The 72,089-nt window shown below is 41.5% G+C and overlaps 2 long non-coding RNA genes across 5 annotated transcripts; one reads left to right on the forward strand and one right to left on the reverse strand.

Moving 5' to 3' along the window:
• Positions 1–485: 485 nt before the first annotated feature.
• Positions 486–57,271, reverse strand: LOC125351887. 4 transcript variants are annotated; one of them, XR_007211046.1, is made up of 7 exons: positions 57,139–57,271; positions 51,971–52,267; positions 40,381–40,712; positions 34,072–34,184; positions 26,552–28,313; positions 25,193–25,222; positions 486–726 (listed from the first exon to the last, which is right to left on the reverse strand). It is a non-coding gene; the product is annotated as an uncharacterized LOC125351887 (long non-coding RNA). The 4 variants fall into 4 exon arrangements; XR_007211045.1 differs by having other exon boundaries at positions 51,971–52,183; positions 57,139–57,262; XR_007211047.1 differs by lacking the exon at positions 57,139–57,271 and adding an exon at positions 30,532–30,594 and having other exon boundaries at positions 51,971–52,414.
• On the forward strand, positions 28,953–30,961 carry LOC125351888. The gene is made up of 3 exons (XR_007211048.1): positions 28,953–29,433; positions 30,237–30,247; positions 30,949–30,961. It is a non-coding gene; the product is annotated as an uncharacterized LOC125351888 (long non-coding RNA).
• Positions 57,272–72,089: the final 14,818 nt, after the last annotated feature.

The following is a 72,089-nucleotide window of genomic DNA, read 5'->3' on the forward strand; positions in this document are numbered from 1 at the left end:
CCTCTAATACTGTGTGTCTTTCGCACCTTGGTTTAAAATAAGGCAGAGAGGGATAGCTAAAGTTTGTCTGAAACATACCTTCCCTATCCCCTTCTAGAGTCGGGGTGAGAAGTAGATTGGCTTTGGAGCCAGAACAAGGCAGCCGGAGATCTTGTCTCTTCCATTTATTAGCAGGAAGGGTTTAGACAAGTCACTGAATCTCTTTGAGCTTCTGCTTCTCTTTGAGATTTCCCTTGAGCTTACCAAGGGCATGGATTGGAGGGATGATGCTGACCATTCAGGTGTGAGGATCATCTGAAATTACATCAATCTCTCTATCATCTATCTGTCTATTTTCTAGTCCTCTGGCTTGAACTCAGGGCCTAGGCACTGTCTCTGAACTTCTTTTGCTCAAGGATAGCACTCTACCACTCGAGTCACAGCATCACTTCCAGCTTTTTCTGTTTATGTGGTACTGAGGAATCAAACCCAAGGCTGACAGTATTCTACCACTAAGTTATATTCTCAGCCCCTGAATTGCTTTAAAAAGGCTCATACAACTTAATAGTGTATGTAGGCAATGATGCCTATTACAAGTTAGTTCCCTTACTTTTAGTTTTGTCTGGAAGCTATGAAGATCCAACTTGTTGTCAACAATGCTTTATTTCAGGTGTCCATGGCAGTATGAACTGTAGCTACTGGATAGGGATCAAAGATTATTTGTACCTCTGTTCCTTAGAGTTTGTCCTGGAGCAAAGAAGGACAAATAAGTATTATTTAGTGCAGGGGTACAATTAAAAGTTCCACTGTATGTGAAAAATAATTTAGAGGATTTTTGTTTCCTTAGATCACATAAATTATAATAGAACTATGGTTCCATGTAATAGTCATGTTCACTTCCATAAAAATAGTGTATAGCATTATAGCAAATGTTCAGTAAATATCTGTTGAAGTAGTATTTTATGTGGTGTGTGTGTGTGTGTATGTGTGTGTGTGTGTGTGTGTGTGTGTGTGTGTGTGTGTGTGAAAGTACTGGAGCTTGAGCTCAGGGTCTGGACACTGTCCATTAGCTTTTTTTTTGCTCTACCACTTGAAGCACATCTCCATTTCTGGCTTTTTCATGATTAATTGGAGATGAGTTTCTGCCAGGTTGGCTTTGAACCACAATCCTCAGATCTCAGCCTCCTGAATAGCTAGGATTACAGGCATGTACTAAAGGCACCTGGCTTACATATGTTCATTTCTCCAGTGGGGGTGAGGGAGGCATAGGAAAGTATTTACCAACTTGATAAAGATGATATTGCTGGAATTCATCAAATTTAACTGTTGTTTCCAGTATTTTGCTATATTATTACCTCCCATCCCTTCCCTGAAGACCAAGAACCACACAAAGAGTCCTCCTCCTGTTCTAGAGTTGAGGAGCCCCCCTCTCCCCTCCAACCTGTGCAAAGCATTACAGTGATGTGATCTGTAAGCCAGGTCTCCTGAGTCTCACCATCCCAGTTCCCCACTACTTTTTTCTCAAGCTTTTAGTTTCTCTATGACATCTGATGTTTTGTTTCCTCCATATATGATACTGGGAGGTACAAAGTGGAGACCTTCTGTTTGCCTGTGTTTGTTTTGGGAATCCCCAGTATTAACTGAAAAGTTCAATTTGTGAATGGCTTTATAACTGTTCTGATTAATCCATTTCTTTTCTCTTTTTTTTTTTTTGCCAGTCCTGAGGCTTGTACTCAGGGCCTGGGCTCTGTCCCCAGCCTCTCTGTGCTCAAGGCTAGTGCTCTACCACTTGAGCCACACTGTCACTTCTGGCTTCTTCTGTTTATGTGGTACTGAGGAATTGAACCCAGAGATTCATGCATGCTAGGCAAGCACTCTACTACTAAGCCACATTCCCAGCCTGGAAGTGGCTCTATGAGCACAAAGAGATGCAGGGATAGTACCCAAGCCCCAAGTTCAAACCCTATAACCAACCACAAAAAAGTCAGTCTTTGTCTTTCTTTCCTTCTTTTCTTTCCTTTTTCTCTTTCTCTCTCTTTCTTTGTCTTTCTTTCTTTTCTTTTTTTCCTTCCTTCCTTCCTTCCTTCCTTCCTTCCTTCCTTCCTTCCTTCCTTCCTTCCTTTCTTTCTCTTCCTTTCTGTCTATCTGTCTGTCTTCAAAGTATTTAGACATGCTGTAATCCTACCCAGGAGGCTGAGATATGAGAATCATGGTTCAAAGCTATCCTGGAAAGAAAAGTCCATGAGACTCCCAATTAACCAACAAAAGGTCAGAAGTGGCACACAAGTAATAGAGTGCTAGCTTTGAGCAAAAAAGCCAAGGGACAGCACCCTGGCCCTAAACTCAAGCCCTAGAACTGTCACCACCCCAAAATATTTAGGTAGGAATATTTATACGTCAGGAAGGAAAACTCCAAGCCTGGCTTTGCTTTTCAGGTCGTCTGGAGGGAAGAAAACCTTCCAATCAAATGTAGTTCTAAGAATGACAACTCATGCTCTTGTATTTTGTGCCTGTTGGGGACCTGTATGTAACATATCAGTTTTCCTGCCTGGGTACAATCTTCCCTGAAGCCCAATCAGTAAAACCTTCCAGACTGGGACACCCAGTTTTGCTAACCTTTCTGCCACCTTCCCCAAGATAATCCCTTCTTGAGGTGCAAAACATCTTTTTCTTTCCTTCCTGCTGTCTCTTCCTTCTTCTGGATCTGCTCGGTTCAACATTTCCCTGGCTGTCAGGACTTGTCTCTGGCCAGTTGCCTCTCCTTAAGCCTAGAAACACCCAATGCTGCCTCCTTGTCAAACAATACATTAGGGTGGTGCAACAGCCCAAGGTGTCAAAATAATTAGGTAATTAAAGCAGATGAAGGTCAGAGTTTCTCCTGTCTGGAAACACACACACACACACACACACACACACACACACACACACACACACACACACAAAATTTAAACAAGGAAATCAATTTCATATCTCCTTTGTTTTTCTCCTTCCTTGGCTCTGCTTCAAAAGCCCAGGGCTTAAGATCAATGGATCCTCTCCTAGCACTGGAGTAGAAGCCATTTGGCTTAAGAGGTGTGGCCAATTCCAACATCAGAGGACAGGACATTTTCAGGGTTTCAACATATCCCTTGTTTTTGTCTTCCTTATTTGTTTTCACACTGGCCCCACCTTAAGCACAGGTTGGTGCAATGGCCCCAAATAGTGGCTCAATGCCATAGATGGGATGTTGCTCAAAGGGGTCTGTGGGTGCTGAGGGCAAAGTCTCCTCCCAGAAAACCAGGACCTCAAGTTCATGTCCCTTGGCTCTTTGTTCACTTTAGGTTTTATTTTTTTGCACCATAAGGGGGTTTGAGCTCAGGGCCTGGATGTTGTCCCTTACCTTTCTTACTCAAGGATGGCTCTCTACCACTCGAGCCACATCTTTACTTCTGGCTTTTTGTTGGTTTATTGGCTATAAGAGTATCTTGGACTTCCCTTCCTGGGCTGGCTTTGAACTATGATGCTCAGATATGAGACTCCTGATAGGGTTATAGTAGCTAGGATTACAGATGTGATCCACCGACATCAAGCTCTTTTTCACTTTAAACAGGAAACTGCTATATGTTAGTGACCACGCTTGGATCACTGGAAGGACCTGAAATGATTCGGAGAATAGCTGTCCTGTTGCAGCTCATTGTCTGGTGAGAATGTCGACAGGATACCAAATATCATAGTCTTCTGGGAGGGTGGGGCTTTCTAGAGGATTGAAGAGAGTTCTGGAGGTCTCAGAGGAGGTATGGCCCACCCTCTGGTAGGGTAGGAATAAATATCGGGACATTTGATTTATACATTTTCCCCAGTTAAGCAGGCAGGAAGAAGGCATTCTTTTTTTCTTTTTTTTTTTTTTTTGGCCAGTCCTGGGGCTTGGACTCAGGGCCTGAGCACTGTCCCTGGCTTCTTTTTGCTCAAGGATAGCACTCTGCCACTTGAGCCACAGTGCCATTTCTGGCCATTTTCTGTATGTGGTGCTGGGGAATTGAACCCAGGGCCTCATGTATACGAGGCAAGCACTCTTGACACTAGGCCATATCCCCAGCCCCGGCATTCTTAGTAAAGGAAGAGCATGATCAAAAGCAGGAAAGATGAAAGTATCATTTTCTAAGAATGTAGAGGTAATTGAAACTAAAATTAGGGCAACATTGATGGGAATACAATGATGACTAACTAGGAAGTTGGGGCACACTTAGCATCCTTAACAAGATGCCAAGGAATGGAGCCTGTCCTGGCAGCACCAGGAACCAACAGTGATCTTGGAGCAGAGGGCACATGTGATTAGGTGTATGTGGCTATGACACCCTTTCCAAGTTGCCTTCCTACTGGGACTACCTTGCAAGTCTCCTCTCATCAACCTCCAGTCCTACTGTCTTCTCTGAAAGAGCCTGCCCTGAGATCTGGAGACTCCAGAGGCTCTCTCACCCATAAGCAGTTGTTTTATATGGTGTAGAAGAATGGCTACACAAAAACATTGGCAGCCAAGTGAGCTGATTTTGAACTTGTGCCCTCCTCTTATCAGCTTTGCTGTCTTGACTAACTTAGTTAACTTTCCTAAAACCACAGATTGCTCTTTGTAAAATGGGACGGAAGGATAATGCCTTCTCATTGGGTTTTTTGGGGGAGGTAAGTCAATACCACATGTAGGATCTATTTTGGCACATAGACATGTTTATCAGTTGTTTCAGAGTTGTCTGACTGACTTTCCTTAGGCCTGTTACTTAGCACACTCGTGACTCTTGAGACTGACGCTGTAAGAACCAGGCCAGAGGGCCTCTTGCTTTGGGCCACCTGCTTTACCTGGGAAGATCTGTATCACTGCATGTGACAAACACAGAAACGTAGGAGCCTGAGAAAGAAGATGTGGACACCTCTGTCTTTGGAAATCTGGTACTGAGAACTGGAAAGGCCAGATCTATAACCAAAAACGTCTCTTTCTGTGACAAAGACCATTCAGAGCTCTAGACCTTATATCATTGTTTATGCTCCTGCAAACTACATTCAACTCTAAGTATTTGGGGTTGGAGCTTGTTATGAATTTTGAAGACAGATAATGTTTGAGGGAACAGGAGGATATGAACAGTTTAAGCATTTAGTGGACAGAAATAAAGCAACTAGCAAATGAAATCCTTTTCTCTCAGCTAGCATAAATGTAAAAGATTCTTGATAACAAAGTAGTAATGGATCTCCATTTTTTTCTCCATTATGTTCTAATCTATGATTCTGAGGTGGTCATGAATTAGCACAAAATTCCAACTGTTCCACATGGCAGCAGATGTCAATGTTGCAACATTAAACAATTCATGTTAGTCTTAAATTTGTATGTACATACATTGAGATAATCTGTACAAGCATGATTGATTCATTAACACTTTTAACTAAGTGCTCATAAAAACTGGAATTTTGTTTGGCATCAGTGGCTCACACCTGTAATGGTAGCTACTCTGGAGGCTGAGATTACGGTTTGAAGCCAGCTCAAAAGTCCATGAGACTCTTATCTCCAATTAACTACCAAAATAGCTGGAAGTAGAAATGTAGCTCAACTGGCAGATTGCTAGCCTGGAGCAAAAAAGCTTAAGGACAATGCCCAGGCCCTGAGTTCAAGTCCCCAGAAACCACAACACACACACACACACATACACACACACACACACACACACACACACACACACACACACACACACACCATGCAATTGATATCTAGCTCAGTTTGTTTAAGGACATAAATAAAATTTAATTAAATTTTCAAAAATTGGCTTTATTCAATTTTGATTTTAAAATGCTGTTGCCAAGTTTGTTTGTTTTTATTGTTTGTTTCCTTGGCAATATTGGGATTTGAATACAAGGCTTTATGCCTAAGCAGGCCCTCTACCAAGTTGAGTCAAGCTTCCAGCCCTTTTATCAGTAGTCTCATTTCTGCCCAGGTGAGCCTGAACTGTCATAGGTGCATACCACCACATCAAGCTTTCTCTGTTAACATTGTGTCTCTCTGTCTGAGTGTTCTTGGCTCACACCAGTTATCCTAGCTACTCAGGAGGTTGAAATCTGAGGATTGAGGTTTGAAGCTAGCCTGGGCAAGAAATTTCAAGAGACTCTCATCTCCAATTAACACCCCCTTCCAACAAAAGATGGGTTTTCTCAATTTTTTGCCTATGCTGGCCTCCACTCACTATTTCCATCACAACCTTTTGAATAGCTAGAATTATTGTGTTAGCCACCTGCATACAGGCATATAATATTGCTGTTTTAATTCTACCTTATTCATAATTGTCTCTAGAATTTTTCATTAATAATTTTTAACACTGAAAGAATTTTTTGAGAAACTTTTGCTGGCAGCCTGGAGGTTTAACCTCAAGATCTCATGTTTCCATGGATATTTTGCCATGCTGATTGGGGGAGAGGGCATGGGATGTGTTCGTCAGGGCTCTTTATTTTAATGTGGACTAAAAAGAATATGTACTAAAAAGGCACAGCCTAGTGACTGAGAGTGCACAACTCGAACTGAGCTGAATTCTGACTCCTTCATTTCATACCCTTGAAAAGTTTTCATTACTTTAAAGAACACTCTCTGCTTGACAGATGATAATAGTGTCTTCACAAAGTTACCATGATAAAATAACTGGACGTACTGATATATTGGCAAATAAAGTGCTATAGTGGCAGAGTGCTTGCCTAGCATATATATTATGTAAAACCCTGGGTTAATTTTCAGCACTGAAAAAAAAAAAAGATTTGAAAACCAGGTGCATAAGAATTACTTGATGTTCACTGGCCATAAAAGAAATGCAAATCAAAACAACATTGAGATTCCACCTCACCCCAGTAAGAATGTCCTTTGTCAAGAAAACTAACAATAACAAATGTTGGAGGGGATGTGGCCAAAAGGGAACCCTACTTCATTGTTGGTGGGAATGTAAACTGGTTCAGCCACTCTGGCAAGCAGTATGGAGATTCCTCAGAAGGCTAAATATAGAACTCCCCTATGACCCAGCAACCCCACTTTTGGGTATTTATCCAAAAAACCACAAACAAAATCACAGTAAAGCCACCAGCACAACAATGTTCATTGCAGTGCAATTTGTCATAGCGAGAATCTGGAACCAACCCAGATGCCCCTCCGTAGATGAATGGATCAGGAAAATGTGGTACATATACACAATGGAATTTTATGCCTCTATCAGAAAGAATGACATTGTCCCATTTGTAAGGAAATGGAAGGACTTGGAAAAAATTATACTAAGTGAAGTGAGCCAGACCCAAAGAAACATGGACTCTATGGTCTCCCTTATTGGGAATAATTAGCACAGGATTAGGCAAGCCACAGCAGAGGATCACAAGAGCCCAATAGCTATACCCTTATGATCACATAAGATGATGCTAAGTGAAATGAACTCCATTTTATGGAAATGATTGTTATGTCACAGTTGTAACTACTTTCAACATCCCATGTGTATCTGTAGTTTATACTGTTGATGTTCTTGTATCACCTTCTTGGATTGTATCTACACTATCTCTGTAATCTTATCTGAGTATATTGGAAACCGTGTATACTGGTATTAGAATTAGGAAATTGAGAGGGAATACCAAAATTAGGAGACAAAGGGTCAATTAAGAGAAACAACAACAAAAGCAATACTTGCAAAACTGTATGGTGTAACCGAACTGAACACCTCGGGGGGGGGGGGGGGGGAGAAGGGGGAGGGGGGTATGAGGGACAAGGTAACAAACAGTACAAGAAATGTACCCAATGCCTAATGTATGAAACTGTAACCTCTCTGTACATCAGTTTTATAATAAAAAATAAAAAAAAAGAATTACTTGATGTTCACTGGCCATAAAAGAAATGCAAATCAAAACAACATTGAGATTCCACCTCACCCCAGTAAGAATGTCCTTTGTCAAGAAAACTAACAATAACAAATGTTGGAGGGGATGTGGCCAAAAGGGAACCCTACTTCATTGTTGGTGGGAATGTAAACTGGTTCAGCCACTCTGGTATGGAGATTCCTCAGAAGGCTAAACATAGAGCTCCCCTATGACCCAGGAGCCCCACTTTTGGGCATCTACCCAAAAGACCACAAAGAAGAACACACTAAAGCCACCAGCACAACAGTGTTCATTGCAGCACAATTTGTCATAGCTAAAATATGGAACCAACCCAGAGGCCCCTCAGTAGACGAATGGATCAGGAAAATGTGGTACATATATACAATGGAATTTTATGCCTCTATCAGAAAGAATGACATTGCCCCATTCGTAAGGAAATGGAAGGACTTGGAAAAAATTATACTAAGTGAAGTGAGCCAGACCCAAAGAAACATGGACTCTATGGTTTCCCTCATAGGGAATAATTAGCACAGGTTTAGGCAAGTCACAGCAGAGGATCACAAGAGCCTAATAGCTATGCCCTTATGAACACATAAGATGATGCTAAGTGAAATGAACTCCATGTTATGGAAATGACTGTTATATCACTTGTAATTACTTTCAACATGACATGTGAAACTGTAGCTTCTATTGTTGATGATCCTCTTGTATCCCCTTCCTGTGATTGTACCTGCACTATCACTGTATCTTATCTGAGTACATTGGAAACTGTATATATTGGTATTAGAACTAGGGAAGTGAAAGGGAATATCAAAATCAAGAGACAAAGGATAAAAAGACAAATGACTACAAAAGCAATATTCGCAAAACCATTTGGTGTAAACCAACTGAACAACTTATGGAAGGAGAGGGGAAGGGAAGGGAGGGGGGAATGGGGGAGGAGGTAACAAACAGTACAAGAAATGTACCCAAGGCCTAACGTATGAAACTGTAACCTCTCTGTACATCACTTTGACAATAAATAAGAAAAAAATTATTAAAAAAAAAAGATCTCATGTTTGCAAGGCAAGCCACTCCATCACTTGAGCTACACTCCAAGTTCTTCAATGCTTTAGTTATTTTTTATTTTATTTTGGATAGTCTTTTCCACGTGATGGACTTCAGTCCTCCTCTCTATAGCCTCCTGAGTCACAGGGACAGCAGACATGCACCACCACTGTGACTAAGAAACATTTTTAAAAAGTATGTAGAGAAAGTAAATTTAATGCATTTTGTATTGATTTTCACATTTTAAATGAAAATATATCAGCTATATCTCGGATACAGTGACAATTTGTCTTACCCTTTGATCAGCATCATGTGATAGAACTTTCTGTTGCTTTGGGAATGCTTTCCACCTGTGTTGTCAAAACCAGAAATGCCAGATACATTTGGCGATTGAGTACATAAAATGTAGCTAGTTCACTAAAGATGTATACTCTATTTTAATTTCAATTTAAATGTCCACATATTTAACGCCTATGGTATTGGAGATCACAGTGTGTGTGTGTGTGTGTGTGTGTGTGTGTGTGTGTGTGTGTGTATGTGTGCTGGTCTTGGGCTTGAACTCAGGACCCGGATGCTGTCCCTGAGCTTTTATATACACGGTTAACACTCTACCACTTAGGTCACAGCTTCACTTCTGGCTTTTTGGTGGTTAATTAGATATGAGAGACTCATAGACTTTCCTGCCCAGTTTGGCTTTGTGATCCTCAGATCTCAGCCTCCTGAGTAGCTAGGGTTATAGGTGTAAGACACCAGCATCCAGCTTGGAGATAACATTTTGTGATCATTATAGCCAAAATGAGTCTAGAGGATAATTAAATAGAAAAATGTGAGTTAAAATAAGCTTTTTGGAAAGAAAGAATTCTGAGGACAAAAAGAAATAAAAAAGTAGTCTACCTAATCCCTTAAAATAGAAAGAATAAAAGTAAGAAAACTGACTTGAATGCAGAAAAGTCTTTGTGTAGTTCCATGAACTAAAACCTGAAGGCCACAGTTGGTAACACAACTTCTATTTGACTTATGATGTGGTTATGCCCTAATAGGCTCATTGTATATTGAAAGTATTTCAAGTTGAAAATGTATTTAATGCTTTTAACTCACTGAATGTTATAGCTGAGCAACTCAAAACCCCAGACTACCTTTGTTTGCCCCATGATTGCCTGGCTGAATGAGAGGTTTGGTTTACATACCAGTCTGAGAAAAGATAAACATTCAAAATTCCAAATAAGATTTCTACTGAATGCATGCACATTGGATGTTCTCTTACTTCATCAGGCCCCAGGTCGTAACTAAAGCCATCATAAGTTAGGGATAGTCTGTGTACAATGAAGACAAAGTAAATTCTTAAATATTAGTATAAGCTTGCTAAAATAATAATTTTAGCTAAATATAACAATGCTCTTTATAGTCCTCATGGATCAATCTTCTCAGGAAATAGGAAAAATTTTGAATTTAGTAGAAATTATTCAGAAGTGAAAGAAATGTGCAAATATGCAAAGCAAATACAAGATAAATTTTCATTATCCAATTTAATTACAAGTTCTAGGGGAAGGAGTGCCACTGAATAACTAACAATGACCATATATATCATGGGGCTACACCAAAGAAGAAAATAAGGGTGCCAAAATAAAATACATTTGTTTTATACCTCTTGTTTTTAAAATGTGCAGGTTTTGATTTAAGTGAAAACCTAAAACAAGTATTAGTCTTATTCATTTATTTCAAAGAATCACAAAGATAAGCTTACAATAATCTAATGTGAATGTAAGATATATGTTATAATTCTTTGTGCATAATTTACATCATTTTTTGATAAAAGATGAAACTCAATTGTGTTAACTAGAAAGCACCTACTTTGGGGCAATAAAGTATTAAATTAATATGTAAGGGATTTACCCAAAGATAGAACCTTTGAAAAAGAAACAGGTAGTGTATTTGATTGATTCTTGGATATCCTGTGGGGAGTGCCATTAAAACAATGAGATTTAATACTTATGAAGATAAAAGCAAGTAATCTAGAATATTGTCACAGAAATACTAAACTATGGTCTTTAGCAGAAAAGAAAATGAATTATTTTTTGCCAGTCTTGGGGCTTGGACTCAGGGCCTGAGCACTGTCCCTGGCTTTTTGCTCAAGGGTAGCACTCTACCACTTACGCCACAACTTCACTTCTGGCTTTTTCTGTTTATGTGGTGCTGAAGAATTGAACCCAGGGCTTCGTGCATGCTAGGCAAGCACTGTACTGACTCTACCCAGCCCCAGAAAAATGAATTCTGAATTTATCCCATCCTCTGCTTTTGGTATGAGTTGCCACTATCTGTTAATATTATTGCAACATATTATAAGCAAACAAATCAGTTTAACTTTTTCCTTTTAAAATATTTTTAAAATTTTTACATAAAATTTATTTTCTGAATTAGAAATCTTATCAAATATGCCCTGTATGAGATATTATAATGAATGGAAGAGACTTACAAGAAAATAAAACACTTATATGATTATGAAAGAGATTTATGTATAAATAATCTTTAAGTTGTATTATGCGTTTCCCAGCTATTATAGATAAGAGTCAGATGTCTTTCTTATAATTATTATCTTTAAGTAGTTGAATAATGAGTACGAAGGGAAATTGATACAATACATCTTGATCCATGTTATCTGTTTCATCATTTTCCCTCATCTCCTTCAACCCCACCCATTCTCTCCATTTACCATTTCTACAAATGTACATTGACTATTATTATTGCATTTGCCTACTCTGCATTCATCTGAACACCCCCCCCCCCCCCACTTCTGATGACCTCCTGCAACAAAACACAGAGTTGGGTATTGGAAACTTACTTCTGAGAAGTCTTAGCACATTAGTCCACATATTAATTGGATCATTGATTCTTTGAGGTTTTAGATTTTTGAGTTCACTGTATATTCTGGGTATTAGGCTGTTATCTGATGTAGAGCTGGCAATAGCATGCGCCAGATGGATGTGGGCAAAGGGGAAATCTATATACTGTTGGTGGGAATGTAAACTTGTTCAACCACTCTGGAAAGCAGTATGGAAGTTCTTTTTAAAAAAAAATTATTGTCAAAGTGATGTACAGAGGGGTTACGGTTTCATACATTAGGCCTTGGGTACATTTCTTGTACTGTTTGTTACCTCCTCCCTCATTCCCCCTCCCCCTCCCCTTTTCCCTCTCCCCCCATGAGTTGTTCAGTTGGTTTACACCAAATGGTTTTGCAAGTATTGCTTTTGGAGTCATCTGTCTTTTTATCCTTTGTCTGTCGATTTTGATATTCCCTTTCACTTCCCTAGTTCTAATACAAGTATATACAGTATCCAGTGTACTCAGATAAGATACAGTGACAGTGCAGGTACAACCACAGGAAGGGGATACAAGAGGATCATCAACAATAGAAGCTATGGTTTCACATGGCATATTGAAAGTAATTACAACAGTGATATAATAATCGTTTCCATAACATGGAGTTCATTTAGCTTAGCATCATCTTATGCATTCATAGTGACTAGCCTAAACCTGTGCTAATTATTCCCTATGAGGGAGACCATAGAGTCCATGTTTCTTTGGGTATGGTCACTTCACTTAGTATAATTTTTTTCCAAGTCCTTCCATTTCTTTATGAATGGGGCAATGTCATTCTTTCTGATAGAGGCATAAAATTACATTGTGTCTATGTACCACACTTTAGTATGGAAGTTCTTTAAGGAGCTAAACATAGAACTCCTCTATGATCCAGGAATTCCACTCTTGGACATTTATCCAGAAGCTTACAAACTAGAATACAGTAAAACTCCCAGAACAACCATGTTCATGGTAGCATTATTTGCCATACCCAAGGTAGGAATCAGCCCAGATACCCTTCAGTGAATAAGTGGATCAAAAAAATGTGGTGTCTACACACAAATGGATTTTATTCCTTCATTCGAAAGAATGATAGCATATCATTTGCAAAGAAATGGAAGGATCTGGAAAAAAATTGTTAAGTGAAGTTAGCCAGCACAGAGAGACAAAGGTTGTATGTTTTCTCTCAGCTGTGGAAGACAGAATTTATTTATAAATATATAAACGAATACTTTAGTAGTATGAAATTGCACATAAATGTACCGACTGAAATGTGATTGATTCGGGGAAGAACTCTAATGGTGTAATTCCTTAGAAAGGCAAAGTTATGTCTGGGAATATGGCCTAGTAGCAAGAGTGCTTGCCTCGTATACATGAAGGCCTGGGTTAGATTCCTAAGCACCCCAAATATAGAAAATGGCCAGAAGTGGCACTGTGGCTCAGTGGCAGAGTGCTAGCCTTGAGCAAAAAGAAGCCAGGGACGGTGCTCAGGCCCTGAGTCCAAGGCCCAGGACTGGCAAAAATAATAAATAAACAAACAAACAAATAAATAAAGGCAAAGTTATAGTTCAACAAAATAAACACCAGGAAACCAGTAACTGAAAGGGGTAGGATGAAGTCAAGGGGAGAACAGAGGTAGAATACAATCAAAATTTAATATACGTCCTATGAAATCACGTAAAGCAAGGGAAAGGGTGAGTTGTGAGGTATGGGAGAGAATATTGAAAGGGGTGACATTGATCAAGATGCATTGTACTCATAAACTGCCTTGTTGAATGGCAACTCCAGTGTACAACTGCTTCAAGATAATAAAATACTTTTATAAAAAGAAACCAAGCAAACAAAATAAATAAATAAAAATCAATCAATCAAAAGAAAATTTAGCTGGGTGCTCATGCATATAATCTAGCTACTCAGTAGGATGAGATCTGAGTTCAAAGCCAACTTAGGCAGGAAAGTCCATGAGACTTTGATCTCCCATTAACCACCCAAAAGAGCTGGAAGTGGAGCTGTGGTAGAGCAGTAGTCTTGAGCAAAAGAGCTCAGGGACAGCATCCAGGCCCTGAGTTCAAGCCCCAGTACTGACACCAAAAAAAAAAAAAAAAAAAAAGGAAAAAGAAGAGAAGAAAGAAGTTTTACCACATGACTTGAGGGTATGAGTGGGTTGGGAAAAATGGTGGTGGTGGGAAGGATGCAAAGGGTGACATGGATCAAGATGAATCATACTTCTGACCTGATTTGTTGAATTTAAACTCCTTTGTACAGCTACTTAAAGATGATGATGATAATAATAACCAAAACAAATAAATAAGCAATTTGAACAAATTGATAATATACTATATGTTCAGTTATATCATAATTATTCTAGCATTTTAAAAACTGGGAAAAAGTTGAGATATATTGTGGGTAATCAAACTTAACAAGCCTGTGAAGATAGTGAGGATGGAAGTGAGAGGTACATGTAATTATTTTCTGGGATAGTGACACTTTATCATATGCTACCCATAACAATCCTTAAAAGTGGTATGTAAATGTTATGGCTCGTTTTTTAACGTAAGGATTGTTATAATAATGTCATTGGCCATTCCAATAGCTATATTCTCAGGTTATATATGACCTGATCTTAAAGCCACTGAGAATACTTGGAATTTCTTTCTGAAAGCACCAGAAACAGGATTTCTGACAGAGAGATATCCAGGCCTTCAAAGATGTAGGAGTATTTGGTGATTTTGTGGAGATAATTTTGTTCTGGTTGTTGACTATGGTATTTATGGAGAACACAGTCTGTGAATCTTCTGTGAGATGAAGACTGTCTTGGTTTTCCAATTGCTAATATGTTTAACAGAACTGGCTCAGTAGTCAGTGACAGAGCCCTAGGAGAGACAAGTAAAGTCTAGGTATCTGGGAATCCTTAAAAATAACACTAGAAGGGAAGGGAAGGAAAACATCAAAATGGAGAGACAAAGGGTAAAAGGGGAACCAATGCAACACCAATACTTACAAGACAATATGTTGTAAACTAACTGTACAACTCAGGGGGTAGGATTGGGGGGAGGGAAGGTCGAAGAAAAGTGTGGGAGGAGGTATTAAGTTTGTTAAGAAATGTACTTATTGCCTTATGTATGAAACTGTAACCTCTTTGTACATTACTTTGACAATAAATAAATAAATGGAAAAAAATAACACTAGAAGCCAGCACTGGTGGTGCGTGCCTGTAATCCTAGCTACTCCGGACGCTTAGATCTGAGGATCCCAGTTCAAAGTTAGCCCAGGCAGGAAAGTCCATGAAACTCTTATGTCCATTTAACCACCAAAAAGTCGTAAGTGGGTCTGTGGTTTAAGTGGTAGAGTGCCACCCTTGAATGAAAACGCTAAGGGACAATACTGAGACCTTTAATTCAAGCCCCAGTGCTAACACACACACACACACACACACACACACACACACACACACACACAACTAGAATATGATCGATTCCCTTTGACTTGTAAGGGGTCATGTCTTTAGAAAGCATTTAAATGCATATATTCTTTCCCAGTCTTCATGAATAATTACAATTTTTATCAGGCATTTGTAAGAGGTCTCTTTTTCAAGGTAAATTTTGTCTAAGTTGATATTGACAGGCATACATACAGTTATCTGTCCAAAATGCTTCTGCCTCTCTAGAATGCAATTTCAAACTTGTTGCCAGCAAGAGTAATTTCAGCTGGACTCATATTTGCAATGAAGGTATGAGAAGGAACACTTTGAAGTTTAACTTTCCAGAAATGACTGCTGAGTGAACGAATCTTTTGTTAAGGTGTTATTCTTTTAAGTTTCTGATTAACATAAGTTTTTTAAAAATTATACAAAAACATAATACCATGATTATGGAAATAAAAAGCCACCCACAAGCTTACTATCTTTATAAATCATCTATTTTCATCCTTTCCTGTCTTTTCCAAAAAAGCAATGTTTTTAAGTGTTGGACATGCAGCACAAATCTGCATTTGCCTTCTGATCCTTCTCTGAGCATCACACAATGAGTAATACAAATGTGATCTTAATAATAATGTAGCTGAATGACTTCAAAATGTATTACTTAAGGAATATATTACGATTCATAGCAGCATTCAAATTTTTTTTAAGTCTACTGGGTGATAGTGTCTTATACCTATAACCCTAGCTACTTAGAAGGTTGAGATCTGAGGATCAGAGTTCAAAGCTAGCCTGGGTAGGAAAGACTCTTATCTCCAATTAATCACCAAGGTGTTGGAAGGAAAGCTCAGACTCAAGTTGTTCAGTGCCAGCCTTGAGCAAAAAAAGCTAAGGAACAGCACCCAGGTCCTGAGTTAAGCCTCAGTGACAGCATACGCCCCACAAAAATTGTTGTGTCAATTAAGTTAACCACTTCTTTACCAATAATACCTTCTTCCTATCATTCTTTTTCTCAATCTTCCTTTCTTTTGTAGAGTAAGTTTACAACTGGAGGTGTGAGTCAAGTGGTCAAGCACCAGCCTTGATCAGAAAAACCCAAATAAGAGCATGAGGCCCTTGAGTTCATGCCCCAGTCCTGACACAAAAATAAATAACAAAAGGAAACAGAGAATAAATTTCCAACCATGGAATTACTGCATACAAAAAGCTGAAAATGTGATGAAATAATTAGCTTTTGGCCTCTGTTAATTAACTCATTTTTAATCACAGTCTTCCTCCCACATCGAAGCAAAGGATCTTAGTGGTTCACTAACTCCCTAATTAACTAGCTCAGTGTTCCCAGTTTTCTGGTCATTTCTATTGAGATCTATCAGTTCACCAAGCTCCTTGCCTTTGCCCCTTCCAGACAGTGATCCTTTGCTTCACATTTCTTTACAATAATGAGTTGCAGTGATAACTATTCATCCCTCAGCTTGATCGCTTTGGAGATCTACTCTCTGGCTTCAAGGAATTCCCCATCTGCAAAAGCATTGGTGACACACAGGTTTAGGATTGTGAAAGAGGAATACTGATTGGTCAGGGAAGGGCTGGGCTGCTGGCTATCAGCTCTTTCTGTCTCTTACCAGTTTAGGTCTCCTCCAAGGCACCCTGGGCCTTGCCACTAACCTGTCCCACCAGCTCTTACCAAAGTACAGGCAACAATGTGAGCGTGGGCACAGGCACCTAACTATATACCCACTCTGCCCTGAACTGAGCTAGGTCCTGTGAGGGACCCAACCCATTGGGTATGCAGAACAGGCTTTTTCCTTAAAAAACATGTAGGCTAAAAGATAAGATATGCCTGCTCTAAAAATAAGAGTTTATGCTTCCATGGAGGTTCAGTAGAAAAGATATCGTCATAGGCTCTAAGCTCTGGCTGAAACAAATAGGAACAAGGAATTATACAGGAGTTCAGAGGACATCTACTTAAGAAGTATGAATTTACTTAATATTCAGCTGATAGGCCCTGAAGATGGAGCAGAAAAGAAACCTTTTTTCTGGGTCTTGAAGCATCTGGAGTGTCCTCTGAAGGTCACATGAATAATGGAATGGAGATGAACAAATGTCAAATATAAGAGTTGCATTTATATAGCCCAGGAGCAGTGGCTCAAGCCTATAGTCCTAGCTACTCAGGAGGCAGATCTGAGATCTGAGGATCACAGTCCAAAGCCAGCCTAGTCAGGAAAGTCCGTGAACCTCCAATTAACCTCTAAATTAACTGCCAGAAAGCCAGACATAGAGTTGTGGCTCAAATGGCAGAGCTCTAACCTTGAGTAGAAAGGTAAAAGTACATTGCTAGGGCCTTGAGTTCAAGCCCTAGTATGAACACACACTCACACACACACACACACACACACACACACACACACAGAGTTGCATTTCCTTTTACTGTTGTATATGAAAGCAATTTGGACATTCCCTAGCCTGGTACAAATAAGCAGTTGTTGGTGTGATATCCTGATTATTACCACAATCATTTGTCCTTGTTCTCTAGGCTCTTGCCTACGCTTGAAACAAAGGAGGTAGCTATGACCGAGCAGGGCTTATCCTTGCCAACCATCTCATCTTTTCTTCCCCGGCAAATCACACCCTGTAAAAACTAGGAGTATTAACTTTGCGTTCCAAAATCCTCATGAATTTAGTTATTAGTGTACATTTTATTTTCTTTCAGGAAATTTAAACATGTGGACTCCACTAAACCTAATGATGTTTAAAGTGCATGGAGAGCTGGCTTCGTGCCCAGAATTCACCTATGCACCCAGGCCTTGCTACACAGGACATTGCTTTCAGAATTGCTCAGGAGAAACTGTGGCAATCACTGGAGATGACAAGCAGTGCCAGCTGAACCTGGAGCCAGGATCATCACTGACAACCACTGAGGCCTGCTTGACAGGCATTTCTGAGCTTGCTGACCAACAGAGGTGAAAACTTCTGTTTGGATGTGGTTTTAAAGTGATGAAAAGACCTGCATTCCTGGAAGCCTTCTTCTGGGTTCCACCCAGGTCCCTGCAGATCATATTCCTATTCATTCTTTTGTAATAAAATGAACTCACATTTCTTGACAGTTGACTTGATACATGGGTATTCTGATTATCTCCACTTTTCAGCTATGGAAACTGAGGCATAAAGAAAGCAAGTAACTCATGATGATCACAGAATACCTAGGCTGTCTGAATCCAGCACCCAGGGCTCTGACAGGTCTGGAATGTCACATCCTTCAGGCAGGTAAGTCTGGAATTTCCCCATCACAAGAGACAAAAATAATCATCTCAAATCATGTGTCAAAACTGAAGGCTGTCTTAGAATTGGTTCCTTGCACAACAAGAGATCTGGAGGAGAGGAAATAGCTGAAGGAGGTTTTTAGGCAGACTTCTTCCTGTCCAGGCAGCCAGAGGAGGCTGGTTCATGGCACATGTCCCACATAGTTCTTGCTGGTGGTTTGAGGCTGGTGGCTTACCTTAGTAGGGAAGAAAGAACAATGTTTTGGGAAGAAAAAGAGCCAAGCTTTTTAATAACTCTCTTCCAGACTCCACACCTCCTCATATTCCTTGTGCAACACAGTTTTTTCTTCAGAGAATGCAATGAAACTTATTACCCTCAAACACAGCTCTGAGTTAATTTCTGCTGCTCAATGGACTCAACAATACTTTCCTATAGCCTTAAGCAAAAGTATCCAAACTTTCCTGTGTGTAAACCCACCAGTCAGAACAATATTCCTGTGCAGTCCAAAAGATTCACAATATCTGTGTAAAATAGTGTGTATAAATCCATGTGAGTAGATTATACAGATAAAAATGTGAATACATATATATAAAATAAATTAAAAACCTTTCTATCTACATACACACACATTTATATACACACATACACACACACACACACACACACATTAAGTCAGGTGCTGGTGGCTTATGCCTGTACTCCTATTTACTCTGGTGGCTGAGATGTAGGACTGTAGGTTCAAAGCCAATCAGAGCAGAAAAGTCTTTTCCCCAATTCAGTAGCAAAAGGCTAGAAGTAGAGCTATGGTTCAAGTGGTAGAGCACCAGACTTGAGAGGAAAGGGGAGAATAAGAAGCCCTTAGTTTAAGCCCTAGGATTGATATGTGTGTGTGTGTGTGTGTGTGTATACATACATTCTAGAAATTATAAAAGAAGAAATGATATAAAATATTTTATGCAGTACTGGTTTGTGTGTGCATGTGCATATACTGTCATGCACACTAAACTCTTTAAATGTAAGTTAACCTGAATGAAATTATTTTTATCTCAAACCATAATAAACATTTTAGGCCAGATTCATTATTTATAATAGTGTATGCAAACTTATATTGCAAAGTTTTTTTCTAACTTTTTCTTTATTCTACAGCTTGTCATATCTACTAGGTCATTATTGATTCTAGCCCCCAAGTGTAGCTAAAGGAAAGCCAAGTTAGGAGAAAGTTAGGTGTGTCATGATCTTGCTATTTGCTTGTTTTGTCAAAGGTATTATTCTCAATCCATAAGCTTTTTACAGAAATCTTCAAAAAAAAAAAAAAAACACCAAACCCCAAAACACTAGTCCTTTGTCTGTAGCCATTCTACCCTGAATACATCTGATGTCTGAAGCTAAGCAGGGTCAAGCTTGGGTAGAACCTGGATAGAAAACACTAGTCCATTTTATGAGGCTTTATTTGGTTTCCTGGATAAGGGAATCCATAAATCCACACTAGCTAGGTGAAAGCAGGAATATGGCTACTGGCTGGCCTCCTCACTCCTTGCTCAGAATAACCTTGGGTGGAGATAAAGTAACAAACCACTACATATAGGGGTCCAGTGAAGGCACCATCGTCGATGAATTTATGAAATAATAATACTTACTTTTAACCTTTCTTTTTAAAAATAAAAGTAAGTATGAATGTAAATCCAGAATGATTTCCATGATCTCTCAAGAGCATGTATGACTCTTTCAGAAACCCTGCTCTGCCAACATCAGATTCATGTCATCCAAGATCAATGACCTACTTCTTTAGCCATACCTCCAACCACCTCCAGCCCTACCCCATTCCTGTGATTGCCCACGCATTCTACTGTGCAAGCAGATAGTGCTAGTCATCTTTCTCCAAGCTTTCTTCCCCTGGAACTCCACTCACACTCCTCTTTCTGATTGAAATAACCTTGTTTTCTACTGATTTCTTTCATGGTTGTACTTACCCCTGGAAGCTCACCCATGTGACACCTCCCATATGAAATCAAAACAGTGCCAACAAATGTCCATCTGACTTCATTATTATTATTATTATTGATTATTATTTGTGTGCGCGTGTGTGTATGTGTATGTGTGTGCGCCTTTGTGTGCCAGTAATGAAGTTTGAACTCAGGGTCTCATGCTCTTTCTTGGTCCCCCTCCCTTCTTTTTTTTCTATCTGAAGGCTGGAGCACTACCACTTGAGCTACAGCTTCATTTGCAGCTCTTTGCTCATTAATGGGAAATAAGAGTCTCAGGGATCTCCCCCCACCCCCCGGCCCAGGCTGACTTTGAACTGGCATCCTCACAACTCAGCCTCTTGAGTAGCTGAGATTATAGGTGTAAGCAACCAGCACCTAGCTCTACTGGCGTCTTACTATATATTGGAGACTCTATTACTTCATCCAAAACAATCCTAGGAGACAAGGAAGATTATGAGAAAGTTGAGAGACAGTGAACAGTCCAAATTCGCATAGCTAGGAAATAGGAAAGACAGAAACCAGATCTATAAGAATTGCAAATGCCTACATTCTATCACTGTACATGTGTTTTAATTTTACTTCCTGAGATATGCAAAGCTTTCACTAAACCCCCTCTTCTCCCTTCTAGGAGGGAAATAGGATTAGTTCTCTTCCTTACTTCCCACATCCATTTATTTATAAAAATCAGGTGGTATTTACTTCTCATATTTTGTCTTTAAACAAAGAACCACATTGGAGCCTTCATGTTATATAGGAGAGACTGAGTAAATGTGGTTATTGAATAAATAAATGAATAAATATATTGAAGAATTATGGATGGTTTTGGAGGGGAGAACAAAGATGTTAGACTGGGTGCAATTTCCTCAGAATATATAACTTGATATTTTCCTGGTGGTCTGAGATGCACACTGCAAAGAAAATGGGTGTGTATATGTAATAGATTACAAAGATTTCAAGCCTAAACGGAAGTTGAGAGTTTCATTTCCTGATACTTTTAAGTACTTAAGTGAGCTGGGATGTAGTTTTTTAAAAGTTATCATACTCTTCAATCTAAAAGGACTGATTGGTAAAGGCTTAGACTTGAGTTTATGTAATCTAACATCCCTGCAAACTGAGGGCTTTAAAAAGCTGGCTTCTCATTTTGTTACAAATTAACACTTGATGAGCTGGATGATGGGAGGATTTGGGACAGGCCATTCTATAATAAAAATGCAGTTTGCAAAAGAAACTGTGGTTCCCTTTATTATGAAAATAACATGTACACTTCACAGCTTGGGAAATTTTCTTCCTCAATTTTTTAAATTTTATTTTGCAGGACCTGGACCTTGAACTCAGGGCCTGAGAACTATCCCTGAACTTTGCTTTTTTTTTTTTTGCTCAAAGCTAGCACTCTACCACTTGAGCCACCTATCTGCTTCCTGCTGAACATGGAGTACATAGTCCTCTTTTGTTGTTTTTCAATTGTTCCACATAAATCTGCAGTCATGATCATTCCTCAGGATAGAAGAGACATTGGCTGGCCTGTCCATCTGCAATAAATATCCCTTTCAAGAGCTACGGGTGTGTATAGTAGGGTGAGTGTCTTTATTTTCACCTCAGAGCTGAAAGCATCACATAAACACTCCATCCTTCACAGTCAGTTAATCCTTCCTTCCTCTTTCTTGTTAATGTTGGATTGCATTCTTCATAAGAGGCCCAAGAAAAGAGCATTCTGATGTTTATCATCAGCCTACCTGACAGGCACTTACTGGAGACATGGATGTGGAGACAAGGATGTGCCCATGTACAAAGAAGGTTTCATTCCTAGCTCTTTGGAGCTGGAAGACACAAACTTAGTGCCTGAATGTCATCTTTTCTCCTCTTTGCTGAACATGACATCCACATCCAATAGAAAGTAGTCAGAGACACCATGGAAAAGAAAGGCCATTAAAGTCACTTTTAAAGGGAGGTACATTTACCTGGGGGAGTCCCTCAGAAGGGAGGTGACAATCAGTGAAAATGAAAAGCAACCATTTCCCATTCATTGTAGGAAGGAGCTTCCTGTCAGAGATATGCAGCAAAGACACAGGCTGACTTTTGGAAGTGTGAGCTTTCTATGAGAAGGGAGGCTGAGATATATAGTCAGAGATGATTTGGTTTGGCTTGGTTACTATGAACACACCCCTTCCAGCAAATATTCCACACTTGAAAGCCTTGGAGAGATGAGGTTAGGCAAAGCTCATCTGTTCCATAATACTTGGCCATAGTACAACGCCTGCTGCCTGCTGCCTGGTCACAAAGCATTTCATAGACAGCTGTTACCATCCCTATTTCAGAACTGCTGTGAAAAGGGAATTCAGAGATAGGTGAAGGGCTGGCCACCCCTTGAGCAGGTGGGAAGAGGCTCTAAGCAGAGGCATATGGGTGCTTCTGAACTTGATCTCAACTCAGTGAGATCCCACTGACATGAACCTTGTGAAACAATCCCATTCCCTAGGGAAGCCCTCTCTCTGGAATGCCTCGAGCTTTTTTTTTTCTTTTTTTTCTGTCTAGATTATAAAGTCACTGCAGTCTCGGTGTTTGAACTATCTTAGAGGTCACAAGGTCAAACTCTCTGGAATCCACAGGAAAGTGATGTTTCCCACTGACTCTAACTGAAATGCAACACATGAAATAAGCTCCATTGAATCCTAAGGAATTCTGTCTGGGCTCAAGGATAAATAGGGCAAAAGTCACAGCCCAAATCTGCTGCTACAGGCTTTGTACCAAGGAAACACAAGAGGGAGTCTTCATGGAGATAAAGGGCTGATTTCTAGGAGTGGGGAAAATATAACATTGTTTGCTGAAGTTGCAAACATTTGGAATGGCAAGGAACAAAGATGCCTCAACTAGGACTACTGTAACCTTTTCCTTAAGAGGACTTTGCACACACACACCAGAAAGCAACAAAATCAAGAACACAACGAACTAGCAATCAAGAAAACTTAGGCCACTTTTGACTTGTGCTGCGTGACCTTGAGAGAAAATAACCTCCCTGAATCTTGGTTTCCCTACAAGGATAAGAATTTTTGGCCAGACACGTTGGGGGGAATCAGATGAGAGAACTCCTGTGAAAGCATGTATTACTGACTACATTAGACCAAGAGGAGGTGCGAATATAGTCAGCCCTGTCAGATCCATCTATTCAGCATTCCTAGGCATGTAAGGTGGGGAGGGAGAATTCAATAAGATTATTCTCTATTTGAAGGTGCAGAAACCAAGGCACAGAGGGAAGACTAAGCAAGTCAGTGGTGGCATCGGTTTCTTGCTTTCCAGTTCATCCTTTTTTCCTAGATATTGCTGCCTTCTTTTCTGAATCTAGTTCTTTCAAGGAAACAAGTTTTTCCTGGATGTGTCATCATTGTGAAGGGACAGAAAGACTGTTTTGTTGTATCTGGTCCAAGAGGGGAAGTTTCCCCTTTATTAGGAAGAATTCAGGGCTTATCTACAGAGTGGTACTTCCTCTCCTTCAGAGAATAACATTAATATACAACTGTTTCGGGCGATGGCCTAGACCACGGAAACTTCTTTCTGCCCAGCTGCATGAGGCACACTTAGGCTGGGATGAAGTTATGATGATAGCTGTTTCACAATTGTCCCTCCTCCCTCCCATCTCTCTCCTACCCTTCTCTGGAATGGCTGCTTTGGGGCAAGAAAAGAATGTCGGGACACTACCGCAGGTTAAGGATAGAATGTCCTCTCTCTTGTTCTCTGTCCTTCAAGAATTCCCCCAAGCCTTATCTATCACATCAAAGAGTTCCCAAATCATCCTAACTTCTGCTTCTCCAACAATGTGGCTTCTTTAGTGAGATTCTCTAGCCACGGGGTTCCCCATCACCGCACCCTATCTTTTCCGGCTCTCCACCATTGTTTTCACTTCGGGAAATATAATTCAAAAGAACTTCAGTGTGACTCATTGGTTCACACATAAGAGGGGAGAGAAAAAGAGACAGGGAGTGTGTGGGTCCAGATGAATATTTCCACAGGCCTCTTGACTGTTTCACACGATCTGCTGAGCTTATGAAAGGGAGGATATAAAAATCCGAGTGGTGCCATATTGTCTCCAGAAGCAGCCAGAGTGAAAATGAAGTGTGACTGCCGCCTCCTCAAATGCAGGGCAGCTCCTGCCTCACACACAGATGTAGCCCAGCAGTTGCCTTGTCTGGGATAAAGGGACTATACCGGCACACTCTTGAGCTACAGCTTCCCATCACACCTGGGATATTATGGCTCTCAGTTTTGCCTTTCCTGAGACCTCATTCCACTCAGGTCATCTAGATGCCCCAAAACATCTGCTGGGACCCCTGGAGAAGGCCCTATAAGGATGCCTTCATGGGAAGCTCAGCCTACCAGCAGCAGTGGCCACATAAGGCACAGAATTCTCAACTCTGTCCAATTTGAGGCTTCTTACTTAGCAGAGTGTGCATGAAGAGGTAATCAAAAGGGATGAAAGAGCAAGATGTTCATGGCTCATGATTGTAATCCTAGTGACCCATTAGGCTAAGACCTGAGAGTCACAGTTCAAAGCCAACCAAGGGAGGACAGTCCATGAGACTTTTATCTCCAATTAGCCACCAAAACACTTTTAGTATAGCTGTGGCTCAAGTGGTAGAGCACTGGCCTTGAGCACAAAAGCTAAGGCCCTGAGTTCAAGCCCAAGTACTGGCACACAAAAAGAAAAAGAAAAAGAAAAAGAAGGGATGAAGAAGGCCCTGCCTCCTTATTAACCAAAGAAATTCCTGCGTTAATACACGTAATAGTGGGTATCTACCTTGGGTTTCATTGGAAGAAACACAGCCCACTAAAATTACAAACAAGAAAAAAATAAATAAAAGGAAATAACTCTCACAGTCCCCATAAATATGGCCCAGTTGTTCTTAAAACAATGGGATATTTTAAAACATCAGAAAGGGTCAGATAAAACCCAGAAGGCTGGCCAGGCCCCTCTGGAGGCTTGTTAATTCAGTATATTGGGCAGTACTGAGCTTCTACATTACTGCTGGGTTCTCCTGGAGGGGGGATCTCAATATTGCTGCTAGGAATCAACTTTAGGAATCATTAATCTAACTCAGTGTTCCATGACAGAAGCCAGGACAGGTGACTTTTCCAAGATGTCATAGCATGTGAGTGTGATCTAGAATAGAGCCCCATTTTCTGACTGATCCTCCCTATGCTTCCCACCCCACACCCACCTTACCTAGGGCTCACCCATTACACATGTCCCTGCCTCTGGTACAACACAGCACTGGACAAGGACAGCCACTCTAATCTGAGCTCTTTGGTGGCTTCATTCAGTGCCATCTTTAACCAGCAGGGCCTCCCCTTATGGAATGTGGATTGTTACTATTAGGATTTCAGGATGTTTTCCCAAACTTCATTATCCATGCCTTTATTCTTGTTTTGTGCTAGTCCCTGGGGCTTAAATTCAGGGCCTAGGCTCTGTCTCTGAGACTCTCTGTGCTCAAGGCTAGTAGTGCTCTACCACTTGAGCCACAGCACCACTTCTGGCATGGTTCCCCCCCCCCCCCCATTTATGTGGTACTGAAGAATCGAACCGAGGGCTTTGTGCATTCTAGGCAAACATTCCATCACTAAGCCGCATTCCCAGCCCATGCCCTTATTCTTTAGTGAGCCTTTTTTTATTTTTCTCCTTTATTCTTTCATATAGAACAGCCTGACTGACACCTTCTATGTGCTGGGTGAGTCTTAGATCGTGAGAAAGATAGAGAATTTCCAGAGACAGGCTCCTCCCTACCTTCAAAGGATTCGCATATGGACAGGAAAAATAAACCTAAGTCCCTACCTTATGAAGAGGAGGGACGAAAGTGACTCAGGTATGTGAAAGATGGGGAATGGGCAGGAAGGCCATGGGCATGGCCAGGAGGACTTGGACAGGATGAGAAATGAATGATCAAATAGTGAAAGGTTCTCAGTGACTGTTCACTATACACCAATTGCTTTACATCCTGTTATTCTCAGGAACCATCATTCCAGGAGGTGCCATTGTTACGTCTGTGTTAAGGAATGAGGAAAACAAAGCTTAGAGAAGTCATACAACTTGCTCGAGGCCATACAGCCATTGAGAACCAAGTTTTTCCGACCCCAGAAAGTGCTATCTTCACAACTCTACCTTTTTCTTGCTCTTATCCAGGGTACAGATAGCTAACAGGTGTTTGTAGGCAGTGGACAGCAGATTTACCGATGCATCACATGGCACAGGCACAGGGGTCAGTAGGGATCCCATGGGGAAGACACACTGGGGCTTTGTGTGTTGCCAGGCTTGATTGCTGGGATGTATTGCTGGAACCTCACTCAGGAGGTACTAGGTTGCCAATGAAGGACTTCGAGTAGGAAAAGGAAGTATGGCACCGCTGTTTTTGGGAAATCCTTTTGAGGGCAGTGGGAAGGTTAGAGTGGAGGAGAGGCACTGGTAACTAAGAGACTACATTGGAAGTGACTGTAGAATTTCAGGATGTAGAAAGCAAGGGAATGTCTTAGGTCAGGTAGCAGGCATGCGATGAGACTCAAGGTCAGATGCTCTTCTCACCACTGTTATTGCAAACATTTGACCACTGACCACATACTTGACCTATGTTAACTCATCTGATCTTCACAATAGCTTCTACATCAGATATCTCTTTCTTTGACATTCCTTTTGCCTTGTTACTTCTGCTTATGTTTCTCCCTGTCTCACAGTTCTCTTAGTTGGAGATCAGGGCCTGTAACTTTTTTCTTGAATATAAAGGAATCATGGCTGAGAAAGCTCAATATCAAAGAATCATGACCCATCCCAAAACCCTTTCTTCTCCCTATTCTACAGCAGAGGAAGCTGAGGCCTAGATATAATCCATACCTTGTCCCATCTAGGAAATGATGGTACCTTTGAATAGAGGTAGAGGCCTTTCCTCTGCTCCAGCTCTCATGTCCTGGGGGTGATCTGGAGCCTTTCAACTTGGGTAGGTGCCAGGGAACATCTGCCACCAGGCTGGAGGGCACCTGAGGACCCAGTGGTCAGCCCCAGCTGGCAGTACCACCTCCTACTGGCACTGTGGGCACAAGATACAGAGAGACTGAGTGAAGGGAACATGTGTGGTGGACAGGACAGGAATGTGGGTGACTCATCCCTTTGTAGTGTGAGTCACAGCTGTTCAGGGACATCCAGCCTACATGAGGCAGCTGCCATCTTTATGCTGTCAGGCAGCCACTCTTAACCTAGGCAGCAACCCAAGTCAAGAGCAGAGGAGACAGAGCTCAGCTGTAAAATGGCAGTGTTGTGCAGAGGAAACGGTGCCCAGTCATGAGTTAGAAAACCTCATCTCCACTCTCAGCAATGCCCTTGCTGTTTCTTTGTGATCTTAGGCAGGATGTCACCTGACCATAAGAAAAACCTCACTCTTCTTATCTGCTCTTTGCTTTTCCTATCTCGGAAATGTTGGGAGTGATCGGTAGGCTAATACATGGAAAGGAAGGAAGAAAGGAAAGGGAAAGGGAAGGGAGGGGAGGGGAAATTGAAGACGGGGACTACAAGCGAAGGGGAGAGGAGGAGAGGACATGGAAAAGAAGAGGAGGGAGGGGAAGGGGGAAAGTTTGGAAAGGGAAGAGAGAAGAGGTCTTCTATAATCTGAAGTGCTGTACATATGTCATTGCTATTATAATTACTATTACTGGTATCACATCAGTAAATCTTCTCAAAGAAAATGTGGCCAAATGCTTTATCTCCATGAGGGGCAAGTTTGGAATGTTAGTATCATTTTCGCAATTGTTGTGTGAAGTTAAAACTAACACACACACACACACAGTTTAAGGTCCATTGTGTAATTATAGTCTCTTCCATTTTGGGAGACAGATACGTTTGAGACAGCAAAGGAGATGCTCTCTGAAGAACTTACATCCTAGAAGAAAGAGACAATTGTTAGTCGTTGTGATAAATAAGGAAAGTATCTATTGTGTTGAGGTGTTAAGTTCTATGTGGGGGAAAAGGAACATAGCATGTGGGTGAACAGAAGTGACTGGTTTGGGGTGACAAGGGGTGGCTTCGAAAGCTGATATAGAAGGAGGAGGTTACCCAGGCAGATATCCATGAGTAGCAAATGCTGGAGCAAATCAGAGGAACTAAGAAGTCAGTGTAGCCAGAGCAGAATGGTCAAAGGGACAGAGATATCAGTGGAAAACAAAGTCAGAGAGGCAATGAGGAACCAGTCCTGCAGAGCTTGGGAGGCTATTTTAAGGTCTTGGAGTTTTACTCCAAGAGAAATGAGGACTAAGGAGCAGCATGATCCAATGAATGTTCAAAGAGATTTATTTTTATTACCACGCTAAGCCAGCATCAGTGGCTCACATCTGTAATCACAGGTACTCAGGATGCTGAGATCTGAGGGTCGAGGTTCAAAGCCAGCTCTGGCAAGCAAATCTGTGAAACTCTTATATCCAGTGAATCAGCAATTAGTTAGAAGTAAAAGTATGGTTCAAGTGGTAAAGCATCACTCTTGAACAAAAAGCTAAGGGAAAGTGCAAGACTTTGTGTTCAAGTCCCAATATTTGCACCAAAAAAAAAAATCTATTGCTAATCTGAGTCTAAGAGACACAAAGGAAAACAAGCAAAAGCAGGTAGAAGGTTATGAAATATACTAGGGAAAGACACTGGTAATGAAAACAAAAGGAGAGTGAAAAATGATTATAGATGCTAAGTATCTAGAAACAACATGATCTTTGACCTGAATTTTATTTCCAAGGCCTTTCTGCCCTAAAAGTCTGTGGCTAGAATCTCCATCATCATGTCTTCCAACTTTGCTGCCCAAGCTTGAAGAGAAACACCATGGTCCTTTTGCACTCTCAGAATCAAATTCTCTCAAGAGTCTTGCTTTTCTATAGGAATATTAGACCCCTTGGAAGTTGTGACTCCTTTTCTATGGCTGATTTTTCTTTGGTGATGTTTATCTTATTCTGTGCCAAAGTATAAATATGGGCTGAAAAGTAAAGGCTGGCCAGGCGCTGGTGGCTCAGGCCTGTAAAGTATCATGGTTCAAAGACAGGCCAGGCAGGAAAGTCCATGAGACTCTTACCTCCTATTAATCACTAGAAAACCAGAAATTGCACTATGGCTCAAGTAGTAGAGCATTAGCCTTGAGCAAAAAGCTCAGGGACAGTGTCTAGGCCCTGAGTTCAAGCCCCATGACCACCACCACTACCACCACCAAGAACAACAAAGTAAAGGCTAACTTACCTCAATCAAGAAAAGCAGAAAACTCAAAGGCCAGCCTACAGAGGCAATGAAAAGGCCAGAAATGTCAATGGAAAGGAGATCCTACCACGATCTCACCCTAAAGAAGAACTTGACCATCAGAACAAAGTCCGTTCTTGGTTAGCCATTCACAATCACTATTATCTATTTTCTGGTATTCCTGATATCCTTCCACTAACCCTCCACATTGCTATCAAAATACATGGTTCTCCTGAACAAGACAGATGATGTTCTGCTCTGGAATTTTCTATTATTATTATTATTATTATTATTATTATTATTTTGCCAGTCCTGGGGCTTGAACTCAGGGACTGAGCACTGTCCCTGGCTTCTTTTTGCTCAGGGCTAGCACTTTACCACTTGAGCCACAGTGCCACTTCTGGTGTTTTCTGTTTATGTGGTGCTGAGGAATCGAATCCAGGGCTTCATACATGCTAGACAAGCACTCGACCACTAGGCCATATTCCCAGCCCTGTTCTGACATTTTCTAAAGCCCTGTCAGTACCTATGACAGTCCATAATTTTAAGAAATATCCTCTTTTTGAGAGCTTGTTTGGAGGTTCTAGCAGGGGAGCGCAGCTACTCGTATACCCTTGACTGAAGACCGGTCCTCTATTGGGGATGGTCATCCTCTTCAACCTAGCGCGCAGCTTCGGGAGGGACTCACATGGAGCAGTGAGGGAGGAAGGGGACACCCGCCTAGCCAGCCAGATCAACCCTGGTGATCAATGGGGTGACAGATGTCGCAGCTAGATCGCCCTCACATCCAAGACCCTCTTTTTGAAAAAAAAATCATTTGCTGCTTTTTCAGATCGCCTCATCATTGGAGCAGTTGGGACAGAAGGTTAAATGAAATTGAGAGGATTTACCATCTTCTGACCTCAATTCCATCTCTGCAGTTTTAGGACAATACAGTCTTCATACTTCCAGCCCTAATTGATGTGAAGTGTTACTGTGGGCTGCTAAACAGACCTGGATGCCAACCAAGGGTAGGTAAAAATATTCTTCCCTTCTTATAAGTTGTGGGAAGAGACTTTTGGAAGAAACATGCTCTGGAGATATCAGGCATAACTGGGGCCCATCCAATGGCTTTGGCCTGTTGTGTTGTTTTTAGGGAATGGCCACTTGCTGGCTCTTCTGACTCAACCATCCTGTTCTGTGCTTTATTTTTAAGTCTGGGAATGGAACAGAGAATTCTAATCTAGCATCATGGAGGAACACAAAACATCTCAGCTACCTGATATCAGTGGTTCACACCTGTAATCCTAAAACCTCAGGAGGCTGAGATCTGAAGATCACCATTTGAAGTCAGCCTGGTGAGGGATGTCTGTGAAACTCTCAACTCTAATTAACTATCAGAGAGAGCTGGAAGTGGGGAGCTGGTAATGTGGCTTAGTGGTAGAGTGCCTGCCTACCATGCAGGAAGCCCTGGGTTCGATTCCTCAGCATCACATAAACAGAAAAAGCCGGATGTGGCACTGAGGCTCAAGAGGTAGAATGCAAGCCTTGTGCAAAAAGAAGTCAGGGACAGTGCTCGGGCCCTGAGTCCAAGCCCCAGGCCTGGCAAAAATAAAAATAAATAAATAAATAAATGATTAAATAATTTAAAAGGAAGGGAAAAGAGCTGGAAGTGGAGATGTAGCTCAAGTGGTAGAGCACCAGCCTTGAGGAAAACACAAACTAAGGGACAGCATCCAGGCCCTGAGTTTAAGCATTAATACCAGAAAAAAATTAAAATAATGAATAAAATAAAACAAATTTCAGCTGAAGAAACCTCATAAGTTACTGTGGTTTTCTTTTATTGTTAATTTGTTTTTATTAGTATACCTTAGTTATTTGGGGGGAGGATTGAATTTCAACCTTTCCACTCATGTATACTATGTATTCCAATCAGTTTGTTTTCCACAATCACTTCATTCCTTCCTAATCTACTTTGACCATATTCATCCTTATTCACCCTGCTTGTTAAACCAACCCCCTCCCACTAGTATGTTCATATCCAACAGGGCCAATTTCTGTCTTCTAAGCAATTCTCTGTTGATTATAGCTTTCATTGAGGTTCTTTTTGCCATTAAAAAAATAGGCAATGGAACCACCCTATACTCTACACCAAAATAAACCTAATCTGACACATCAATATTTTAACAGAACATAGGCAAAGTTCGTTTAAGTGAGAAGTGTTTGAAGTCCTAGTTTATTTGACCACATATTATTCTCAGTAGTATAGAGGCTAAGCTACCACAATCCATAATTGGTCCAAACCGTTTCATTTGTAAACAATGAGTTTTGAGGCCCAGAGACTCATCATAATGCACTTAGTGAATCCAAAGAAGAGCCTGGATTAGAACTCTGGTTTCCTTGTGGTGCTCAGGAGGTTTAAAGAGTTCAGGCATAAGGCTTTTAGGTATAAAGATCTCCATGTGTGGCCTGTAGAACGTAAATTTTCCCAAATTGCTCCTACTAGCCATCCAGAGCCAGTGGTATGCCTATTGTCCTAGCTTCAATTTCAGTGAGATCCCATCAGCAGCTTGAGATCTGCTATAATGTGAAGTTGATGTATTTGGTGAATCAAGGTTTTCCTCCATTTCAAGAGCTAATAATTAAACATTTACCAGCATATCACTGGCTTTTGAGCATTCAGTGTAGTCTAACAGGATCTGAACTAGAGCTTGTGGAACTTGATCCTTACTTTTTTTTTTTTCGGCCAGTCCTGGGGCTTGGACTCAGGGACTGAGCACTGTCCCTGGCTTCTTTTTGCTCAAGGTTAGCACTCTGCCACTTGAGCCACAGCGCCACTCCTGGCCGTTTTCTAGATATGTGGTGCTGGAGAATCGAACCCAGGGCTTCATGTATATGAGGAGAGCTCTCTTGCCACTAGGCCTTATTCCCAGCCCTGATCCTTACATTTTTAAAGGCTCTCAGGAAATAGTTAAGAGGAATCATTCTAAAAGGTCTTTGGATAATCCTGCCCGGTATAACAGGTTTGAATGCCCAAATAGTCAGAAGACAAGCTAAATGAGCCAAACAACTTGGTGGAAGAAAATAGAAAATGGTAAGGACTGCAGTGAAAACTTAAGGTGTGTTTGCTTGATCTGCCATAAAATCTCACTGATTGTGTGGCATAAGCAACAGAAAATATTGTTTTATAGATCAGGACACCAGAAATCAAATATTAAGGTGTTAACTATAAAGGAAGGATCTGTTCCAGGTGCTCCATGACTTCAAGTTGGATCTGCACGTTCACATGGCCTTCTTCCTGTGTGCATGGCCTTGTCTGTGTCCAAATTCTTTTTACAAGGATACCAGGCATATTGGAATAGAACCAGATTTAATGGTCTCTTTTTCTTCTGATTGGTTCTCTGTTGACCCTCTCTCCAATTAAGGTCATATTCTGGGGTACAAGAAGTTGGGATATCAATATACAAATTCTGAGGGAGTGCAGTTCAATCCATAGCATACAGACAGGACAAAATAAATCTGAGAGTGTGCTCTGATAGACTCATTTCTCTGATTCTGGTTCAATCATCAGACTTGCATGCGTGGAAATGAAAACTGGAATAGGGAAGTAAGTGGTTCACCAAAGGTCATAAGTAGAGGAAGACAAAGGCAGACCTGATTCCCAGGCAAGAGCCCCTGTTTCTGCCCCCTCTGGTGTAGAGGGCCATTTCTTTGTTCTTTGTTCTTTTTTTGTTGGTTGTGGAGCTCAAACCCAGGGCTTGGACTCTGCCCCTAAACTTTTGCTCAAGGCTAGCACTCTACCACTTTGAGCCACAGTGCAACTTCGGGTTTTCTGGTGGTTAATTAGAGATCAGAGTCTAACAGATTTTCCTGCCCAGGCTGGCTTCAAACCACAATCTGAAGGGAGAGTGAACCTCTCAAGTATACAATGCAGTATACAATGTTGTCAGGGATAGCTTCCAAAATATATGCTGGGCATATGGGGGTCATGTGTCCAAAGATACAGATGAGATAGGGTATGGTGACAGCTACTGAGATAATGAGGTATCACATAGTATTTGGTCCATGGAAGACACTCCATAAATACAGCTTGCTTTTTTTCTTATAATCACATACCTACACATTTTATGTTTTCATTTCTATGACCAGGGACATCAGTATAAAATTGAAAAATATATTTTAGTAATATGGCTCTAAATTACTAAAATCCATGTTCTCATTCACGATATTCTCAACATGATATATTTAGCTATTGGAAAGGCATACATTTCATTGTTCAAATACATGGAGAAAATGATTATAGACGTATTTATGATGTTTATGTAATTTTTCTTTTACATAAAACAATAACTCTTCCTTGATCCTGCCAGATTTTATGACCATCTGACTTTAGATTTTGAGTGAACACAGTGTTAGTGTTTGTTCTGCAATATCCAATTTTCTCCACACACCTTTCATTCTTTGATTATTCCAGCCTTTTCACATCAGAATTTTTGCTCAGTTGGAGCCTGGATTACAGAAGTGTTATGAAGTACCAACATTGTAGGGAACTCACTCAGGTACTCTGTTAATAAAAATAAATGAGAGCAATAACCTCCAATATATGTTTTTATTTTTGTGGGTTCTTTAGTAATGTATGCAACAGCACAAAACACATCCTGCGTTCTCAAAGAAATATTGACCTATCTCACACAAATTACAGCATAATGTTGAATGGATACTACCATCTTGACTGATTTACTGGCCAGTAACCACTTACAAGTGAAAATACAAAGAAAGATAGAAAAAATCAGGAATTTGACATGTAGTTAGTAGATTTTTCAAGATGTACAGAGAAGCACTGATTCCTTCATTCCATCCCTTTCTGTCCTTCCCTTCCTTTCCTCCCTCTCTTCTTCCTTTCTTTCCTCCTTCTTTCTTCCCTCCTTCCTTCCTTCCCTTTCTTTCTTTTCATAAAACTCAATAAAATACCTCACTAAGCATGATGGTACACATCTGTAGTTCCACTTACTTAGGAGGCTAAGTTAGGAGGACTGCCTGAGTCTAACAGTTAGAGACTGGCCTAGATATAGAAAGACCCGGTCTCAGAACTAAACTACTTCATTTATAACTTGTATTTGTTCAATGTTTTGACAATCATAATATGCAGATACCCTTTTTCTCCCTCTAAAGCATACTATTCATCATTCCCATTTGTGGTGACATAAACTTGACAAAGCTCATTGTAGTGTAGGTTGTAAGTGACAGACTCTGTCATCACTCAGAGACTGGTTCTACTTGCCATCTGTGCTTCTTCCATGATCTACCCCTAGATAGTCTCTAAGATCCTGCCCTGAGATCAGGAAAGTACAATTATCTTAAAGAATAGTTCTATTTTATTGAATCCAAGTTGATGGCCTACGCATTTTTGGACATTTTACTGAAAAGGTTCATATTGAGGAATACTAAGCAGCTGATCACCAGGATGGTGACAAAATAGATCCTGTGTGACAACCAACATATATGGCCGCTCACTGCACCTCAGCTTCAGCACCAGGCCCCTCAGAGTGCAGAGGCCTGTATCTCAGCTAACCTCACCTCTGTGGAAATTGAAATTGGGTGAGGAGCTCACTTATAGCTGCAAGTCTATTCTTGCCTTTTCTATCCCTATCCCACTAACCCCGCCCCCCCCCCCCCCCCCCCCCGCCCCAAGACATCTCCAAAGGATGCTAGAGCTCTCAGGATTTTCTATAATTTAGTCTGAAAGAAAAATCACTACTTTTTTAAGTTGGTTAGTACTTCCTTCATAAAGCTATGTAACTTCTCAAATTGTTAAGTATTTAATTTCAGTTAACAAAATTGTTTGTTATAGATATGACATATTGAATTGCTAATTTATCCATAAATAATGTATTATAATTTAAACTGTTTTCCCCCAAGATAACTCTTTTCTAGAGAAGGATGGGAGATAAGGGATTCTTTTTCCAAAATCCCCAATCATTCCATGGTACCACTGCCAGTGCGACACAGGGACCCTCTACCAAGCAATCCATGGTGTTCGTCAGCTGTAAGGGGATTGTGAGAGCCAACTTCCTTCTACTCAGAATTCTTCTTGTGCTCACCATGAATTCCTAAACACTAGATATTCTCTCCCACTTCTCACTTCCAAACACCTCCCAACTCTGCCAGTGGTGCCTAAAATATTGTTTGTGAATTATGGGAGTAGAATTGGAGGCTCACCTCTAAGATGCAGATATATGAAGAATTATAATCATCCTATCAGCTCCACACTGTCTTCTGTGGTCCTGAGTGTCGTGCCGAGATGGCATATTTACCCAGTAATGCCTCAGTTACTAAGCTCCTCCCTTCATTTTCCTTCCTGTCACCATCTAATCTCCAAGACTGATTCATTCTTCCAGAACTGTTTCTTCAATATGTGTCTCCTTTCTGACCTAATGCCACTTTTAAAGGCCCCACTGTATCTCATTTGGTTCTGAAGTAGTTGCCTCATTGTCTCTGCCTTTCATTCCCCCTCAGAGTGTTTCTGAAACAAGGACTATAAAATCAGAATGCTCTGTCCATGGTGGATGGAGCAGGTCAGAGTGCTGTAAATGCTGAAAAGCCCTCATCAAGAGCAAGCAGTGGACAAACCAGTGCTCGTTCATTTCCATTTTTCCTTACCAGATTTCTCCCTGTCTATCACTGCATTCACATTTTTCTTCACACAACCATATTGTCAAACTACAGCTGCACATGGTCACTAGAAAGTGGTATCCTAGCCTCCACTCCAGGGGAAGATCACAGGCAATAACACCTAAGAGGAAGCTCGCTGGACCTGAAAACACACAATATACCCACACAAGAGCAAGGGCTGATGCTCTCCCAGAGTGTTTCTCAGCAGAGGGACCTGCAGCATTTGTCTGGAGCCCTCATGGACTCATATAACTTGCTTTGAATCTTTGTGACTAGTCTCTTCACTATTGCTTTCTCACAGGTAGGGCCAAGTGAGGAGGAGGAGCACCAGGTCTTAAAACCATGAGGTCCCTGGCAACTCTTTTCACCTTTTGGAGCCTAGTTCCTCACCAGTTAAAGGAGGATAATGAACTTTTTACTATCTTCACAGGAGGAATTGAAAGCCATGTATCATATGGAGACTGAAATTTGAGAAAGTGGGCTACTTGGTTTTAAAATCAGAAGAACTAGATTTTAGAGTCACGCTGCAATATTCACTGTGTGTCTAATCTAGGCCTCATCAGTGAACATCTCAGAACCCAGGCATTTTCATCTGGCAAAGGTGATTATATAAGACTTATATAAGGCTATTGTTAGTCAGGTGAGACAACGCCCATGAATCATAAAACATATTATGTACATAATGTTATTATATTACCCTACTGTTAATGGCATGCTTTCTAGAAGGCAGGGTTATGTAATCCTGCTCCATCACAGGCTAGCCCAGCATCTTGCTTCTTCAGAGGTATTCACTGAGCATTGTCTGGGATTCAGCATGTGGAGCCACTTGACCCTGCCTGGTAGAGAGAGCGTGCCCCTGGGTCATGCATGATGCAGGGCAGGAAAGTCTTAGTGGCAGGGATCCTAGCTTGTCTGGAGACAGTCTTTCTGTGGGTGGTCTGGACATAAGATAATATTCAACTACAAATCAGGCTCCAAGGGTTCATGTACCGCAAGATGAGGCAGATCCTTCCAGGTGAGAGGATTTACAAAATGCCTGGAAGCTTTTGCTGAGGACTGCCTGTTTTTATAGGGTATTCAGACAGGGTTTTAAAGGAGTGTGTGTGTGTGTGTTGTGTGTGTGTGTGTGTGTGTGTGTGTGTGTGTGTGTGTGTGTGTGTCTAGATCTGTCTTTGACCATTCAGGTTCTTCAGCCAAATCAGTCATACTTTTACTAGAGGTAAAGAAAAGTAGTAAGAGTGCTGGATTGGAATCACAATGCAACACCTGATTCTGCTCTGCTTTTGCCCTGTTGGGCCTCTCATTTAGCTTCATGTCTCTGAGTCTCAAGTTTCCTTTTCTGTAAAGCCCAACCTATCTCACCAGAGTCTGTGTGAGCCATGGCAGGTGTTTAGGAAAAGAAAACGCACAATAACACTGGAAGTGTCTTCTCTTGCTTCAGGGACTCTGTGACACAAGGAATGCCTCTATTCCTACAGTCAGGCTCCATTTCAACTTGTGACACTATTGGCAGCACCTGCTGTTGGAAAGGTTTATTTTTATAGCTCCTGGGAACTGGACTCTGCCATTCCATGAAGGTGCTCATTGAGGTCTACAAGTACAGTGACTAAGACTTTCAATTTTTCATGGATCAAAAAAAAATGAGTAGGACACTGTGATCCGGTAGACAAATTTAAGAAAACTGTGGTATAAAGTTGCTGGGACTATAAAAATTCATGATATGGACTTAGGCTTTACCTGGTAACAAGAGTAGCAGGAGAAAAAAACCACTTCACCTGACCTGAAGGAGTCTGTGCTTTTCTCTACTCTGCCAAGTTTAGAATATAAGAAACTTGAAGTAGACCATGCCATGTTTTGCTCATAATTGCATCTCACTGTGCCTGGCATATCCCAAGAAGATATTTAAAAGTGAGTACTTACAGACCATTTGATCATATGTTCACAAAATTATGGTTGCAAAAACAGTACATGTATATAATCCCAAGGAGAAAAGATAGGACAGATATTGGCATTGTTATAGAAAAAAAGCCATTATCTTTGTAAGCTATGATTACAAGTTATCTTACTTTTTGTCTTTTTTATTTCTACACTATAACTTTCCACATGTAACATATATTAGTCATGGAATTAAAAACATTAAAATGAATATAGAGATATATAATTATATTTTAATCTCTCTCTTTTCATTCTCTGGCTTATTATAGTAGATTTGGCTTATTATAGTAGCTACAATATAGATTTTGGAGTTTGAGAAAAAAACAGAATGTTAATATCTATACAAATCCAAATGCTTGTAGAAATTGTCATCTGGAAGCAGTACTAGCTGGTGTTTTGTCCCTAATGACATACAAATCAGACAAATATGAGATGCTAGCATGTAATACAAACTCTGAAAGCTTTCACTTTCTTTTTTTCTGTTAGTTCTAATAAAATTGAAGACTAGACAAATATTGGAAAGTAGAGACATGAATCACCAAGTCATAGACCATCAACACCTGAAAGAAATATTCTCCAGCCCCAACCTACTGCCATCTTTGTGCCCTCTGGCACACAGTTTGTATTGAATAAATTGAAGACTTCTCCCCTTCCAGGTCTTCACTTTCATCCCAGACAAAAGGAAATTGAACTAGAATGTTGCTAGTGGCCCTCTGCCCTGGCGGCATTTTATTCTGAGGGAAACATTCATGAATGGGGATTGTTGAATAGGAATGGGAGATTAATCCCCTTAGCTACTTCTTCTATCTCAGGATTCCTTTTCCCCTTTGGATTGAAACAAGAAAGAATTGTGAAATCCCTGTCTAGGGTACTTTGGGATGTAGAAGGGGCTGTTGGGAAGGACAGCTCTTGGGTGTCAGAAGAGTGAAAAATATTAGCGAGTTTGGGCTAAAGTGCCAGGAAGATTGGGATATTCACTAGGTTGAGCAACAGCACATTATGGCCAGTAGAGCTTCAGGGCACCAAACTCCTGCCTTGCTTTAGCATCCAACAGCTAAGATGTGGAGTGTTGTGGATTCTGGAAAACTCTGGAATGAAAACTCACATCAAAGAGCCCTATGTATCATTGTAATGCTTCATGAATGGGAAGACAGTGTGTGGGGCTCTTCTTGTGTCTACTAACATCAGTGTGGAACCGAAGAATCTCTCTTCATGGATATAATTTCCTCATCTGTGAATGACAGTTTTGATGAGATCAAGTCAAGTCTCCTCAAAGACTGACCATAAATTAAAATATTATAATACCTCTCATGGTTTGACATATATGGGTCATTTGTATAATATCCATAATGGATGCCTAATGATGAATTAATGTAAGGTGGATACTTTTCCATCTTGTGTGAATAGAAAAACACTTGAGTTGCCTACCCAAAGATTCTGTGACAGAAGAGCAGTGTAGGTATTTGACCTTGTTGTTAAAGCACCAACTTTGATTTCACATCATTTTTTTTCTGCATGTTTAGTTTTTCCATATTTTTCTTTAACTTAACTCTTCTTTCCATGTACATAGCTAAAGTTTGGCATGTTACATACAAGACAGAAAATATAAATTTCCCGTAGTCTTAATGCCATAGTGGAATAAAAGAGGCTATGTTTGCTACATGCAAAAGTATAGTTTAACTCATGTATTTCATTGTTCATATAAAAAGTTAGTTAATCATGGTAGCACATACCTATAGTCCTGGCTCAGAAGGCTAAGGCAAGAAGGTTTTGAGTTCAAGGCCAGGCAGAGATACTTGGGGAGATCTTGTCTCCACATCTCTCTCTCCCTCTCCCCCCTCTCTGTCTCTCTGTCTCTGTCTCTGTCTCTCTCTCTCTCACACACACAGACACACACACAGACACACCTACACACACAGACACACCTGCACACACGAAGTGTTAAACACTAATTGCATGCTTGACACCTATGTGGGAACATTTCCCTTGAGTCAGGCTCAGCCCTCCACTCAGAGACCCACAGAATAGAGCTCCACCCAGGGCGAGGCATCTACCTGGGCTAGGAAGAAAAGCAGGCTTGTCCAGCGGTGTGTTACATTGTTAGTATTTACTGCTCCCAGAGAGCATGCTGATGGCTTTCAGGTGATGCATACTTGGCAAGTGTCTTGTCCAATAACACAATCTTGATTATGGATCATTTGCAATGTAAACTTCCAGTCTGCAAAGAATGGTAGAATAGCATCCTGGGAATTAAAAGTTCCATTTTCATCAATCTTATCTCAACTTCATCCAAAGATAATTTTGTTTCATGTTGAGTTTTTGGATCACACATTCATTCCTAGAAGAGGCCTTTCCTTCAACAGGCATCACTGCAGAGGACCGCTGCTGGAACTGAGACTGTTCAGTTCTTAATCCCAGATTCTCTTTTCTGAGTTGTGAAAGCATGAACAAAGCATTGAGCATTCCTAGACTTCAGTTGCCTCACCTATGAAATGGAAGTAACAACACCAATTATTACTTCATTGCATTGTTGGAAGGAATAAAATAAAGTGCTTGTGACAGTGTTGAGCACAAGGAAAGCTAGATGATACAAGGTCAGTCAATCAACTTTACCAGGGGAAGAGAAATTGTCCGTTGTGGAAGGACAGCATAGTGTGCTACTTCCTGTCACAAGGAAGTGATTAATTCTGAGTAATCTCAGAAGACTTACAAAGGGTTTGATCAAGGAAGTAGAAACACTACATGTAGCGCAGATTTATTATCAGGGCTTAATCTATACTGGCTAATTAGTGTGAGACTGCTGCTTCTGGGATTGGTGCTGGACTTGAGGTCAGAAGAGCAGGCAGTTAGGAAAAGGAAATGGGAGAGGGGTGGAAGAAAGTAAGGATGGCCTGGACTCTGGACACTGGAGCCCATTTCTTTTTTATAATTTTTAAATTTACTTATTTATTGTCAAAGTGATGTACAGAGGGGTTACAGTTTCATATGTAAAGCAGTGAGTACATTTCTTGTCAAAGTTGTTATCTCCTCCCTCATTTTCTCCCACCTTCCCCCCTCCCCTATTCCCTTACCCCCCCTGTAGTACAGTTGGTTTATAGTTGGTTTATATTGTCTTGTAAGTATTGCTGTTGCCTTGGTTTGCCTTTGTTTCTCCATTTTGATATTCCCCTTCCCTACTTCTGATAAGCATATATACAATACTCACAGCCCATTTCTATCTTATGCCACTCCTGGGAATTATGTTAGTTACCTATGTAGCTGTGCATGCTGGTCTTAGGATTCTGTGTTGATTTGAGAGAACAGCTGGTGGGAACAAGAGGAATTGAGATCACAGCTGTGGCCCTACCCCAACCAGGTGAGCTGGCAAACCAGAGAGAGCATGTGTAAGATACCACAATGCATGGTGTCTTGTACCAACCTTCTAAATATTAAAACACAGTAACTTCACTTTAATAGTTCAACTATTAAAATGATTCTCTTAGCCAATGTTAATGTGAAATAACACAGATTAGGGAAATGCAGCTCTATTTGCTCATGTTGATGCAGAATAAAACCACCATACCACCACAAAGGAAGAGATGGAATTGGGTCAGAAATAGTACTTGCTTGTTCTGAGGAAAAAGGAGAGAATATTCTAGCCCCAGGGGAGGTCATTGAGATTCAATGGAAGGATATTCCTGATGCAAGCATTCATGATAATTGGCAATAGCAAAGGTGGATTCTTTCACAGAGTCAGCACAGCATAACCGTGAAGCACTATAGTACGAGGATGCGGACCTCTATCTATTCATTGGTTCATATTTCTTTTCCTTAAGGCAATGAAAGAAGCACTAGACCCAGAGCCAGGAGACTTGGTGTCAGTTCCAGCCCTGCCCCACGCTCTATTGATGACCTCAGATGTCCCTCCACTCTTGGAACTTCATAATCTCATCCCTAAAAGAGGAGAGAGGAACTGAAATGGTAACTAACTCTCCTGAGTCATTTCAAACTTACAATGTGTCTGGCAATCTTACAACAAAATGGACACAGTACTTTTCATTCCAGTGAAAACCCAAAGCGTTACTTGACTTATATCCCTAGACCCTGGAAGAAGGTACCAGCTTTCCCCATATCCACCCCCCCCCCCCCACCTTTCTTTTTGCCAGTTCTGGGCTTGAGCTCAGGGCCTGAACACTGTCCCTGGCTTCATTTTGCTCAAGGCTAGCACTCTACCACTTGAGCCACAGCACCACTTCTGGATTTTTCTATATATGTGGTGCTGAAGAATTGAACCCAGGGCTTCATGTATATGAGACAAGCACTTTACCACTAGGCTATATTCCCAACCCACCACATCCCCCCATATCCCCCCTGAGATTTATGTAGTTCTGCCATTGGTTGGGTGCTGAAGGTCGGTTCAAGGACAATCTTATTTGTCTTGGTAAGAACAGATACCAACTTGAGGGACAGTCCCACAAATTCATAGGGTTATTGATTGGTGAATTGGGGGCTTTGCAATCTCCCTAAGAGGAGATTGAGTCAGAAACCGGTTCTTCAAGTCCTCTCTAACATTGGCCTATATTCTTAGGAGAATTACAGGATTGAATAACTAGAGAGGGGTCAAGATACAAGCCTGGTAAATGTGTGAAATAACATGAATTCCAAAGTTAAAGCCACCTGGCTTTTGATCTCATGAACATAGTAACTATTTCTGGTTGGATTAATTCTAGAAAAAGTGTTCTGTCCCTCCTAAATTATTGGAGTAAATCCAACTATGGCTAATAAGCCTTTAACCTATTTCTAGAGATACTCAAAATTTTGCATCCCAGGAAAACCCAGGTGTTGTGCTTTGTGGTATCCAATAAAACATTGTGACTGACCGTTGTTTTTTAACAAAATTGTAGCTATTTCTGTATATGCAACTTAGCATTGTGTAAAATATTGAGTTTGGGCATCAGAAAGCTAATTGCAAACAGGCTTTATTCTGGAACAGTTTAATACATACTGGGAAAATTATTTCATTACTTGAGCTTCAGTTATTCTTCTATCACAAATATATGATAAAATAGATTGTTAATAGATTTGGGGTAGGGAGATGGCAGGGATGGAACTCCAGGGCCTTATGCATGTTAAGCAGGTGCTTAACATAGTGCTTAACATAGCTCAGTAAGCTATACCTACAGCTCCATTTACAGATCTTAAATAAGAATGTATATAGAAACTGCATGGCATGTGGAATGTTCAATAAATATCATGCCATTTTCTTATCCTTTAAAAAGTAGAAAATGATGAAGATATCATCTTTCTGATTTTCCTATTTGTCTGTTACTAGTTATTTGTGCTGCATGCTTGTCCTTGATGAGTAGACAAGTGATTACAGGTACCAAGGTTAAAAAATTGTGGAAAAATTTGTTTTCACTGTTATTTTCCATACAAATCACTAACGATACTTTATGTCTTTGAAGAGAAGCTCATTGATCCTTTACAATGTGAGATTTCTGGAGGTGTATGAAAAAGGCAGCTGATTTCTGGCTTTTCACAATCATGTTTTAGACATGAAATAACCGTGAACCTTATATTCAAAACCCAGAGGCATTCAGAGATGAAATATTCTTAGAAATCATTAAGAAATCTCATGTCTGAGACACGGAGAGGGAGCTTGTTCAAGGTCACCCAGATGGTTAAACACAGGGTAAGGACGGGACTTATGTCCTGATTCGTCAGCTAATGGCAATGAGTTGCCACAGAGTCTTTGCCAATTCTTCCTATAATCTTGGAAATTTCCTTTTGGCTTCTAGGTACTGACTTTTCCATGCAGTAATAGATGGTGAGGATAATTCATGATCCACACCTTATGTAGATTACTGTGGATTCACCAGGCTGTAATAAGTATTCTGCCCCTTGGAGTTGGGCACAATCCATGTATTGTGTAATAATAATCATCTGAGTATTACAAGGGGACATGTGTTGTATTTGTGAAATGGAAGGAGCTTTCTTTCTTATAGCATGTAATCCACTAAGGTACTGAGTAGCCCAGAATTAACCACTCAACCTCACTCAATTTATCTGGAATATGGTCCAGACCATCACTAAGCTTCTTCTGCATCTAATAAATATTCCAAGGAACTCTCAGTTACTCAATTTTAGATCTGAGCTATATGGGATAAACACATTCATGCTTCTTGTTCTCTTTTGTTCTCTCTCTTCCTTCCTTCCTTCCTTCCTTCCTTCCTTCCTTCCTTTCCTTTTTTCTTTCCTTCTTTCTTTCCTCCCTCTCTCCCTCCCTCCCTCCCTCTCTTCCTTCTTCCTTTTTTATCATTCTTGAACTGAGGGCCTGATCTCTGTCTCTGAGCTCAAGGCTAGCACTCTACCATTTGAGCCACAGCACTCCACTTCCTGCTCTGTGTGTGTGTGTGTGTGTGTGTGTGTGTGTGTGTGTGTGTGTGTGTGATGAAATGGAGATATGAATCTCACATACTTTCCTGCTCATGCTGGCTTCAAATCACTATTCTCAGATCTCAGCCTCCTGAGTAGCTAGGATTATAGGTATGAGCCACTGGTGCCCAGCCTAAGTACACTTCTTAATGCCAGGGACTCATGGCACCTTAAAGTCATCAGCAAGGGAATTTTATAAGCTAATAAGAATGAAATTGTAAATTGGAAAGGGATATAAGTTTCTTTTTAAGCCAGGCTTATCTGGTCTAAAGCAATGACCAAGTAAGCATGTACTAAATGGGATGAGTCTCCTCTTTCCATTTTGCTCAGGAAGAACAGCTCTTTCCATGGACTCCATCAATGGATATTTTTATTGACAAGCAGTGATGAAAAGCCAGGATAAGTGGATTCATACCAAGATGGAAGGCCAGTTTTTTTGTCTTTATCTCTGGGTCTTAGTCTTTATCTCTGGGTCTGATAAACACCATTGAAGAACGCTATGAGCCCTGGCCAAGGATTTGAGGAGGCCTGTTGCTATCTGGCTGTGTTAACTTTAGCCTAGCTTATTCTATTGTAAGCATCAGCAAGAGGGGGGAATGGGTCTAGGGGGGATTTCCTGGTCATTTAAGGGCTACTGTTTCTCTAGTGGTTCCTCTGCATTTTCAGAGCAGACTTTCCAAAGCAAGCATTCTTGACCAAGCTCATCTCCCAGACCAGAGATCCCTATTTCTTTTCCATTAGGAGTTGTAGCACAAGAATCATATTTAAGCCATTTGCAACTGTAACCCATTCCATTGCAAAAAGTATTTGTGTTCCAATAATTTTTTAAAAAGCTTGCAATAAATAAAGCCAAAGGCAATCTTTGAGGACTGCAATTAAAGATACATCAGTGGTAGGGGTTGAAGGTGGAAGGGGAGTTGGAAGAGGGAGACTGGGCTTCCTCTTGAAATCCTGCACAGCCCAAGCAGCCACTGCAGTGGTACATACCCTAAAACTGCTGAGTTGACAATGCGTTCGTGGCATCACCTTCACTAGTTTCAGTTTAATGTATTTCCCCCAGGAATCTTTTATCTGTGGAGTCTGGCATAAGCTGACACATTCATTGAGACTGCTTTCAAAAATAAGCCTAATGAGTTTATTCTTATTTCAGAAACTTGGGAATTAATCTGTGGATGAAAGAGTTAAAATGTCACTGGCCTCAAGAGACAGGCAAGCTTTGGCTGAACACTTGAGGAACAAATATGCAGAGATGGACAAAGATCTTCAGGCTCAAAGGCTTGTTTGGGAAGAGATTCACAAAAGTTTAGATGCTTTTGCTAAAGATTATCTGATTTATTCACACTAGGGACGGAAGGATGAAGAGAAATTTGAATAACTAGCTAAGGTTGAGATGTGCCCTTGCTTCCTTTTCACTGCCTTTGTTTCCAGGCTGGTGAGGCGGGGCCAGCGTGTGGGTGTGGGTGTGGGTAAGTGTGTTGAAGGGAAATACATCCCACTTGCTTCAAAGCCTTTGCACTTGAGTGCACAGGGCACTGGCTGGTGAGAGACTGTCCAGATGACTAGGAGGCTGTAGAGAGTAGGAAAATCCACTGAATACTCATGGCTCATGCCTTGCTATTGAGGAGGATGAGACCTGAGCATCAAGGCCAATCCAGGCAGAAAAGTCCATGAAACTCATATCTCCAATTACCTAGCAAAAAGTAGGAAGTGGAGGTATGGCTCAAGTGGTAAAGCAATAGCTTTGAGTGAAGAAGCCAAGGGATGGGCCAGACCCTGAATTTAAGCCACAGTCTTGGCACACACACACACACACACACACACACACACACACACACACACACGAAATCGTTTTACTAGAGGCTCACCAAAGCACAGATAGAGAGGAAGCAGAAAAATGGGGAAGGAACAGGAGTTTTAGGAAAGAAGCAAAGTGACAGGACACCAGACGGTGTGTGACCTCAAGTAAAAGTCCCAGGACAGCACAAAAAGGCCTGAATTAGCACCCTATGGGACCTGAATCATTTCAGTAGCCATGGCTTCCATTTCAGTGATGTAACATGAACATTTTGGTCAATATCTCTGCCTCGTGTTGTTGTGAAGACTAAATGAAACAGAGTCAGTTGAAAGTTTAGGGTTCTGTGCTTGGCATAAAATAGGCACTGAATCAACATTTATTATTTTTAAATGTTTACGTACATTTTAATGCAAACCCTGGATCTCTGTGTGATTCCCAAACTGGTTTACCCTGTCTCCCACAAACACTCAGTGTCACTAGGAGCAGTAAGCAGTACATTCTCTCTGGGAGACAAGATAAATTGGCTCACTTTTTTAAAAATGCTAAACAGTGCAACTTCAAAATGCTGGCAAAAGCCAGAGCCAAAGTAAATTCCCTCCTGCTCTCCTTTCTTCCTCTTGTTCTCCTTGTCTCTCTTTTTTCCCTCTCTCTCTGTATCTTTGTATTTGTGTCTCTATCCTTGTCATTCTCCCTCCTCTCTCTCTCTCCCTCTCTCTCTCTCTCTCTCTCACACACACACACACACGAACTTTCAAACCTTGGAAGGCAGACAAGAGAGAAAAAAAGAAAGAAGAAAAGAAAAAAGAGTAGGCCGCTGTTGCCTCATGTCTTGAGCATAACTGACTGAGTTCACTTCAAAAACACAAGGTGCACTGTCAGAATTGCCTTGGGCAAAGTTTGTACTTTGCTTGAATTCTCACTTTTGTTTACCAAGGTAATAAACCGGTCCTCCACTGCTCCAGGTGTAAAGCTATTATGAAAAGGCATATTTGTCTTTCACCCCACCTCAGATGCACTGGTAGTGGGACACCCTGCACTGGAGGAGCCGACAGGATTTATTTACAGAGAAAAGCTGGCAGGCACTAAGGGGAGAGTCTCTAGGGTGGGGAAGGCTGAGCCCCTGCACAGACCTGGCCATCTCATCTTGCCCTTTCTCTTCATCCGAGGGCACCCTCAGACACCAGTGCTGGCCTTATTTGCCCTGACAAATAACTCAGCCTGCCAGCTACCCTCCAGGGGCCTTAGCCTTCTCTGTTGAAACAAGTTATGTCCCTGTTGGCTTTCTCTCCTAAGTTTTCCAACCAACCTGTCACCGGCATACTTTATCCAGTCAGACCAATGTGAGTAAACGTGGCAGCTGCAGAAACTTTTGTTCCAGTCCTGTGCCTGAAAATCTCCATGAGTTTAGCTTTCCTCCACCCCTTTCTCCTTCACACAGGCTGAATACACCCTAAAGGGTTATCTGAAGCCTGGAGTGAGTGGGAGGAAACTTTCACCCAAATCTCTGACTGAGCTAAATGGCCTGGAACCCACTCGAATTCATTGGCTGAAATCTTGGCATGGCAAGGAGAAAAGAATGTATGGAAAAGGGCAGGCTCAGAACACCAGGGCTGTTAGCTTGAGCAAGTGGGAGAGTTCCGGAAGGACTCACTCCGATGATGCTGACTTCAGACTCTTGAAGACCACCCAGAAACATGCAGTAAGGCACGCAGCGACAGCAGCAGTTGTCTGGCTAAAACACCTCAGCTGAGAACACAGGCAGCCCTCGCTGGCCTCAGCGCTGTCTTGGGCCTCCCATTAATCTTCAGGGAAGGAATTCTAGTTCCTACACAACTTGGGTTCTTCTATTTCCTGAGCCCTTACTACATGCAGAAGCTTCAGCTGAGTGTGTGTGTGTGTGTGTGTGTGTGTGTGTGTGTGTGTGTGTGTGTTGGGGGAAGGGGGTAGTCAATTGCAAGGATGCAAAAACGATTGTTGAACAGGGTATGAATCCCACTTTGAACACTAGCTAACTGTTGTGCAAGATATTTAGACTCAATATCTGTAAAATGGGAATCATAATAGTAATTACCTCTCAGAGTTGTTGTAAAGAAGGATCGAGTGAAGAGCCCTTTGTAAACTCTACAAAGCTGTACAAACAATGATAGTGATAACAATATAGGACACATTATTAAGAACAACTTACAACTGGTTGCTAGTGTCTCATGCCTGTAATCCTAGCTCAGGAGGCTGACTACTAAGGATCAGAGTTTGAAGCCAGCCTAAGCAGACAAATCCATAAGACTCCTATCTCTAGTTAACCAACAAAGAAGCTGGAAGTGGGTGTGTGGTTCAAATGGTAGAAGACCAGCCTTGAGCGAGAGACTAGCAAGAATGTGAGGCCCTGAGTTCAAGCCCCAGTAATGGCAACACACACACACACACGCATGCACGCACACACATGCCACCTACATACACGCAAACAAGAACAACAAAGACACGTAAGTTCAGAACCGGCTTTGCCAGTTGTTACTTCCTTTGTACTGCCTAGACACTCCGTTCAACAACTACTGAAATTCAGAAACAAGGGAAGGCATTTGGTATATAGTGGTTAAAATAACCCTTCCCTCTTTGGGTGCTTCCTTGGTGAGCAGAGAGGGTAGGAAAAGATATTCTATCATTGAACACCTTATTACTGCGTGGCTAATATTCAATCATTCACTCACTACTCATTGAGGGCCAATTATGAACCTGGTACTAATCTTGGCACTGGGAATTGTTTTAGTTAGACAGGGTAATATAATGAGTCAATGTAGAACTTATTTCTTATTCATCTAACAGTCCTGGCTGGAATGTAGGTTGCTGGGGCAACTCTCTTGCACTTAGTCATTCGAGGGCCCCAAGTTCTTTCATCTTGTGTCTCCACCATTCCCTAGGGCCCTGCTATGACCTGACAGGAGGGGGAAACTTGTAGCAGTGGGCATAGGAGTTTTTCACAGCCAAGCCTGGAAGCTGTGCCTTATATTTCCACTTAAGTTCTATCAGCTAGAACTCAGTTACACCTAACTACAAAGGAAACGAGACCTGCTTTGTTCCCAGGAAGAAACAGATTTTAGTAAACACCTAGTCTCTGCTAACAAAATGATATAGCAGGAAAGCAGACAGTATCCTTGCTTCAAAAAGCTCACAGGCCAGGGAAAGTTATGCTAAACAAATAAACACAGAACCAAGATCACCTCAGATAATATGAAGGAAGTCAAATAGTGAAATTGTGAAGGCTTCACGTGAGAACCATCTATTTGGATGGAAAAAGAAGCGATTGGACCAAGTGACACAAGCTAAGACCCAGATGAGGGCAAGTCATCAGATACGGCAGAAACAAGAATCCTGGAGGCCATGACAGGTATAGAACCATGAGAATAGACTGGTCAGGCCTGTTGAGAACAGAGAAAAAGTCAGTATTGTGTATGTGAATGAGAGGAAGACATTTGGGGGGGCGAGGTGGTGTATGAAGACATTGCAGAAGGGGCAGACTGTTGATGATTTTAGAAGCCACTGTGAAGAATTTTGATTTTAAGCAGTCAATTATGTTTCAAGATTCCTGGTGATCGATGTAGAAAAGATGGGCCTGCATATTCATCTCCAAATCGCCTAATCCACTCATTGCCCTGTCACAGCTCTACTGGGCATGGCAGACACAGGCTGTCATATCAGCTGACTTCCAGTGAGGCAGCCAGGGGGAAGTGTTGGAAGGATGCTGGAGAACAGGAGAGAGGAAGAAGACCGGTATATCTCTCTTCCCTTTCTAGCAACAGTCTTCTCTACTGGGGCTATGATCCCTCCATGGTTCCAACTCTTGTTGAACAGACCCACCATTGTCCATTGACTTCTGGACTCCAGTAACACAACCTTCACATTATGGACCCTTGATCTAGCCTGGTAGCACCAGAACAATAATCTCTGCCCTTGCTAATGTCTGAGTTCGTTTCTACAAGTTTTGGTTTGTTTTTTTTAACCAGTACTGGGGCTTGGACTCAGAAACTGAGCACTGTTTCTGGCTTCTTTTTGCTCAAGGGTAGCACTCTGCCTCTTGAGCCAGAGCGCCACTTCTGACCTTTTGTATATATGTGGTGCCGAGGAATGGAACCCAGAGCTTCATGTATATGAGGCAAGCACTCATGCCACTAGGCCATATTCCCAGCCCTGATTCTACAAGTTTTTATCACCCATGTAACTAATAACTTGCACTCAACAACCTCTGCTTAAATCCTTAAAGCAGCTTCAGTTTCTTCAACTGGACCCTGAGGGTACATATAAAACATGTGCTTCAGGAATGACCCCTGGGCACCAAGCATCAAGCCTGGCACATAGAAGATCCCCAGAGACCATATTAGTTCCTTGTTGCTGCTGTTACAACAGAAATTCATTCATTCATTCATTATTTTTGTGCCAGTACTGGGGCTTGAACTCAGGACCTCATGTTTCCATTTGGCTTCTTCACTCAAGGCTGTCAATCTACACTTGAGCTACACCTCCACTTCTGGCTTTTGACTGGTTAATTGGGGACAATATCTCATGGATTTTTCTGCCAGGGCTCTCTTTTAACCTCTACTGCAGCACCCAGCCTCTTGAGTAATTAATATTACAGATGTGAGCCATTCACACCCAACTCAACATAAATTTCTTATCATACAGACCTGGAGGTCCAAAGTCTGGAAGTAGTCTCATCAGGCTAAAATTCAGGAAACTGTAAGGAAAAAGCCATTTTCTTTTACAGACTGTAAAGTCTACCTGAATTACATTCTCATGGCCTCCGTCCCCTGTCTTCAAAGCCTTCAATGTGAAGCAGAATCTTTCTCAACATGCCAAAGGGTGATTTGGGTCATCCCTATTTATGAATCTTAGTAATTCATTGAGGCCACACAAACCATCCATAAACTTCCCTATTCAAAATGAGCTGCAATGAACTTAAGTCCATCTGTAACTTTTATTTTCCCTTGCCATGTAAAATATCATGTTCCCAGCACTTGAGAGTGGAACATGGACATCTTTGAGGAAGCACAGTTCTGCCTGCAGAAAAGTGACTGAATAAATAAGCAGGAATGGAGGGAAGGATGTTACAAATTTTTACTAAAGGAAGTGGGTGCCAGTGGATCATGCCTATAATCCCAGCTACTGGGGTGGCTGAGAACTGAGATCCGTGCCTCAAAGTCAGCCTAGGTTAAAAAAAAAAAAAAAAAGACTGTGAGAGTCTTATCTCCAATTAGCCACTCAAGGGGGAGGGGGAGGTGGAAATGGAATTATGGCTAAATAGGTAGAGTACCAGTCTTAAACAGAAAAACAAGCACCCAGGTCCTGAATTTAAGTCTCAGTACCAGCATCAAAAAAAAAAAAAAATGCTAAAGGAGACAGCAACATGGTGGCTTGTATGGTACAAGTTGATATTTGTGAGAGAAATTGAATATGGTTGTGATAGTAGTTGAAAGAGATTCTCTTCAGATATGCTAGAAACATAATTTACTGTTGCAAATCCCACAGTGTGTGTTCTTGCTTACCCTCCCTGGGATATGATGCTGGGATACAGCTCCTGTTTGTCTCTCACTCAGGATGGCACGTAGGTTTCTTGTTTTCCCAGTGAAAGGTTCATTGCCGAGAGGGGAGTGGGTGAAGGCAAACTGTTGGCTGCAGGCACGTGAGGCCCATCAGTTGCAATCCAGGGACAACTGGAGTTGATGCAGGCATTCCTTCCAAATGTAATCAAACGCCTCCTGTTGCCAGACGATGTGTTATTCAGTGTGGGGGGGGGGGGCTGGTGAAGCTTGTTGTGAATCTGTAACTTTATCAGATGGGTACTGGGAGGAGAGAGAGGGAGAGCAGAGGGAGAAGCTCCTTTCACTGACAAATAAACTTCCAAACTGTAGCAGTTCCTGAAAAACTCTTGAAACCTCCTGCCAAGGAGGAGTCCCACAGAGAGGTGGTGGACCGTCAAAAACCAAGCAGGAGGGCTGGGGATATAGCCTAGTGGCAAGAGTGCCTGCCTCGGATACACGAGGCCCTAGGTTCGATTCCCCAGCACCACATATACAGAAAACGGCCAGAAGCGGCGCTGTGGCTCAAGTGGCAGAGTGCTAGCCTTGAGCGGGAAGAAGCCAGGGACTGTGCTCAGGCCCTGAGTCCAAGGCCCAGGACTGGCCAAAAAAAAAAACCAAGCAGGAGGGTTTGAGGCAGTGTAAACCCTGTGTGTACAGCACATAGCACAGCCTCTCAAGAAACATCCCGAGTCCTGCTCTCCTACTTTGTGGGGAGACACATTTGAAGAGGATCCTATGTGATTAAGTATAGAATGGCTCTCTAAGCAAAGTATTATAGCAAAAGACTTTCTTTAAACTGGCCTACTTGAGCTGGAATTCCCATCACCACCCTTCCTACAAATTCCTGGGCAGAATCAGAGGGAAAAGTCCTTGCCAGGGCTGATCTTGGAAGAAGGGGAGACTTGTCTTTGAGAGGGCTTAGCTCTGGGTGCATGTTGTTAGTGACTACAACCCTAGGACCCACAGAATCTGATCTCTTTATGCTTCAGAATTTTGTAAACCCACTTGGGTATTGAGACCTCTTAGAGAAATCTTTGGGATGGTAGCCTATTAAGGCAATGTGTCTTGGTTGTGTATCTCCAACTATTACTGTCAGTTCGGAACATTCTTTAGAAAGAATAGATGATTTTGACTATGTAAATGACAGATAAGGCAGTATAATTCTCTCTCTCTTTCTCTGTGTGTGTGTTTGTGTACGTGTGCACACACACATGGGCACATACCAGTAATGATCTTAAACTCAAGACCTAGGCTCATAGTCCCTTAGTCTCTTTGGCTTTATGATGGTTAGTTGGAAATAAGAGTTTCATGGAGTTTTCTGCCCAGTCTGGCTTTAAACCTCAATTCTTAGTTCTTAGTCTTCTGAGTAGCTAGAATTACAGGCAGGAGCCACCAGCCCCCTGGATAGTATAATTGTATCTTTTATCAGCACAAATATATTGAATTAGGGATTCATTTCCTCCTTATAGGCAATTTTGTCATTCATGCGAAACTTGAACTATTAGTTCACTCCAAAAATGTATAATGGTAGACATAGGACTTCTTGGGAAGGATTTATTTACGATTTGGGAGAAAGCTAAGGAATGGGAGGGAGACTGACTTTTCACTGTCTGCTCTTCTATACCTATTGGATTTTGTACAGTGTGCAGAATTAAATACACATTTTAATGCACAGAGCTAGTACAATCTTGGCTACATAAAATCAGGCAGGTAGGACAGGTAGCTACAATGAACTTTAGATAGAATTCAATGCCATGTCATAAGAGCATCTCTCTTATCCATAAATTTTCTTATTATCATTAAGTAATTGTACAAAGGGGTTTCAATTCAACATATCAGCTGAAGAAGATAATGCATCTTGATCAATGACACCCCTTTCATCCTTCCTCATCTCTTCCACCTCTACCCAGCACCCAGTAATGAGTGCCCTTGACACTCAAAGGAAGAAAAACTGGCCCATAAACAAAGCCATTTACAAGCATTAATTATATTATTCCTTCAACTTGAACCTGACCTGTGGCCCTAGAAAGATCTGTTTTTTGGGTTTTTTTAAATAAAAAATTCTAGTCTACCCAGATGTGGCGGTATATGTTTATAATTCCAACACTCTTAAGATCTGGAAGATTTTAGCTTAGACTAATAGATTAAGACTCAAAACAGAGATAAAGAAAGAAAAGAAAAGAAAGTTAAGTTTGATTCTGAGCTACCTGCTAGTGGAGATAGCCTGCTGCCTTGCCTATTTTCTGAGATATTAGTTCACAAACTGGACAGTATGGATCTAGATTGATTGAGCCTGACTCCAGACATGGGGAGGGCCACCCACCTTATTGTCACCAGAGCATGTGACACTCACACTAAGGAAACTGCCAGCCCTTCAGAAGCCTCCCTTAGTTATGCAAATTGAAGTTGTTGAAGGCATGAACCACTAGACATCCAGTGTTATTGGTGTGTTGGAGAAAAATGTAATAGAGGATCCAGTTATTTTCAGGTAGGATAGCCCAATTCTTGCCTTTGCCTAATACGGTGAGACTTTCTTTGAACAGGAGCTCACATGTGCAAGAGAAATGATGATTAATTCAGAGCCCAGCAGAGTCAGGTCCTCCAGCTGGCATGATGACCATATTCCCTAACAGTGTTCATTGTTGGCTTTCATCACTGCTGTCATAGCACCTGTGTTGTCGGCCATTCCATGCTGGACAGAAAAAACACCCAGGAATGAATGTTCTTTTCCTTTGCTCAGTCAGGAAAAAGAAAAAAAAATAGAGTGATAACATAGCTTGGGCCTGTACTTCTAACTACTTAGGAGGCTGAGATCTGGAGAATCATGGCTCAAAGCCAGCAGAACAAGTCTGTGAGATTTCATCTCTAAAAGGTTTGGCGGCTGGTATACTCCAGTGTTAGAGTTCCAGATAAGTGAGCAAGCATGGAGTCTAAACCTTGGCACCAGAAAAAAAAAAAAAAAAGCAAGGAGAGGGATAACATGCATTTATTCTGTGCCTTTTAACTTATAGTGTCTTTCACATAGTGCCTTTAGTCTTTTGTCTTTAGTGTCTTATAGTGTCTTTAGTCTTCTAACAAGCCTGAATTGATGTGTATATTAACACAAGTAAGGATTGTAGGAATACAGTTATGGAGGAGAGGTATTGCATGTTTTAGATTCATGAAGTCCCTAAGGGTCATCCAAATCTGGATGATGATGGTCACATAGTCAATCAACAATAGCATAGAGACTGGGATGCTGTTTTCTGTCTCCAAACCCAAAGCTCTTCTAACTCTCCTTAGTTCCCAGAGACATACTCCCATTCCAAGGCTATTAGGAGTACAGAGAACCTCTTTGCCTGACAAACTTTTACCCCTCCTTGCTATGCTGATAGGAAGATTTCTTTGAGTAACTCCTATTAATACCAACTATATGTAAGCTGGGCACTGGGGGCTCATGCATGTCATTTTGGCTACTCTGGTGGCTGAGTTATGAGTGTCACAGGTCAAAGCCAGCCCAGGCAGGCTAAGTCCATATGATTCTTATCTCCAATTAACCACCTAAAGCTAGAGGTGGAATTGTGGCTTAAGTGGTAGAGTGCCAATGTTGAGTGAAAAGGCTAAGGAACAACACACAGGTCCTGAGTTCAGGCCCTAGTGCTGTCATGCATACACATGTACACACACACACACACACACATACACACACAAACACACACATCACATATCACCCATCACACATAAAAAAAGCCTGCAAAGGTTCTTATTTTCCCACCATAATGAAGATTTGCCAGATATGTCAAAGCTGGAAAGAAACTGAGGCCCAGAGAAAGAAGCGACTGCTCAGGGCCACCTGACAAACTCTTGGTAGAAGAAGAAGAGGCCCACACTCTGGCTCCATGTTGAAAGGATTCTCTACTCCATCGTGCCTAACTTCTACTTGCCAGCTCAGCTTTGAGCCATTTTCCAACTCACTGATTCAACAAATATGATCTGAATATGCTCAGTGACACAGACTTTCTTATAGCTTATTCCAATACAAAATATGATGGCATGAGAAACAATCTATTATGACACAGAAAGAAGCCTGATGACTCTGCATCTTCAGACCTTAGCATAGCTATGGGGCAGGGTGTGTGGGGTGGGGAATGGGGGAAATTTAAGGAAGGAGAAGGTGAAAGGTCTCATCTGGAAATGAAACTGACATCATGGAAGTCCTTAAGTTCCCTTGCAAGAGTCATGTTACTGAAAATAACCAGGCTTCTTGGAACTGAAGGAGATTTGGTTTTCTTATTATTTTAGTTTTCATAAGCTTATCTTGTTGGCTTTATTTTTTCTCAGTCAATGAAAGTAGTTTCTAAGGACTTTCTAAGGACTGAAAGTTTCACTTTCAGGGTCTAAAACTTTAGATTTGGGCTTCCTAAGCCTTCATAAAGGCTCAGCATTCCTAGCCAAGACTGAGTTTTAAATGACATGAACACAGAAAATGCCCAGGGAGTAGTCATTATGTTCCTACAAAAATTGTGTGTGTGTGTGTGTGTGTGTGTGTGTGTGTGCGCGCGCGCGCGCGCGCGCTGGTTCTAGATCTTGAACTCAGGACATGGATGCTATCCCTTACCTTTTTCATTTAAGACTGGCACTCTATCACTGAAGTCATGCCTCTACTTCTGGCTTTCTGCTGGTTAACTGGATATCAGAGTCTTTAATTTTTATGCCTGGTCTGTTTTTGAACCATGATCCTCAGATCTCAGTCTTTTGAGTTGCTAGGATTACAAGAATGAGCCATAGTCATGAGTGCCCAGCTACTGCAAAGTCTTTCTCCAGCATGTGTCTGAATTAGATCCTTGTAAGGACTGTAACATTCACCCTTGAACAATAGCAAGAGATATACTTCCATCCGTTGCTTTCAGTCTGGCTCTCATCTCCTGGGGAATATCCTAATTCATTTTATAGGAGACTTAGCTCCAATTGTTTTCTATCACTAGATGATGACCCTTCCTTTGTTTCTCCCTCAAATTCCTTTGTAATCTTCAGGGACAAAATCAGATGCCAACTCCTTTGGAAATCTCCCAGCAAGTGTTGTGACCCCATGTGGGGAAGCAGTATCATCTGGCTGTTAAGAGGTTACCTTATTGAAATCTAGGTTGTCTTACCTGCTGGTGCCTTGAGTAATTCACATAGGTGCTCCATGAGCCCAGTTTCACAGTGTGCTTTGAGCAGGAACTACCATATTTAATGTCTTCAATAACATCTCAGTGGAGGGTTAGTCCAACTGTTAATCACTGAGCTTCAGAGGATTCAAAAATCCAAGTGACATGGGCACTGAGGTCTGAACTTAGGACCTATGCTTGCTAAGCAAGTATCCTGCACTTGGAGCTATGCCTCTGAACAAGGTCTTGTTCCTAGCCTGGACCATGATCTTCCTGCTTATGCTTTCTACATAGCTGGGAGGACAAGTGTGAGCTATCATGCCTAACTTGTTCATTGGTTAAGATAGAGTGGAGAGACTTTTTAAAATTAACAACAATATAACTTTAAGGAGTTGTACAAAGGGGTTTCAATATTTCAGTTTATAAGTACAATGCATTTTGATTAATATCACCCCTTCTATTGTTCTCCCCCATCTCTCCCAACCCTACCCATCCCTTCAAGTTACCTGGTTCCATTTTCAAATATGTGCATTAAATATTATGACAGTATTTGCCTACCCTTCTTCTCCCTGTTCATCTGTCCTCCCTCTCCTGGGTCTCCCTCCTTGCTGACAACAAAATCCAGGCTGGCCTTAAACTTTGATCCTCCTGATCTCAGCCTCCTGAGTAACTAGGATTACAAGCATCAGCCCCTGCATCTGGCTGATGTATTTCTGAGACCATCGTATCACAGGAAGACAGAAAGGCTCAAAACCTCTGTGAAGAAGACCATAACTCATTTTTAGGACATTTTCTATAAGAAGAATTAGAGAACAAGGGACAGTTGGTTCTGAGTAGTTAGATCCGATTGTCTGCAAAAGTTATTAGAAAAGATAGAATTTGAACTAGACCTTGAAGAGAGGATAGAGCCCTCCAGGCCAGCCCTACAGCCTGGGGATGAGAAGCAGTGTTTTGTGGCCTTCCCAGAAAGAATGGCTTAACCTCTGAGGCAGTGGAAGTGAGAGCACTGCATTAGGTCAAGCTGTTATGTGGCCAGGGGGAAGATTTTAGATAAGACGAGGAGTGAGAGGCTGAGAGGAAGATGTGGGAATGAGAATACCCATTTATTAGCAGAGTTAATTGGAAAGATAGTATCCATCTCTTAAGGACTGTAAGTGCTTTTACAAAGGTCAAGATTTCTCCTGAGGGCTCATATGGAGCCTCTGAGGCTTGAATTTGTCAGATCCCAGTCACGGAGTGGCCCAGTCCGGTCAAGTCGAGGTCGGGGGCTTGACTCAGCAGGAGAATGCCTGCCTAAAGCACAAGGCCCTGATTTCAAACTCCAGTACTGTCAGACAGAAAGGAGGAGAAGAAGCAGACAAAAACATCATAAAGGTCATGATGTATAAGAAGCTAGAAGCAGGAAGGAGGCGACAACTAAGGGAACAGAGGAAACCATGCCATGTGTCTGTCTTCCAGATTATGAACTCTTTATGGTCCAGGCCTAGGGTCTGGTATTTGGCAAACCTGTAGAAAATACTGATGAAAATTAAAAAGCCATCATGCATGTGGTGGATTACAAAACAGGAGTATGGAGGCTGGGAGATGGCCTAGGAATTTCTGCAGTAGCTCAAGTAAGAACTGGCAAGGCTAGAAGGGCAGTGGGAAGGGTATGGGTCGGGTAGGATGAGCCAGTGACAGACCTGGAGAAAAAGCCAGCATCAAGGACTGGCTAAAGATGAGAAGGGTGAGAAGGAAGGAAAGGTCAGAAGCCACCAAGTGCTTAGAAACATAGTAGTACTTGACAACAGTATTAGAGTACACAGGCTCAAATCACATGGCATTGTCCAGTAAGCATTTATGGCAAGGATGGATAGATGGATGGATAAATGAATAGATGGATACATGCTCAACACTAAGCAGGGAATTAGTGACTCACTTTATACTAGGTCTGAAGACAGCTTTTATGTCATCAACTTCTCATTCCATATATGAGTGACATGAGGTAAATCTGGAAACTGACTGCCTTTGATCACACAGCTACTGAGGTGCCAGACTTTGAAGTCAGGCCCCACCACGTGAACCCCATTTTAGAATCGAACCCTGAGCCAATCAGATTTGTACCTGTGTTCTAATCTTGCTTGCACAGCTGATTGTTGTAACCTTGTTCTTTGCCTTTATAAGCCCTGTGTAATCACAGCTCGAGGCTTCCTCCTAACCTCTGCTATGTCGGTGGGTAGGACGAGGCCCGAGTTGGCAGCTCGTTAAATAAACCCTTGCCTTGCTTTTGCATTTCGGAGTGTCTAAATCTCGGTGGTCTTCTTGGGGGTGGTCTTGCGACTTGGCACAACATTTGGGGGCTCGTCCGGGATAGCCCCAGAGACCCCGAGATCCCAGACTCCGAAGGTAAGAAAACAGCGCTCTTCATTTGTCTTGTCCTGTAATTTGTCTGTTTGTCTGTTTTGCTTTTGCTTATACTTGTAGGGCACGAGTCAGTTTGGTTTTTGGCCGGAACTGACCAGGAGGGCCTCCTAAACGAGACTCAACCCGCCCACCTTGTACTTGGGTCTGCTCCTTCTGCTTATCTGGCAGGAGGTTGTGGGCCAACTTGGGAGATCTCCAACTCATAACTCGGGTCCACTCCTTCTGCACCCTTGCAGGAGGTTGTGGGCCAACTCGGGTCCACTCCTTCTGCACCCTTGCAGGAGGTTGTGGGCCAACTCGGGTCCACTCCTTCTTACAGGAGGTTGTGGGCCAACTCAGGTCCATTCCTTCTGCACCCTTGTAGGAGGTTGTGGGCCAGCTTGGGAGATCTCCAACTCGTAGCTTTTCTTAGGCCTGTGTGTTTTCCTCCTTTTGTATTAATTGTTTGTTTCTTGTAGCCTTTTAGACTGAACATCTGATCAGAGCTATGGATAACGTTCTATCTTGAGGACCTCCATCTAGCCCCCTAGACTTGATCCTAGCTCACTGGAGGGAGGTTAAGGAGATAGCTCATTTTTGTGTGTTTTTTTCTTGCACTGTGCCTGACTGACAAACGGATGATGGGGAACGTTCCTTCCACTCCCCTGGACTTGACTTTAGCTCACTGGAAAGATGTACAGGTGACAGTCCACAATCAGTCAATCAGTGAGAATGTCCGCAAAAAAAGAACTCTAGGGGACCCCCACCCAACCTTCTTAAGCAGAAAATTGTTTGGTGCGCTAAAATGTTTTACTAAGACTAAAAATGTTTTACTAAAACTATCAAGCCCTGGAAAATAAGGCTGGAGAATGCTAAAGTCATTTGTTAAAGGTTTTTGTCTTAAAATGTACGGCCAATGCTTATTCAGCGCGCTTTAAGATCTTTTGAAAATATATGTGTGTGTGCATGTGTGAGTGTGAACATGTTCGAGACTGCAGTATGATGCAAAACTAAGTTTAAATTCAAAGGTCTTCATGCCATGCAGTAACTGGGACTGAAGAAAAAAAAAAAAAAAAGAGGCTCTTTTGAAACAAGCAGCCCGTAAGCAAAAGGCAGCACCTGGTTTCAGATTGCCTGTGAGCTTCAGTTTTTCCGATGCAGATAAAAGCTAAAGTGTCGTGTTAGTGTTAAAAAGGCTTTGGAAATCAAGAATACATTTCTAGATAAGAAATTTGGAAGTAAAATTGTCCTAAATAATTATTGCAAAGTGAGAAAAGGAGAATTATGGCTACCAAAATGTTTGTCATTCCAGCTTCTTTGTAGGTTTTTTGTAACAGTTTCCAGCAGGCCCACAGAGAAGCACAGGTGATTCCTACAAGTTTGTCAAGATCTAATACTGACCCTTAATAAGTTCCAGGTAAGAGAGCATGCTTAAAAACTACTTCTGTGTGGACCACCTTGTTGCTTATAATTGGAGTAAAGTGGCCCCTTATAAGACTCATTGATCTGAATCTGCGGTTCAAAGCCAGCCCGGGCAAAGAAAGGTCCCTGTGAGAGACTTGTCTCTAATCAGCCAGCAGAGTGCTGGGAACGGAGTGGTGTGGAGCTCAAAAGTGGTAGGGTGCTAGTCTTGAGCTGGAGAGCTGAGGGACAGCACTCAGGCCCTGAGTCCAAGTCGAAAGTCACTCCTGGGACAAAAGTGATGGAGCATCCAGAGGCAGTAAGCCACTGCTTGGATGGCAGAGATGGTGTCAGATCCTAGAGTCACTCCTATTTGGCCTTTCAAAAGTTAATCAAAGCCGGGAAGTCCTAGAAGAATAGTTCATAAGCATGCCTTTCCAATGCCCATGTCTGTCTACTGGGCAGGAATTTGCCAGTCATCTGTGATAGTGGTTAGTAAGGGGAAGTTTGTCAAATGAGAGAATAGATTAAAATCTCACCCTCCCCCCCGCATTTACTCAAAAGCTCTGATTGGCAGTAAGAATTTTAAGTTGATACATCTGTTTAGGAAAGAAAGCTTGTAGACCTGAGATTGTGTTGTGTCCTTATTGAGATCTGTTAAAGGCCTGTCAGCTTGCCAATGCCCCCAATCAACAGATTAACCACGGTGGAGGGGACCCTGGACGGCATCGCCACTTGGGTTCATTGCTTCCACGCCAGGCCAGCTGACCCCTTTGCCCTGGATGACAACTACCGTGGTGGAACATGGGAGGTCTCCAAGCACCCAACTCAGCCGCTTCGCCTTCGCCTCAAGAAAAGAAAGTTAGACTGAATATTGTTATAATTTTCTTTTTGCCTTCTTTCCTTACTACCCTGGCTAGTGTTAATGTTATTTTGGCAGCTCACTCCAAAGTGAGGTGAATCCTGCAGTCCCTTGGTAAAGTAGACTAAGGTTATAGGTTCCTGGCTAGGTAAGGTCAACGCCCCTGAGTCAGCCTGAAGAAGTTACAGAAGATGGATGATCTTCACCCATCAGCCCCCCTTTAAAACCGAGGGACCAGAGTTATTTTCGGATACTACTTTTGGCCCTACTGGCCCATGCCTTACCTCTATATCATCCCCTAGACATGCAAGCCATTGAAATGGACAGAATGGAGCCATGATTGGCTCCCAAGGTACCAAAAAGAAAAAGGGGGAAATGAGGTGCCAGACTTTGAAGTCAGGCCCCACCACGTGAACCCCATTTTAGAATCGAACCCTGAGCCAATCAGATTTGTACCTGTGTTCTAATCTTGCTTGCACAGCTGATTGTTGTAACCTTGTTCTTTGCCTTTATAAGCCCTGTGTAATCACAGCTCGAGGCTTCCTCCTAACCTCTGCTATGTCGGTGGGTAGGACGAGGCCCGAGTTGGCAGCTCGTTAAATAAACCCTTGCCTTGCTTTTGCATTTCGGAGTGTCTAAATCTCGGTGGTCTTCTTGGGGGTGGTCTTGCGACTTGGCACAACACTACCAGGTAATAAATTTAGGGCATGAAACGAAATCTCTGGACTCCTGGGCTAGTGTTCTTCCCAGCACGTTATATGGTTATTTTCTTCAATTCTTAAAAAGAATTTCAGAGGAAATGGTATGCATGAATATCATATACCACTTGTAATTTATTTTTTAAACTAAAATCTACATTGGGAATTTCATTTCCGTTTCGCTGATTAAAATAGGAATGATGAAAGTTATGCATATTGATTGAGGAGTCCTTGGCTTTGGGGCCAAATTCTTCCAGAGGCTGTTGTTACCTTCTATAATTCCATTTCTTTGGACATTTTTTTTCTCTGTGGCCTAACCAGATCCACAGCTTGAAGACCCTGAGGCCTGTTTTGGTATGAATAGTAAATGGTGTAGCAGAGGATAGTGTTCTGATCCAAGATACTTTCTGCCAGAGTTTCTTACTTTCCACTGGGAGGGTGGCTCTTTAAATAGTGCTGTGAAAATTAATTTATCAATTTCTAGGAAGCACCATTCTAAAGGGATTGAGACTTGTTCCTACTTTATGTGTATTGACTATCCACTGGCTACTTCTCAACACATTGGTTATCATGGTAGAGTGAAATGATTGTTTGTTGTTGTTGTTGTTGTTGTTGTTTTTTAAGATTAAGACTCTTAAGGAGTCAGTCTCCATCCTGAATGGGGTTAAGAGACTCACATGAAAACAAATCACAATAATTTATGAATAGTAACTGTCTTTTTTCCCTGGGTAAATTTCAGGCATTAAATGACTAACAGAGGGAGTGAATCTGTGCCCTTGTAAGTGTATGGTTCTAGTTCCTGTGGGTGTGAAAGAGAAACAGCAGCATCTTAGGGAACACAGGCAAGAGAGCTCTGGGTAGATCCTCAGAACCTAGGAGTAAGACCCCTTCTCTTTGTTTTCAGAGCACTCTTCCTACCTCCTCAAAATTTATTTACTATGCTAATTCACTATCACCATTCTGCCCCTGATGAACAAGAAAGTAAGGAAGAATGCTATGCTTTCTGATGCCAGAGACTAATGATAGTCAAGAGTTTGAGGCCAGCTAGGACTCCTTAGTGAGAGACAATCTCAAAAGCAAAAAAAAAAAAACCAAAAGAAATTTATAATATGAGGATTTTTTCTTTTTTCTTTTTTTTTTTTTTTTTTTGGCCAGTCCTGGGCCTTGGGCTCAGGGCCTGAGCACTGTCCCTGGCTTCTTTTTTGCTCAAGGCTAGCACTCTGCCACTTGAGCCACAGCGCCGCTTCTGGCCGTTTTCTGTATATGTGGTGCTGGGGAATTGAACCTAGGGCCTCGTGTATCCGAGGCAGGCACTCTTGCCACTAGGCTATATCCCCAGCCCCTATATGAGGATTTTTTGACTTAACAATCTAATCTTTAAACTATAGAGAAAATAGTGGAGAGATATAGAATTCATGTACAAGAATGTGTGCAACAGAATCATTCTAAAAAGCAAACAATGCCAACTACTGGTGGTGCACGCCTGTAATCCTAACTATGTAGGAGGCTGAGATCTGAGGACTATGGTTCCAAGCCAGCCTGGACAGATAAATCTGAGACACACATCTCCAATTAAGCAGAAAAAAGTCACATTGTGGAGGTGTGGCTCAAGTGGTAGAGTGTCAGCTTTAAGAGAAAAAAAAGCTAAGCAAAGGCACAAGACTCTGAGTACCAGCACAAAAAACAAACAACCCCCCTCAAGCCAAGTCATCAGAAGTGTTTACTAAAAGAAAAATAGCTGACAACTTATTGTCTGTGGGATGATTGACCGAAATGAGACAGAATTGAGAAATATTTCAAAATAAAAAGTGTAATATGTATGTCCTAATTTATTATAAACAATGGTGTTCATATAATGTACACACTGGTATATTCAATTTAACTTAGGGAAAAAAGTCTTTTTTTTATACATTGTCTTGCTGTATAGTCCAGCCCTTATATCATGATTCTCTTGATTAAGCTTGGTAAATGTCTTGGTAAATCCTAATAGACTGAGGGAGACATGTCTTGGTAAATCTTAATAAACTGAGGGAGAAAAATGTTTATCAACTTTTTAAAGAACTAATTAGGGGTTCTTCATGTGCATGTGTGCCTGCCTGAGTGCCTGACAGTACAAAGCCCTGAACTCAGGGCTTTTTGCTTTTTCTTGTCTTTTTCCTGTTGCTTGGATTTTTTTTTTTTTTTTGCCAGTCCTGGGGCTTGAACTCAGGGCCTGAGCACTGTCCCCGGCTTCTTTTTGCTCAAGGGTAGCACTCTACCACTTGAGCCACAGCACCATTTCTGGCTTTTTCTATATATGTGGTGCTGAGGAATCAAAGCCAGGACTTCATGTATGCAAGACAAGCACTCTACCACTAGGCCATATTCCCAGCCCCGGTTGTTTGGATTTTGAGCTTAAGGCTGGGGCTCTAACATTTGAGCCATACCTTCGCTCCCAGCTTTTTGCTGGTTAATTAGAGCTAGGAGTCTCTCAAGAGTTATTTTTGTGGTCTGGCTTTGAACCATGATCCTCAAATCTCAGCCTCCTGAGTAGTTACGATTACAGGCGTGAGTCACCAGTGCCTAGTGCAATCTTTACTTTTTAGAGCTTTTAGAGCTTTACAAAGGCAATTGTGCTGACTTCAAAGGAAGGTGGAGCTGGAAGAACAGAAGCTTTCTGTCCTCTGAAGTCTCCCTCTGATTAGATGAGTATGAAAATGGAAGCTGAGTGTCCATCTGGAGTGGATGAGTGAGAATCGAGGGAAGCAAGAGAGGTGACTAAGCAGGCAGGAAGCTGGAGGCCTCTATACAAGGTTAAAAGCCCATGAAAACATTCATATCTATTAGTGTTCTCATGGAGAAGAGAAGTAAGGGAATTAATATGAAATACTGGCATTACAATACTATCTCCTTCCTCTGCATCTGATCCAGGACAGTCCTCATGCATAAATGCACACATAGTTTTGGAAAATATGAAACGTGATTAGATACCTCTAAGCTCCCTCCTATTTAAAATCTTGAATATCTTGGCCTCTGCGTGTGTCTCTGCCCTTATAGGGCCTAATTTCCAGTATGCCTATATGTCTTGCCAGCCCTGCTGTATCTGCTACCCTCCATCCTCCAAGTGAGTCTAATTGTGCCTTTGCATACTTTCCAGTTTCACCTTCATCTACCTCTCTTTCCTCGGACCTCTCTGCTTTCTTGGCCTTGTAGACCCTTCTTCAGCTTTTTAAGTTGTGTTCAAATGTCACCTTCTTGGATATTTCACATGACTCAGAACAGTATGTGTCCCAATCCTATGTGAGCTCCCTGAGCACTTGTGTTCATTTGGGCAGAGGAAGTGTGCTATTGCCACCTCTCCAGAGGGCACTGAGCATGAATTTACTTTTCTTTGAATTCTCAGCTTCCAACACAGTGCCCCACATATGCGTGAGGCTTAAAATTTGGGGAAACAATAATGACTGTCTAAATTATAAATTCAGCTTGTGGATGTAACTTGGGCACCAGAATTTTCTCAAGGTAAAAGATTGAAACTGCCCTGCAGTGGAGGGCCCTTTAATAGCCTCACAATCATGTGATGGCCCTTGGACTAGCCTGGCCTGCTCTGGCCAGACACTCAGCATTGGCAGGAAAGCTCCACCCAGGTTAATTGATCTGTTTCTGTCCTCTGACAGCCCCTGGGCGGGAGTCAGCACATTTTCCTCTGGGCACAGATCTCCCTCCTGCCAAGCTAACAAAAGAAAGTGTCCGGAGCTGAGCAGGTCAGGCCTGCTTCATGTAGTTCCTTGTCTTGTCCACATTCTCCCCCAAATCTTTTTTTAACCACTTTCCAGCTTGTTTTATCTCTGGATATTTACATTTTTCTCTAGTCTCATTTTAACCAACCATTTTCCTTCCCTCTGTTCTTCCCTTTCTTCCCATGTATGCTTGTTCTTCCTATTTCTGTCATTATTGTTCTAAACTCTCACATTGCACCTTCCTCTCTTTCTTCTCTCTAAGACTCTCTCTCTCTCTCTCTCATTTTTGAGACAAGGTCTCACTGTGTAGTCTAAGCTTGTCTTGAATACACTAATGTCCTGGATACCTCAAACTTATGATCCTCATGCCACAGCCCCCCCCCCTCCACCAAGTATTGAGATTATAGGCATCTAACACCCCATCCATCCCCATAAAGATTTATTTATTTATTTATGTACATATGCTGGGGCTTGAACCCAGAGCCTGGGTGCTGTCCTTTAACTCAAGGTTAATATTCTACAACTTGAGCCACACTTTCACTTCCAGTTTTTTGCTGGCTAATTGACTATCAGAGTCTTACAAACTTTTCTGCCTGGGTTAACTACAAACTGAGATCCTCAAATCTCAGCCTCTTGAGTAGTTAGGATTATAGGCATGAGGTACTGGCATCTGGCCCCATAAGGACTTTTTGTCACTATCTTCATGCCAACGTATCTGTCACAACCATGTTAGAGTCCACTCCTTTCCTTTCAGGCCAACAATGTGGAGCAGAAACCAAATGGCTTCTTGTATACTTTCTCCCTAACTTCTCCTCAAAGTGTGTAAGAGGCTACTTTCCCAGTCTTGTCAAAGCTACTTTAGTACCAGCTGTAGTGTCTGACCCTTGCCATATTTCCCTCCCATTGGGCAGAGTCACCCATGGCTTATGTACAGAGAACAGATCTAGGAGCCTGGCCAAAGCCATTAGGGGGTTGGCTCAGGGATGCCCTCATGCTGAGGCTGGCAACCTAAAGTTTATTAGTTGTCTTCCTCCCCTCTCCCCCATCTCCTGAGCAAGATTGCTCTTGGTGTACTCACACCACCCTTGAGCGCTCATGGCTAAGTGTTATGAATTCACATCTATGAAGACATAGAACAAGAGATCTGATACAGCCATCATATCTGTACATTCGCTGCCTAGTTTTCCTAGGAACAAAACCCAGAATTTCATGTGCACTAGACAAACACTCTACCAGTGAGTTAGCTGTACCCCTAGCCAGTCATTCTTTGGCCATTCTGCTTCCTCATAAAAATAAATCAGGGGCTACTGTTAAGCATGTCATCACTCTCAGGGCTGTGAGGACACAATTAGGCCACAGATGAGGTTTTTTAAAAAAATTTTTCCTTCATTTGTCCAATAAACATACCTATGCAGCATTTCTGGCCTTGGAAACAAGGACATAAAAAAAGTTTGCAGTTCTTAAAGCATCTGTAATTTAATGGGAGAGATGGGCCTGCATATCAGAAAATTACAAATATTTGAGGTAATTGTCAAGATAAGAATGTTAAGAAATGACATAAAGTGTAGACCAAAGCCAAATGGGAAGACATCCAGAAAAGGATATATTTGAACTGAGTCTTAAAGTGTGTGTGTGTGTGTGTGTGTGTGTGTGTGCATGTATGTATGTGTGTGTGTGTTCAAGACAGTCAATGAGGCTGGTATTTACTCGAAAAACAAACAACAAATAACTTCAAAAATAAAAATATTCTCTAACAAAGAGTAACTTTACCATCAGAGATTCAACCACATTGAGCTACAAACTTTACTAATACTTTTATGCTGGTACTGGGACTAGGGTCTGGGTTCTATCCCTTAGCTTTTTCCCTCTAGGCTAGTGCTGTCACTTGAGCTATGTCGTTTCTTCTGGCTTTTTGCTGGTTAACTGGAGATAAGAGTTTCATTGCACTTTCTTTCCTGGGCTGGCTTCCCACTGCAATCCTCAGATCTCAGCCTCCTGAATAGCTAGGATTACAGGCATGAGCACCAGTGCCCAGCTCCACTGGTATTTTATATAAACTAGATATATTTTAATCAGTACTTATGTTGCAATTCAAGATTAGATATTCTAAAGACAGAAGAAGAAAGGCATGGTAGAGAGATGATTTTAAAGCAAGAGGCTTGAATCATAGATTTCTTTAACCACATACCACTTTGGGTAAATTCCTTGCCTTTTGGTCCTTTTGTTCTATCCCAAGACATGTCACCTTTAACTGTTTATTTATCAGAGTGACAGTGGCCGGGAGATTCTGCCATACTTACGCCTTGGGGATTTCAGTGTGCCCCAGGTCAAGTCTGTACGTTTCTAAAGTCACGACCACTTTGAAAAAGAAATATATGTTTACATACACTTTGGAAGTGAGGAATAGAACAAATATTTGGGTCTTACATACCTCCCCAACTACATCATTTCAAGTTGGAAAGAAGCAAAAAAAAAAAAAAAAGAGTCAGGTATATCTTTAAAATGGTATAATAATTTGCACCAAAAGACCACAAACATAATCACACTAAAGCCACCAGCACAACAATGTTCATCACAGCACAATTTGTCATAGCTAGAATCTGGAACCAACCCAGATGCCCCTCAGTAGAAGAATGGATCAGGAAAATGTGGTACATATACACAATGGAATTTTATGCCTCTATCAGAAAGAATGACATTACCTCATTTGTAAGGAAATGGAAGGACTTGGAAAAAGTTATACTAAGTGAAGTGATCCAGACCCAAAGAAACATGGACTCTATGGTCTCCCTTATTGGGAATAATTAGTACAGGTTTAGGCAAGTCATAGCAGAGCATCACAAGGCCCAATAGCTACACCCTTATGAACACATAAGATAATGCTAAGTGAAATGAACTCCATGTTATGAAAACGATTGTTATATCACAGTTGTAACTACTTTCAATGTGCCATATGTAACTGTAGCCTCTATTACTGATGATCTTCCTGTATCACCTTCCTGTGGTTGTAACTACACTATCTCTGTATCTTATCTGACTATATTGGAAACCAGGTATACTGGTATTAGAACTAGGAAATTGGAAGGGAATACCAAAATCGAGAGACACAGGGTAAAAAAAAGACAAACAACTACAAAAGTAATACTTGCAAAACTGTTTGGTGTAAATGAACTGAACAACTGAACAACTCATGGGGGGGGGAAGGGAAAGGGGGAGAGGGAGGGGGGAATGAGATACAAGGTAACAAACAGTACAAGAAATGTATCCAATGTCTAATGTATGAAACTGTAACCTCTCTGTAATTCAGTTTGATAATAAAAAATATAAAAAATAAAATGGTATAATAAATAAATAAAAATAAACAAGTATATGGGCTCCTAGAACAATAAGATGACCAAATTTAATTCCCAATTTTAAGAATGGGAAAGTTGAGGCCCAGAAAGCAAGTGACTTGGGCAAATTTATATAGCACTGTTGGTCACACAAGTGGGACTCAGGCAATAATCTCTCTATAATATCATATATTCCCATGTCTTGACCTCAGTTCTGAGAGTGTACTGCCTCCCCCTTCTGACATTTAATGCCAACAGTGAAATTCAATTTTTGATCGAAATATAACATAATATAGGAATTACATGTTCATGAGTGCTGCTGCATTAGTTTGCTTTATTTTTTTTTCTTTCTAAAAACTATAACAAGAGACCCAAGACTGGGTAACTTTATGAGGAAAATAGGTTTGTTTAGCCCCTGGTTCTGGAGGCTCAGTTCCTTAAAATAGTGTCAGTTTGGCTCCTAAGAGCTCCGCAGATGATAGCATCACAATGAACTCATGTGAAAGAGAGATCAAATAGCCAGACCGGGAGCTATAGAGTGATTCAGGGCTCAGGCTCAGTCTTTTGTAATAACTCACTTTCACAAGAACAAATTCAGAATCCCACTAAAATGTCCTAACTTCTTCAAAGGGCATGCCCCAATAACCTGAGGACCTCCCACCTCTTAAAGATCCCACTACGTTAACACTACCACACTAACCAGACCCCTAACCTACACCCCTTAGGGAGCAAACCACAACCAAATCATAGCAACCTCCAGCCTTCTTCAGTGTGGGCTACTCAAACTTTCTCCAAGCGGTAGGTGTCTCAATGGTCAATGTCAAGTCTAGCTCATATAGGTAGAAATCTAGGGACAGGTTCTACTGATAATTTTGAGACACACCAAATTCTCTTGAGAAAGGATGAAGCACAATGATGATGCAGGAAACAAGGTAGGGAACAAAGACACTTTTTGTTGAGAAGTAGATAGACATTTCAATTTCTTGAACAGTATTTTATTTCATGTAGGTCTACAAAGAGGCTTTAATTGAACAAGTCAGATTATGAGTACATTTTGATCAATGCTACTCCTTCCATGTTCTCCTCCATCTTTTCTTTCCTCTCTCTCTCTTGCTTCCTTCCTTTTTTCCCTCCCTCCCTCCCTCTCTCCCTCCTTACTTTCCCTCTCTCCCTTCCTTCCTTCTTTCTTTCCTTCCATCATGGGGCTTGAACTCAGAGCCTGAGTGCTGTCCCTGAACTTTTTCACTCAAGGCTACCACTCTACCACTTTGAGACACAGCACCATTTCTGGTTTTCTGGTGGTTAATTGGAAATAAGAGTCTCACAGCCTTTCCTACTTGGGCTGGCTTTCAACCATGATCCTCAGATCTTGGCCTCCAGAGTAGCTAGGCTTACAGGTGTAAGCCACCAGTGCCCAGCTCCCCCATCTTTTCTAACCCCACCCATACCCTCAAGTTATGGAGTTCAATTTCTGTATATGTGCATTACACACAATGGCTGTATTTACCCTTCCTTTTTCCCTCCATTTGTCTCCCCTCACCACCACCACCCCCCCAAAAAAACCCATGTTTCAGTTTCCTGATATTTATTTTGTTAAATTGTTTGTTAGTTGTTCAGAGAAGGTACACCATTGGAATCGTCCTGTGCATACCATCATTTAGCCTATTTGTCTGTGTGTATATGCATAGGACTCTGTGTGTGTTCTCCTATAACACATTTCAGTTTATATGAGGACATTTGACATACATAGAATTACAGTCCTTACTAATTTTTGGGAAAGAAAGCTGACCCTTGGCTTTTGAAATAACATGTCCCAAACTAGGCAAGAAGAGTGGGCCATCATCAGTGCAGACCTTTATATAAATAATAATTTTCAATGGGAGCTGTGATTTCTCATTGTATCTATTTTTACATGCTAATTATTTCTGACTCTGTTTATGTAGGTGGAGCTAATAAGCAATGGCTTACTTTGTAATCATTGAACTTAAATGTATCTACTTTGGGACACTGTTGATTTATTTTTGCACACACGCTCCAAATTGGTGCTAATTACTTTCAAGGATCAGAGTTTCTATTCCAAGGGGGATGACGACAGAATGTCAATTTGTAGTCTCTGAGCATAATGTCCCAATTATCAATGCGTTCCAGAGAAGAGTGGGCTTGGCACCCTCCCACAGGAATCTGGTTTCACTTTTATCAGCCCATCCCTGGATGTAGGTAGCTTCATTTAAACTTGCTTTCTAGTAACTTGTGAGTGTTTCTATACATTCTTCTGGTTCTAAGGGCTTTCAGTATCCTGGCCATCTTCCAGATAAATACCCTTCCATTTCCAGGTCAAATTCATTTCCCTCAGAGCCTTCTTTGATGTCTTTGGCTGAAGATGAATTGGACATCTTGTGAGAAAAACCCAGAGCCCTCTGCTGATCCATTTTTTTTCATAGGAATTACAACTTTCTACAAGTGCAATATAACCATTTATTCACATTCCTATCTCCTGTACAATATGAGCTCCTTAGTGACAAATACTTTGTAGAATTTGCTCTGCCCAACTCCCATTGCCCTG

The sequence above is a fragment of the Perognathus longimembris genome, chromosome 5 (genome assembly GCF_023159225.1).
Source record: "Perognathus longimembris pacificus isolate PPM17 chromosome 5, ASM2315922v1, whole genome shotgun sequence".
NCBI classification, from domain to species: Eukaryota; Metazoa; Chordata; class Mammalia; order Rodentia; family Heteromyidae; genus Perognathus; species Perognathus longimembris.